We start from the raw sequence: 61,162 nt of genomic DNA, 5'->3' as shown, positions 1-61,162 counted from the left end.
AAAACCTGCTTGATCAGAATGACTTTTTACAATGAAAGGAAATCTGAAAAAATAACATGCACCAAAATAGAGAAAATTGTTTTCACAGTGGCAAGAGCAACGTTCGTTCTGGTCAGGACATTTCATGCTTCACAGGAAGCATGAAGGAAATGAAACAAAAGATGTTTCCTTGCAGAACTCTCAAGAAATCCTCGTAGGCTCTTCCATCTTCAGCAATTGTATGGCAATATGATAATAGTTCTGGAACACAAACAAAACATGTCTAAGTTAAGTGTTGTCATTTTGAACTTGCAGTCCCAAAAGTTACATTTCTCTGTCCTTGCAATGCATAATGGTCTTAAAACTTTCGAGCAAACTGTCTTGATTTTATGAAGCAGACAAGTATATTTTTACATATATAGTAGTACCCAAGATATTATCTCAAAATGTTATCTCATCATATTTGCAAGATCTCCCTCTAACACGTTTTGTGTCACATTTATTATTTTAAGTAAATATGTAAATAAATAAATAAATAAATAAATAAATAAATAAATAAATAAATAAAAAAGCAGCTCAGACTACATCTTCCCAGTGTTGTAATGGCTCTTCTTCAGGCGGCCTCAAGATGGCGGCGTTGCTGGTGACAGCGCGTCCCCAAGATGAGGAGGAGGAGGGATTTCCTCTCTTCCTCTTCAACATCAGTCCCCTCTTCGCTCCTTCCCGAGGATGTATCGGCGTGCCGTGCACCTGCTACCAGCCTCGCTTCAGTACAATAACCCATTTTAACTTACTCGTTTAATGAGACCAAAACGAAGCATCCTCTGGTACCAGAGAGGCCTTGATACAAAGAGACTGGAAGCCACCTAACAAGAGGATGTGTTGATTTTTTTTTTTTTTAAATCGAGATTCAGCAGTGAGACAGCATCTTTGCCGGTGACACATCATCAGCCCTACAAGTGGATAAGGTATGACAGCATAATACGGCCGTATATGCGACATATTGAAGCTTTTTGTTTATCATTTTTTGCTTATCATCGGAAGTTGTTGTTGTTTTTGTCGACCTCACTATAAATGCTCTCATATTTGCAGGTTTGTGCGAATGTGCACTAATTTCTAGCTAACAGCGTTCAGTGACAAAGCCCACAAATGGTTTCATATTCTTTCATATTGTCTCAGTGTATAGTGTAATTCTTAGTACTGCGGTGTAACAAATATAGTTACATTTATGCCAACATTCTTTGATACATTTCTACTTATTTATATTACTGACGTTTTGACTTTTTTGCATTGAGCTCCCAATTGTCAGTTTTTGACATTAGGATAAGGTAATGGTTTCACTTGATGCATCCTCAGGGTCTAAGTTCTGTTTAAATATTTGGCTTGATGTTTTTTTTGTAATTGTTTTGATACATTTTAATCCATCCTCTCAGTTTTCTGGGGGGGTTGGAGGGGTTGTAAGGACATGTGTCTGACACACCCAGCTGTGAACAGTTAGACTTGCTTTCTGAAGAGAAGCTCTTCTTCTGTGGTGTGTCATTTATTAGGGCGCGACATATAAAGCAACTGCATACTGTTTCAGTGTCATTTGTGGTTCATTGATCCTCAAAGCCCTCCAGGACACCATGTCGGACAAGAGTGACCTGAAGGCAGAGCTGGAGCGCAAAAAGCAGCGCCTCGCCCAGATCAGGGAGGAGAAGAAAAGGAAGGAGGAGGAGAGGAAGAAGAAAGAGGTAAAGAAAAATAGTACATGGATTTATGTTATGCTTTTTGTCAGGCTGGAGCAACATGAAAAACGGCAGGAGCCGGTGAAGTTGTGAAAAATGTATCCCATAAATCTTTGAAAAAAAAAAGAAAAATAAAACACCCTTGAGTTCTCCCTCTATGTGTTTCCCTGGGTGGAGAAGTCGGACAGCCAGCAGAAAACAGAGGTGACGCCAGAAGATTCAGACTTGGACCGCAAGCGCAGGGAGACCGAGGCCCTGCTACAGAGTATCGGCATCTCCCCCGAACCTCCCTTAGGTACATCGTATTCTGTTTTACAAACAAAACATTTATAAACAATCCTTCATTTTTAATTAAGTTCTAATGAAAAATTAAATGTGCAGGTCCGTGCTTATATTGTTTTGTTCATCCAGATCTCATTCCCACTGCTAAAAAAACGAGGCTTTGAATCCTCCTAGAAGTGTCCATCAACTCCTTAAAGAGTGCTGTTCTCTAGTGGTCCAGGATTGTAACAACACCTTAAACTCCTCTAAAGTGGGTCGCTATTTAAAAAAACAACATTTTTTCAGCTCTAGTTATTTATAAGTCGTGTGAAACAACAGATTGATGAGAAGCAAAGCAGAAATCCTGCACTGCACCTGGGTCTCTGTTCGCTTTATTTGCTATATGTTTTTGCTCTGACAAAATCCTGTGCTGTGTCTTAATACAAGCTTTAAAAATAAGGTGGCTTTTGTTACGTTTTCCTCCAGTTCCTACACCCGTGTCCCCCTCTAAATCGGTGAGCACTCCCAGTGAGACGGGAAGTCAAGATTCAGCTGAGGGAGGGGGAGCAGGCAGGTAGGCAAACGTTTCTCACCCAGAGTTCAAAGCCAGATGTTCTTCTTTTTAAAAATGAATACAGTGAATGGCATTTGTAGGAACAATGTTTTTGATGCTTTTGTAAGAGATAGGAGACTTAAGGACTGCTGTTTGAAGTGTAAAGGCTTCATAAAAGACATTTGATCTAAAAATGGCAATCACTTCAATGAGGTTTTGACGGTTCACAGAAATATTTCTGTTTTTTTTTTCTTGATATTTGCACAACAGATTTAGGTAAGGATGGTTCCACCAACGGTGAGGTTTCTTCATTGTGTATAAATGTGATATTGGTGTCTTTTTTTTTATCACAGTACTTTGTGTTTTGATGACCACTGTCTAGTCTTTTGTACATCTGAGACGTTTGCTTTTGTGGAAAGTCTCAAAAGAGAAGTCACAGAGACAGACTAGCAGACACAGTTCCCCCGCAAAACTGTTCATTACCAAGACTTTTGGTAAGACACTGTAAATCTTTGAGAAAGCAACATTTCAGCCAATTTTTAAAAAGACATTTTTTGCTTTTATTGTGCCTCACTGGGCCCGAGTGTTTTTTTTTTTTTTTCATATAAAGGCAACACAAAAATTCAGTGAGATGTGATTTAACGTTATGTGTCATGTATGCTCTAGCCACTGCAGCATGTTATGTATGTTAATTGCAGAGAAGTGGTGCGGTCGGTAGTCCTGACGTCAGAGTGTTCTGGTGGAAAAAAAAAAAGGAAAAAAGTGTGGTCATCAAGTGCTTTCCATTTGCTTACTGTGAGGTCGATGTGTGAGTGACGCCTTCGGGATCATTAGTGATTCATCGTTCGGTATGGCCAGCGGTGGCGTTGGGGGTTGAAGACGTTGAGAAAATTAAGCTTTAAGTTTCCAGGAGATTCAAAATGCTCTTTTTGCTAAGTCATTCATTCGTGTCAGTTTCTATCAATTTGGTGAATTGAAGACGACTTTCCCCCTCCAATTCCACCTTGGATGACGACATGCCAATTTGAGCTTCTCCATTTGTGGTTGTGTATGTGTGTGTGTGTGTGTGTGTGTGTGTCCTTCGTAGGTCAGGTTTCTCTAAAAACAAGCCCCAAGCACAGAGCTCAAGGTAAGCATTTTCATGTCAAACCCAGGAAACCCCTTCCTTAACTTTCTGTGGTTGAGGTCCGACTCACAACAGAAAGGCTTCCACCACAGTATTGTCTTTCGACTTGATTTAAAAGACCAACAGAGTGCTGTGTCCCGCCCTTCTCCTCCCCGCTCCTCTCTTGTCTTGTCTTAAGCCCTGAAACGTCTCCTTTCTCACACGAGCCGAGCCGCAGAGGTCATTTCAGTTTCAGCAAAGGTGACAGTGTTGCTTAAAGTTGTCACCTGTGCCACAGCTAAAACAGCCAGCCTGTCAAGCCGAAGGAATCCCATTGATTGGCACTCTTTGTTTCAGAGCTGTGTTGACACATGCTGAATGTGTGACGGGTCTGTTTTCCGTTCAGAAATGTATCATCAGGAGGTCTGGTGTGTTATCCTTTTACAGCTGGTGGGTTTCAGTTGAGAAACGCTTTGACTTTCCCCATAACTGATTGGTTGTGTTGCCAAAGCAGCAGAGGAATGCAGCCAGTGAGCTCAGCACTTTTCACTCACTGTTTGTCCGATTCGCTGATTGTGCAAGGCATTTTCAATGCCTTATTTAGCTTTTAATTATTTGTTCTTGCTGGTCCCATTTACTCTATTACATCCAGTGCCTTGCAAAATCCTTCATAGCCCTTTAACTTTTTTTACATTTTCAAGTTGCTGCTGCAAAACTCAATACATTTTTTGGGGAGGGATTTTATTTGCCAGACCAGGGGTCTGCAACCTGTAGCTCCGGAGCTACAAGCAGCTCTTTGGACTTTCGACTTTAAAATCTTAGCTAAATATTATAATGAACTAAGTAATGTTTTTAAATGTTTATATATTAACAAATGCATGTTTTAGTAGGTTTTCCTTTTTTTTTGTCATAAAGAAATTGCATTAAACAACACTAAAATTAACATTTATAGTAATTACGTCTATTTTTCCTGTCATTCGATTGGAAACTATGTTTTCTTTTTACATGGTACAATCAATATCCTATCGAAGAAAATATATTCGTCCTATTTTTGTAAAGTTTTAATTTGTTTTAAAATATAAAAATATAAATAAAATTGGGGTTCTTTAAAAAATAACAACACACTTCCTACAGTAAGTGTTTCTTCATTTTTTTCAAAAACTTTATTTAACATTTGGGACTCTGTAGGAGTTTTACTTAGCCAGACTGCGGGCAAAAAAATGGCTCTTTGGGTTTTAAGGTCACAGACTCCACTGCATTCCTCTGGACTCTCAACCCTTCCGGTAAACATGTTGGTGATGACAGCATGTTTTTCTGTCAAAGAGGATGGGAAGACAGATGAATCCAAATGAATCCAAATGCATGCCATGCTTTATAGGTTAGACCAGTAAAAAAAAAAAAATGGGGAAAAACGTGTTTTTCGTGTTTTTCATTCACACTTATACACTGTTTTTTGCGTTGGTCTATCAATATGATCCTAACAAAAATATTTCTTGGTTGTAACATGAAAAAAGTTAAAACGTTTATGGGTGGACATGCTACTGCAAGGTGCTGGTCATTTTTTTTTTTGCTTTTGCAGACTTTGCTGTTATATATTTAAAAAGAAAAAAAGAAAAAAAATAAGAAAATGCAGGAGAGAAAAGTGCAAGCTCTTAATAAGTGTGCGTGCTCTCATTTATGTGGGAATTAGAGAAAAAAGGTGGACTTAAATATCTCCAAAAGTAAAAGTTATTTTTTTTTGTCCATTTAAATGAAAATAACTTAGATTAAATAAAGGAATATCCAGATTTTATGGATTTTCCAAATTTTAATTTGTTCTTCCTTTTAAATCAAAGAAAAACCTCACAGCATAAAAGCAGAGATCTTCAATGATGCATAATGAAAGACAGTGCAATGTCTCATTACAGGAGACATTTTACTCCAACATGCAGTGTATGTGAGTGTACATGTGGTGTGTGTGTAGGTAAATCTGCCCTGGTGACTGCAAGATGTTTGTAACCATTCGTGTTCTCTCTTGCTCCCTCTGTTGGTGACATTAGGACACTGCAATGGGACACAGACCCCTCTGTGCTGCAGCTGCAGGCTGATTCTGAGCTTGGGTACATCTTTCTCATCTCACGCTTTAAAAAAAAACAAATAGATTAGAAATTGACACAAGACAGTTTGGGATTTATTTACAATATAATTACAGTCATTAAAATGATTTTGCTCTCATGCAGGCGCAAGATGCAGAGGCTCGGGGCCTCTAAGATCATACAGGTTGACTTCCTTCCCAAAGAGGTGGTCTCTTACAGCAAGGAGACACAAACACCTGTCAACACCCACCTGTCTGAAGGTATTTATTTATATATGTTCTGAAATATCAATTCCATATTCAGTAAGACGTCTTCACTAAGAAACTAAGCTACTGCTTAGGCTTAGGTTTATGCTCTTGACTTTGCTGCTAAGTAGAATAAGGCTGGTTTTTAAATAATGTCTACATGTCATACATACGTAAATATATACACTTGTACATGTACCTTAGTATATGTCAGATGAAGTCTCTTGATATACTAATAGCACGTCTTAAACAGAAATTTGCTGTTAAGTGTAAACGCCGCTGCGATTTTATTTGGAGTTGATGCCAGTAAAAAAAATAACAGTTTTCCTGTTTTGAGTGCATGGTCTGAGTCTGTAGAGAGCACGAGACCACATGTGCATCCATGCGAAAATGTGCATATTTGGGTCCCTGCGAGTGGGCGTTTGCATGTGTGCAGAGCTGTGGCTACTAAACACATCCATATGGCCAAAATCTGAGCGTTACTCCCGTGTCGGAACAGGAAGAACATCCGTGATTTTAGGCGTAAAGGTTTGAAGCTTTTTCTGTTTTTTTTTCTGGACCTAAACTGGTATTTTGGATCAAGGACGGTTGGAGTCACTCCATGCAATTAGGCATTTTGTTTTCTCTGCCAGTGGTTAATGCTGATATTTTGCGTGGAAATGTTCTCTTGACATGCTGGAAGGCCAATAGAAAGAATTCTTCTCAAATCTGCTCACACACACATATCCACACACACACACACACACGCACACACACACACACACACACACTCTCCCTATCGTTTTCTCTATCTCCCCTTCTCTCGCTGCCAAGACAGCTGGCAGCCATGTGACTGTAAAGGGTTGTACTTCCTGCTTCCTGTCATTATAATAGATGGTCTGCTGTTGATTCCTCTGCCCCCCCCACCCCCTCACTCCCACCTCCACCCCTTTAACCGGCAACCACCGAGCACATACACACGTCTGTCCTGATCTGCATCCTAATGGCCTGCTGCAGCTCCCCTCATTTCCTCGGCAGCCCCAGGAATAGATCACATATTCAACAAGTGCACGTGCGCCGACTCATGCTTACACACGTGCTAACGTATGTTGCGCAGCGGAATCACAATCCGTCGCTCTCGGTCACATTTGCTTACACATACGAGGGCTTGACAAACAAATAATACCTGACGCTTTGATGCAGTCTAACAAGCGGGTTTATCTGAGTCAGGTAGTCGGCGCTGGCGTAAAAACAAACCCGCTCTGTGACCGGTAAACGCCTGCAGCGATGCTTTGTGTCTTTTTTTATTTAGATGCATTTGTTCTCGGTCACCGTGAGGTTTCAGGAGGTCTGAGTGTGTCTGTGTGCATGTAAGCCTGCATGGATGAGAACATCTGGGAACCAGAGCAGAATTATGGTGGTCTTCTGGGAGGTGACCCTGGTCTCAGCAGCCCCTTTCTTTTGCAGACTACCACAAAGCTTGTGTGTCTAGAGGAAAAGGAAAAAAGAAAAAGAAAAGAGAGACGGTAGCACCTGCCTGCCTGCTTCTCTGGCTGTTTGTTTGTTCAGGTCTGTTCCCTTTTTTTGGAGGGATCATGAACCCAGCTTACGAAACGTCTTGGCTTATGGTTACAGATGGATTTTTTTTTGTGCTTGAGCTACAAATTTTAGCTTGACCCTCAGGTGGGCTACATTTGAGATTGCGATATTGTGCGGATATAAGATCTTTAATGAAATGGTTAAGTTTTTATGCTTGACCGATCCTGATCGGTGACGTTAGCGCTTTCTGATCACACACGTCGTGCTTTACAACAATACTCCGGAGTGTTGACGGTGTTAAGTCCATTTTCAGCATTTCTGAGGTGTTTAAAGCAGCTATGTGAAGCTTCTGGATCAGTGGTGTCCAAACTTTTAACCTAAGAAAACCAAAATCATCAAATCAAAAGTATTTTCTTATCTTCTTGAAAAGCTAAACGTATTTAATTAACTGTGATTATGTTTGACTTGGTCAACAATGACGCACTATTTAAATGACATGGACAAGCTAGTCTGATTCTTTGTTAGAAAAGAAAATGGATCTGCAAATCTTTGTAAATCAGAAAACGTAATAGGAAGTTACATGTTTGTCGTAATAAAATAAAGGAATATAGTCTTCAACTTTTTTTGGGGGGTTGCCCCAAGAAGCTGAACATGTTGGAGGAAAGTTGATGGACTAGAAAATGTCTAGAGTTTTCTCAGTGTTTGGGTATTACCCTGACTAACCCTGATAAAGTATGGGGCTACTAAATTTACTGGAAATTCACACAGACTGCTGTTAGTAACGGCAACCACACTAATTACACTAATCACTAGTAAAAGGCGCTAAGACAGTTTAAAAATGTCAAGTCTGTAACCTGCTGTCTTTGTTTTGTGATAATTGTTACATCTTGTTTAACTGCAGCGTTATTTAACACTGACTGCTCTCTGCCACACACAGGGTTTGGCCTCACCGATAAAGATATTTGGTCATAGAAATCTGCTTTAAGCCTCCTTACAGTCACACTAAATGAATGAAGTATTTTAAAATCTTACCCATAATAGTAAATCTGAGCTTTTTTCTCACAAAAGACCCAGTAGTGATGTATTTAAAAACAAGTGTATTGAGCAAAATTTCATAGTTTGAGATGTTACGTTTAGTATATTTTTAGGTGTGCGAAAAAGTACCTATAATCCTGTATAAATTCCTTTAACATCAGAAATGTTACTTTATTTCTACATTTCCATGGATCTAGATAGCTCTGTAAGTTTGGGTTATTCTGCGGTCCAGTTTTCCATTTACTACCTTTCTGCCATCTTTCTGCTTTTTGTTATTGTCGTGCGGTCTTTCAACAAATACATTTTGGACCTTTTGAACTCTCACCTTACTCAATCCTCAAAAGATTTATAATCCTATACTCTAAGATTTCACTACAGTTTAAACTAATCCACAAAATAAATGACAGGTTTCTCCCTCTTGAACTTCTCACCTGTTGTGTTCTCATATTTGCCCTCATGTTGTGGTGGCTGTTTTGTGTTTGTGTGTTTTATTCACTGTGCAGCTGGAACCCTGGAGGCAGTGGCATTAAACTAGATTTGATCTGCGTTTTGTTTTTTTAAAGCTCCTATAAAGTTTGTTAGATAGACTAAAAGCTTAACAAGCTGATGATGAAGATTTTTATGGCTGCTACCAGTTTGCTGTCTTGATATTGTGATGGGTTGCAGTATTTCCCGGTTTCCTTTTGAAAGTCCTCTGATTAGTCTATAACCAGTTTATATTGTGCGACGCAATCAGATTAAGTCCAGTCACGGTTGGCTCCGACTATTAACTTCTGTTTTCAGCCGTATGAATGGACACAATTGTTGTCGGACATGGATGAGTATGACTGGATGGTGGAGAAATTAATAAAAGACTAGCATTGTGTGTTACGGTAACTGGAATCAGTAGGGTCAAGCTAAGGTTACTGCACTGTGGACATTGTTGTTTAAGGATTTTATTGGCTGACCCAATCAAACCAAATCTTGAGTTACTTTTGTCCTGGCCACTTCTTGAAATGCTAAACCACATTGATAAAGTAAGATTAATGTCAGAAAATGTAAACCATTGATTCTTCACTTAATTGTAAAATTTGAAAAATGTGTATTATTTTTTTTCTCTTGGTCGAAATGCACCAAAAATGTACCAAACATTGATATATGCCGAACCGTGATTTTTGTACTGTTACATATGCATGTAATACACAAACTTGTAAGATTAGTTTACAAATAGATAAATATCACTTTTGACAGTTTGGCCAGGACTGGAAACCACACACCATCATCACATTTGTAAGTCAAACCTGAGTCTACATCCTTGGTCCTCAAATGACGGCCCGAGGTCCACATCCGGGACGCGAGCCGTCTATTTTTGGACTCCCACGCTGCCTGTTTGCTGTCTGCAGTTTGCGATCAGACCAGATCCTGAACCGGAAAACACGATGGATAATGACCCGATCCGGATTTTCCAGGTCTAAAAATCAACCGCTGCGTAACTTTTGATGCAACAAGTTAGTTGTGAATTATTTTCACTGGGTGGAGCGCTTAACAGATGCTCAATAGCTCTTGTGAAAGAAGTCAGTGAAAGTGGAGGAAATGACAAAAACGAACAAAATACTGAAAGGTGGTAAAAGGTGAAGATAAATGTTGTCAGAGTTTAAGTAGAGAACTGGCAGAGAGAAACTAATACGGGAGGTGTGGTAAAAGATTACATTGAAAAAAGTGGCTCTGATACTGTAGCAGTAATTGCTAGCAGTGAACCAGAAAGGGGGCCATTACAGATGAAACTCTTTTTGTATATGTGTATAATTAGATAACGCGATGTTGGAAAACCCCCTTCTCGGGGTTAAAAGGTTAACGGTTCAAGAGTTTACATATTGTTTGTGCGTCTGTATCTAAAAATGTGTGCCTGTGACTTTTTCCTTCGCTTCAGTTTGCAATATTTTCTGGCCCATTGGCTTTTCGGTCTCTGTACAGCTCAAGTGTGACGTTGGTCAGAACTTCACCCTATAAATATGTTTCTTGCAAAAGGAGGCTTTCTAACTAAATTTAGTGGGGCGTGAATAAAGAAAACCCCAAAACAAGCAAACACCATGGCCTGGCATCGGTCTGAAAAGAAACAGTTACATTCATCAAGATAGCCGAGTACTCATACGTGAGCATTCAGACAGATGTTAACACTTAAGTCTTGCTAAAGGACACTGGAATAAATATTCACTGACGAAACAACAAAAACGTTCTTATATAAAAACCGACATATGGCTGTTCATATGTTTTAGAATGATTAAAGTGCAGCAGCTTATTCATTTATGCTCTGATTTTGAAACTTAAAATTAAGTTCTTTATCTGTTTATGCACTTTTCAAATCATTTAAATGTTTGCTACATTAGGTTTATGTTGTTTGTGAGTGACAAACATTCAGAAATCCATAGAATAAAAAATGTTAAAAGGGAATATTTGTACAAGAAAAAGTTCTGAGAGCAGCCATTGTCCTCATCATCAACCAGTTCAGCTCGAGCTTCGCTGTAGCGTCCATCATGGACTGTGGATCATCCGAGTCAATTTGAATATGCCTTTTATGTGATCCTTGTTGTAATAATCTCTTCCCTATTTTGTACTTCTCGTCACAAGCCAGTTCAGACTGGATGAAATCAGAATCCAAATTCTGGAGTTTCAGGCTCAAAATCAAGATCGGTGCAAAAATCACTTATTTAACTAGCTTCAAATCCCCGTAAAACTAATGTTTTTTGTGTGCTGGTGTTGGCCGTTTGGTGCTATTCTCTACATCTTATCAGCTGAGTGCAACGTTCATCACGTATAAATATATTTTAATTGTTTATACATCGCTTTTTATTTTAGGAAACTTGTGAAATCCTGAAATGGAAATTCATATTTTTCACTTTCTCCATTCTTATTCTACAGCAGATAAAAAGGAAACGCACGTCTGGGGGGAGCATATGTTGTTATACATAAATGGGATTAATCTTGTAAGGACAATGTTTACAATCAGTGTTTACACAAATAAGACTGAATGTACAGAAGTACATGGAAAGATGATCATAATAGACGACCAAATCTAAAAATCAACACTTTAGACTCGAGAGAGAAAAAATAAAGGCCTGATCAGTGCAAGTGCCATACTTTCGCAAAACATACTATTTATACATATTTTAAAAGAATGCAAATAAACTAAGACATTCTTTGCATTATTTCAGCTGCATAATTTCCTATCTGAACTGTTATGCATTCAAATAGCAGAGAACACTGCATGTAACTTACTAACTTTATCTGAAACTCAAATTACCCACTGGTTATTGGGCCGTCCCCTACAGCCGTTGACAGAAGAATACAGTTTATAGGAGTGTATTCTGCCTCGTCAACCACATACATGTCCGTGTGCGTGCGTGCGTGTGTGTGTAGGGGTGTGTATTTTGTTCTGTGCGCATGTGTGCCCGGCCGCATATGGAAGTACTTGTCTCATACCTCTTGTTGTTGTCCCAGTCAGACAACAGACTGAACTGACCAGAAGGGGTGTGAGCGTGTCGAAAGTCTAGAGAAAATCACCAATGAGGAAAAAAAAAAAAAAACCCCGTAGTGGAAGAATTTGTCTTTTCATGTTTGCTGATGTGTCTTTTTATAGAGCTATCGCCTCGGGGTAACTTTTTCTTGTAATTCTGCTGGAGCGGGTGTGTGTACACGTTCGTGCTCTCGCAGTCCTACTTCTCAGATTCAGAGCCAGCTTTTCGCATTACAGTGGATGTGACGTTTTCCCTCGCAGAAGACTCGTAATTGTCTCTTTTGGGGTTTGGTTTCATCTCCACCGCTCTCCACAGGGCTCAGGCTTCACTCCTGTTTCACTTACAAAAATTGATCTGGGGTCCAAAGCGGTTTGAGTCGGAATGATCAAGGCTGTTAAAACACACAAGAATCCGGCACGATGGGGAGAAAAGAAGCCTTTCACAGCGCCTGAGGTATTGCAAGCAAGTCACAGATGATTGCAATTTTCCACTATGACCACTGTATAATGAGGTACATGAACCCTGTCTATACCCCCTACCTTATGCCTTCTCTCTCTCCAGTAACATGACTATCACCCGAAATAGTATTTGTCATCTGATGAGTACCTGAGATGAGTTGAAATGCAGTTTCAGGTTTCTATTTTTCTGTCTTTCAGTCCTCTCATGTTCTTGGTTTTGCAGTGCTCTGGTCTTGACTTTTTGACTTTGGGGCCCCACCCTGTCCCCCTCGTACTGTCTTTTTCCACCCATATAAAACAACTGTGGGTTTCTAACGTTTGCCTGGGTGGTCTCTCTTCTTACACCAGAGAAAAGAAAAAAAATCTGTGGATCCCGGGGGTGGGGGGGTTTCATTTGATATGGTTCAGGACTGCAGCTAGCCTTCAGCTTATAGCTTAACTTTAATCGGTTGTTTTGTTTGAGAACTTTATGGACAGTTTCACCCCTTGTATTGTATACATTCTACATTTTGTATTTTAACCAAAAAATAAAAAATAAAAAAATCGAAATAAATAACAATAATCTGTTTGTATTTGATCTTTAGTCAAAAGTTATTTGCTTTCTTAAAAATAAACTTGCCACTTATCGCTATTAAACACATGGTATCGTTATAGTGAGTTTACAGCCTCATTAGGCTCAGTAGTCTTGATGTTCCTCAACTCGCCAGCAGGGAGCACTCTTGGCACATGTTGCTTTTCTTTTCTCAGCTCTCACCAACCTGAAATTACAGCGTCTTAACCAGATTTTTTTTTCTTTCTTGAAATTGAATGAAATAATCCCACTCCAAACTCTTACAGTAATAAACTCCTAATCTCTTTTAGGATATATATTATTTCTCTAACGTAGCTGCTTTATGAATCATAAACTCTATTGAAGCATCTGTAAATAGTTTTGTCTATTTTAGCACAACCTGGAAAATCTTGACCAGCTTCTATGAGATACTTTTGTCCCGTAACCATAAAACTAAATGAAACACCAATGGGGAAGCGTGGACCACCGGTCGACGTCTTAGCCACACAGATAGAGACGCAAATAATAAGTTAGTAGGTGCCACATAATTTCATTGTTTGTTTGTTTGTTTTCATAGGACATTCTCTGTCTTTTGATTCATCCCCTTGGCTCTCTCGCTCTGACTGGGTTTTTGACAGTTTGGAAAGTTTGAAGTCATGGGTTTTAATCAGGGCCCTGCGGTGGGACTCGGAGCATGGCACGGCACGGCCATGATGGCTCATTTTAAAGATGTGGGTCTGGGTCGGGGCCAAGCCTGGGTGGCACTGCTGGAAAGAGTGTGGCGTCCTGAACAGACAGAAAGAAAGGAGAGGGAATCAGCAGCCCGCAGTACTCAGCAAAAGTTAGCCACAGACCCCTTAAAGGGCTGTAAGGGCTGCATTAATGAAAGTGGGTTATGTGTGGAATGGCGTGTGTGTTTACGGTGGATGCAAACTCGAACACACACATATACAAAGTCTGATCAGTGTGGGGAAGTGTGGTGAAGAGATGCATTAATCTAAATCCTGCTGTGGGTTTCAGCTTTGCCAGTTTTGCATTAGGTCCTGCTGCTAATGTGTCGGGTGGAATACTTTTACCCCTACTGTGGCAATCATTCCTCGATGAACCATGATGAATTTTCAACAGCGTTTCTATTAGAATAAATAATAAGGGAAAAATTGAGGAAAATTAGCAAAAATGGCTGTAAAAGATTATGAGCGCCTGGCTCTTTGTGCATCTTGGCTTTCTCTTGAAAATGAATAAAATTGCTCTTCGTGGCCCAAAACGCTTTTCTTTTTCCAACCAGTTACTCAACAAATGTCCCCACTTTGCAGGCCATTTTAGCGCTGTGCCCTCACAGTGTGATGTCTTTTCAAGAAGTTGCGACTGCGATGTCTGTCGGTGCGACGATCAGCAAGATTCCTGAGCAGGTTGGACCGGCCTTTCACCTCTCAGAAAAAGATCTGCTCGGCTTTACGAATGGATAGCTCCAAACCAGCAATTTTCCATCCTAGCGAGCTAACTGGGGTCCCTAAAATGGTTGCAGTTTTTCCTCTGTGCTCAGATGGAGAATATAGCTGGTTTTAACTGTCAGAGCCTACAGCAAGTAATACGGAGTACTTGTTCTAAATCTCAAGAATACGTAAGACAATAAAAAGAGCTTAAAAGCAGTTTTTTCATACCTATGAAATTGTTTTAAAAATGCATCTTGCATTTGTGTTCCAAGGTCAAACAGACAGTTACGTTCCAACTTTGTTCAGCTGTAAATATTATTTGAATGTAGCAGTCAGATTAAGTAGAGGCTGAATAGAAATGCAGGTGACAATTTTAAGGCTTTTAAGAAACCCCACATATTTCTGTGTTCTTCCACTTATGCAAAACATAAAATCTCAGGAAAATACAAATTGTGTGAAACATGTAAAGTTGTGAATACTTAAAAAAAAAACAACAACCTCTAAATAGGGTTTCTTAATACTTTTTCTGAAGTTGGGTGAATAATTTTGGAGTTTCATTCAAATTCATTTGTTCCATTTAAACCTCTCATTTCTTAAAATAACCGAGTTAGGATTAGAGTTGCTCTTTTTTTAGGGTTAGCGTATGTTGTGTCAGGGCCACATAAGAGGAGGTTTCAAATGGGGTTGGCCTCTGCAAAGCTCCCATGTTGTGGTTCTTTTAGGTCCTTTTAGGACCACAACATGGGAGCAGCAGTTCAGCAAGCCCAGAAGTTAAAGTTCTGATACGAATCCATACTGATTTATGTGCAGTTCTAAAACTCCTGCTAGTTTTTTTTTGTTTTGTTTTTTCTTTTGCATTTCTCCCTGTGTGTCCTCAGTCTCCTCTTTGTTGCTGAACACAAACTGGGACGAGATCTGTCGACTCAAAACGTGCCTGACTCAGTTCAGTTCAGTGGTCACCTACATGCTGCCGTGATAAGTCAGCAGCTCTGCCCCCCTCGCTGTATTTGATGACAAGCGGCGCTCGTTCTCATCCTCCCTTTTACACAAACACCCGCAGCTCTTTGATAACCGCTCCAGGCATGCGCTAACGCATTTCAACACCAACACCCGACTGTGGATTGGGTTCAGAATCAAGGTTTAGCTGACGCTTTGATCCCTAACCAAACAGGACACATGCCAGCACTTTATTGCTCTGACTCATCACGCCATTGTGCTTCATGTACCAGAAGAGAAGAGGAGCGATAGACGGTCCGCGTCTTTTATATGCAGCCAATATCTTTCCCCTCACACGCGCTGAGGTAACCTCCAACTGAGAAATGGTACAACATGTTTAAGCTAATGAAACTCCCAGCAGTTGATCAGTCTTCATTAAGACTGTTTTTGCTTTAATCCATAAACAGATCAGCCCATCGCTCTCACCTGCATTATTTCAATCATCTACTTAGAAGAATTCACTATATGTAGAGGTAATCACTCTCAGCAGTGTAGCTGAATGCATCATATCGCTATACCGGTTTTAGTTTTGATTATGGTGAGCATTCGCCCTGGTTGGGTTTCCATAAGCCTTTGTAGTTCCACAAGATTTGTTTCTGTCCAGAAAAAGGAGAGAGTCAGATTACAGATGAAAGAGTTTTTCACTGGTTTTGGAGTCTGAACTTCTCTCTTTGAGGCTGATAAATTTTGGCATTGTTCTGTCTATTAGGGAAAAAAATAACTCGATGAATATATATGTATTTAAGTTGTCTTCTGATCTAAATGTGGACATAAACTCTAAGTAAACGTACACACTAAATTAAAATAAAGTTTCTTTACATCTTACTCCCAATGACCTGGATGTTCCTGCAATATTTTGAAATGGTTTTGAGTAATTGGTCTTACATCTTTCTTTTGACATTGGATGCTTTTGTATACCTCCACCTGACCATTTTGAGAAGACTTGGTCTTTAAAATGCTAGATATAATAAATAACTATTTACTCAAACCTCTTAATCAGATTTAAGTCACTCCAGAATTCAAAATATGCGCTTGATAGAAAATAAATCAGTTTGGTTGAAAATCCAGCAAAAGTGATCTAATCCTTGTGCCACAGAAATATTTTTTACTTTTGATGTTTACTTTACATTTCTAATTTTCAAATACTGAACTGATCACATTTAAAATCATTTCACATTTTGTATCCCAGACCACGTTCTGCTTCGAGCATAATGGTTTATCATTGTTCTTTAACAACTTTCCTTGATATCCTGAATTGGTCTGTTCAATTAGTGTCTGACAAAAACTGCACATGTCAGAAACTTTAGGTTTACCAGAGAAACCAGATCTGTTTCTTACACCCTTGGTTAAAAACACATTAGAGTTTAATAACTAGTTTCCAGAGAAAATTCATTATTCACAGCTGAATGTTTATAATGGTAAGATTTTTACCTTTTTCTTTGCATCTAGTTGGTAACTTTCTTTTGGTCAGGTGACACATTGTTTAATTGTATTTTTTTGAAGAACTCTGTAAGGGGCCAGAAAACTATTAGGGAATAAAAACAATAGTGTTGTGTATTTGGTCAGTTAATACCTTACATTAAGAAGGTCCCAGGTTTAAATCCTGGGCTGGGATTTTCTGCATGAAGTTTGCATGTTCTCCTCATGCATGTGTCGTCCTTTCCAGGTATTTTTAATGGCTGCATTGGGCACCTATGTTTTTGTTAATTACTCACGGCAGATTACAATCGTGCCGGAAACTTTGAACACAATCGCTATGAGTGAACAAACGCAACACGATATGCTACACTTTAGTTAGATGCTGCAACTGGAACTGCAAAACTTCCCAGATTTTTACGTGTCCACAGATTAGACTACTTTTCGTAACAGCAATCATTAGAAATGCATTTGCATTACCTCATTATGGCAGTAAAGATTCATATCGATGAGCCATTCATTTTCAGGCTCCGCTGTTTTGGTTTTGTTGACAGGGATATCAATAACATGGACAAGCTGGATTCAAAGTGATATTTAACTTCCAGGATGAGGATTGTTGGATTTTATAATTATACAATTTCTGTTGAAACTTCTGCCAGTGCTTAAATCTCCTTATAATGTTGGAGCCCTAATATCAAACATTTCAAAGATCCTTCTTGTTTTCTGAAAATGCAAGCTGGCTATTTTGGATTCATGTTTGATTACATATTAGTTGAAACAGACCTAATATATAAGAATCCACAATAGCTGATTCTAGGAAAGTTTTTGTACCTACATCCTCACATCATGCAAAAGTGAACAAAGAAATACTGTGTTGTGCCATGCTAGACATAACATTTCATCTTGTATCCTAAAATTGTCATAGCAAAAAGATGTCGTTACCCTACTACACTGAAACTTAAGCTATAGCAGGTATGCAGATGAGAAACAAAAATGTACTCTTTTGTATTTTTAGTAATTGCTAACGGCAACCAGTTCAGCAAAACAAATCCAGAACTCAATGGGGAGAGCGGCCCAAATTCAAATCAAACCAAACCAAACTGCTGGTAGTAAAACAGGAAGTGATACGGGATTAAGGAATCAGAGAGCTGCTTATGCTTGGAAGGTTATTACTGGAACAAGACAGGTGAGTGATTGCATGCAGGGAACAGCTGCAAGAGGTGCACAGCACAAAGGTACTGAAGAGAAGAACAGAGCAAAATGGACACAGGGTAATCGAGGGATAAATAAGGAAGAACTAAAGAATCAGAGAGCTGAGTAAAAATCAGTAATAACGCAGAAGAACGAGAACGCAAATGTTATTTTAAAATCCTTAGCTTGTTTTGAAATTAGTGCATCTTTTGTAGCGGTAGCAATTTGGGTATGTTTTCAACAATATCTGTACATTACATTTAATAAATTTTTACATTTCCGTTTTGCTTTTGTAAGTTGGTGAGAGTGTGCTGGAACTTTTAATTCACTGGATTATGAATATGACTTGACACGAAGGCCCATTTCTCTTAGCAACTGCGCAAAATGGGAAAGACATTCAAATAAGGCAGTGGCATGTTGATCTTCATAAATTAAGAAACAGGACTTAATATGAATCCAAAATAGCCGTTAACGAATAGGACAACAACTATTCGTTAACGTTCTGTCTCTTTTAGGCTTTTTGTACATTTTAACGAGAGATGTCCCTTATTTCACACAAACAGCTTTACCAACAGAATAACTTTATTCTGTTAAAGTTTCTAGAACTCATAAACGGGTCCTTATTTTATCAGTAGTAGATGTCATGCTAGTTGAATGTTTAGCCGTCACACATTAACATTCACCCCGCAACAATATGTGTGTGACCTCACACATTCCCAAAACACCTCAAAATGTGGTGCAATCAGATCTCAGTGTGTCTTAGAGGTTTTCAATCCCTTACTTAAGACCATTCATTCGTGGTGAGGTTACGTGAGGTCTTAAACAGCATGTGAGATATTTTTGTGTTAGGCAACAATAGGTGCATATTTATTTTTTTCTTTTCAGATTGGTCTGACAAAACATTTGTTGCTGCACCGAAGTGAGTTGTTTGAAGCGATCCTAGGTGTGTGGATGGTGTGTGTATTCTCTCTTTTATCCCTCGATATATATCTCCTTCATGCCTGCTGGGCTGCTCTGAATTGACTGGACCCGGTCAGCATGAGTAAGCAGCTGGGAGAAGATTGAAGCAGCCAGATGCAGACGCTTGGGCCGCCGAGGATATCATTACCCCGGGCGTGTAGCCGGCCAAAACGGGAGCCCCCAAGTGGCGTTTCATCAAGGTGGACCCCCCGTCTGCGTTGAGCGGGAAGGATACCAGTTAAACGGTCGTCCCGCCGCGAGGAGAGGTATTAAGCGGCAGGTGGAGAAAGGAAAGCGTCTCGTGACCAGAATAAGGTGGAAACAGGAAGGTGTGCCGATACTTAGGGATGGCAGGCAGACACATTCACACTGTGAGATTGTCTCTTATAATTTCCCGTCGCTGCTTCTTTTTTACAATGCAATAAGAAACCATGTGGATCCTCTCTGCATGTTTTGCTCCGACACTTTACATAAAGTTTTGTGTTCGTTATTTATTTCATCTCCTCTCATTTGCCCGTTTTTGCTCGACTTTCTGAACGCACGTAAGGGAGGGGAAAAAAAACAACAACAAAAAAAACACATTTCTGAAAGGATCCCACTGAAGGGAAATAGTGGAGATATTTTTGGTGCAGGACTGTGACAGAACTGCTTGATGCATGGCCATTGGCAGAGACATCAGCAGTATCTTCGTACGGGAATTGGACCGTCTCCCCTCCGTGAGGTAACCCATAGGCCATGAATCAAGCTCCTTTGCTCCAGACTCCTGTGGTCCCACGGACTGACAGTTTGACCGCTCCTCAATGTGGTCTCCCTCCTCTCCTCACACTCCTCCCATCCCCATCACCACACATTCCAACCACCGGACCAGTCACATAAGGTCAAGAAAATAGAGAAGAATAGTAGCTGTGTGTGTAATGTATCTTCCTGCTTTCCTTTTTTTTTTTTCACATCCTGAACCTTTTCAGATTAATAACCGCAGTTTGTTGAGGGGGAAAATGATTGACAGATGCACAAAAAAACTCCACACCAGAGAGAAATAACACTTTTTAAAAGGAAGCACAGGAGAGAGAAAAAACGGCTGAAAATAGTGCTACTGCTGTGTGCTCTGTTAAAATCTGTTTTAGCTGCTCAGACATGAAGTTAGTCTGGCAGTCTGCCTGTCTGTGTTTCTCTGGCCTCTCCTCCTCACTGGTGGGTCACTGGTGTTTGGATCAGGACTACTGGCTGTTAACCACCAACTTGGATCCAGGCTGAACACCATGTATTTGATTTAGCTTAGTCATTTATTATGTATACAGAATGAAAATTAAAGTCATATATCAAGCCTGTTTTAGTGGAAGAAGTAAAGGCAAAAAAAACAGACATAGACAGAGTTAAGGAAGGATGTGCTGTGGAAGCTAATATTATAATTAAATCAAGGATTTATCACAATGATAACCGAGTTTCTGGATCGGTCACCTGATGCAGGAACAATTTTTAGTAGAGTTTCTGGAAAAAGTTTGTTTAATTTCAGTGCTTTTACAGAGATGTGAATCCCTGGGCTGGAGATAGTTTTGGTGCCCAGTCCAATAAAAATATATTCTAAGGCAAATTATAGGTAACACTATATGAACTGATGTATGGTACAAGTAATTCGTCCATGTTGTTCCTAAAAGAATATTCTAACTTCATAATTTTCAAACAACTGATTACTGTTTAGTCATAAAAATCTCCAAAATATTTTTACAATGCACCTGACATGGGCCTATGACTCTTAGATAAAGTACAATGTCTGAAAAACATGCATTTATTTAAAAAAAGAAGAAAAAAAAGATTAACTATATGCCTCCCGCCCCTTAAAAAACGTGGGACCCTTGGCTACTACCTCTGTAAGGCCCTTCTGAAGTCTGGCTCAGTGCACATGGGATGAGTAAACAATTAGAAAATTGTTTGTATTTCCAGATCATCCATCCCTCCATGTTTTCATGTGAATTTCCCACTGGAATTAATAAGGTAAATTCATTCGTTCATTCATTCATTATCCCATGGTCCAAAAAAGGCCATCAAAGGGTTAAAATTGTAGTTTTTATACATTCAAATTCGCATAGAGACCGAGAATTGAATCGAAGCAGGAAGCTTATGAAAAGCTTAGCTCAGTGCAAGCGATAAAGAGACAGTTGAGTAAAAGTAGCCCTTGAGCGAGTGGTTTTATCGGTGCCCTAGGCCGCGCTCCAGCTGAGTTAAACACACTCTGACATGTCTGCGTGTGCATGTGTCTGCGTGCAGCATTTCTGAGGGTGTGATGTAGTCACTTCCTCCCACTGGACTGAGCAACTGTTGTCAGCTCGACCCTGCCAGTTAACCCCTCGCCGCCCCTGGCACCGCGGGCGAGGGCCCCCGCTTGCGTGTGTGTGAGAGGGAGAGAAAGTCAGATTGTGTGTGTGCGTGTGTGCGCGCGTGTGAGTGTGTGTGTGTGCGTGTGTGTGTGTGTCTGGCATGCGCGCCGGCGGACCACAGGTGTCTGGTCGCGGTGTCAGGGTGTTAAGAGGTCTTCGGAGAGGGCCCCCCGACTATCGGCATCTGTTTCAGAGGGAGGGCGCTGCCGAAACGAGGAGAGGTTGGCGAAGGTTACCTATACAGACCCCGAGGGGAGGCGGGGGCAGTAGCTGACAAGCAGGTGCCTGTGTTGACAGTAACCCTTCAGAGTTGAACCCGAGACACACACACACACACCCCTACACACGCGCACACACACACACACACCGCACTGACTTCAGTATAAATCCTGGAGAGTCAAACATAATTGCGGAGCCTGATTAGAGTAAACGCAGAGGGAATCCCCTCTTACACACACACATACACATCACAGGGTCTCTATTCCAGCGGGTCGAAGGTCAAGAGTGGAAGAGGAAAGCGCTCAGGACTTACATTTCCTGTGGACTGTGTGTGCTTGTGATTTGGGTTCGCGTTGACCAGTGCGCTCAGTCATGTAGGCCGTTTATGACCAATCGAAGCATTCAAAAGCAGGTTCCCTTTTGAAATATCTGTTCCCACTGCAAAGTACCTTAACTTACACATGTAACCGACTGAAATTGAGCTGCATTCATGCTTCAACTACAAGCACCTCTCTGTTTGCAAATGCAACCCATTTGGGGTGAATGTTAGTCAGGTGTACCGACGCATGTCTGGGAATGATTATTTTGTTAAGAAGCAGGGGGAGGAGGCACGCAGAGGGAGGTCGGGGAAAATTGGAACAGCTGTTGATTAACATGAGTGCTCTCTCGCTTGTTTTTCTTTTTTTCTTCTTCTTCTTCTTCCTTTACTCTCTTTCAGTTGAGGAGGAAGAGGAAGATGAAGAGATGCTGGAACCAAAGCCGGGCCCGGAGGCCGAGCTGCGGGATGAAGATGACAACAAGGAGAGCAAAGATGGTATGGAGGATATCTGAATGTGTTGCGCAAAAGTTTGAATTGTGGTTACTACTGACTTCTTTACTTACTCCAATAGTAGTGGGGAAAATGCAGACGGTTTGTGTTCACTGCTGCAAAACGCTATCCCACATTCACAAACAAATAAGTTGATGATAATAAATATGATAAAAAAGTAAGAATAAGGTAAGGTTCTCTGTTAAATTTGAACATAAAGGTAAAAGAAAAGAAGACACACTGGGTAGCAGAATATCAAACATAATAATAACATCTCTACTTCTAAAGTTATTTGAAACTAATAGTGTACCAGAGTATACACCTCCTACTCCAGTGTTGTTTAAGCAAAGAGGGAGATCAAATTGTTTTGGAAAAACGTCTAGCTATACGTAAAAACACCTCAAATGCAACATTGACTAAGTTTCTTTTTATCACCATCGTTTATATCTTCGTTTGCCACAGCAGTGAATATACTTCTTTCATAACTTTTAGCAGAGGCAGTAAATTGTTGTAGCTTATGTTTGGAAGCAGCACAATATCTTCTCACTCCCCACTTCTTCTATTACAACATTTTTCCATCATATTTATTGCTAAGCTTAAAATAAATGTTATACTTATCAATTTTTAATGAATAAAATATACCGTATTTTCGGACTATAAGCTGCTACTTTTTTTCCTACGGTGTGATCCATGCGGCGGCTTATAGCCTGGTGTGGCTTTTCTGTGGATTTTTCTTCAACCACCAGGGGGCTCTTTAGCAGGAAGTGAATCATTGGAAGTCAAAATTGGAAATCAAAGAAGAAAGTGYTAATTTTCATTTAGAACAAGCACATGCTAGCAGCAGGCACGACAGAGAAATTTCTTCAAACTCATATGATGCACCTTTTAAGTTGAAGGCTATGGATCTGGCAGTACAGGAGGGAAATAAAGCCACTGGCCGTAAACTCGGCGTGAACGAAACCATGGTTCGGCGTTGGAGACGGAGGGCTGCGTGCGTCCTTAGTAAATCCAGCAGATTTGGAAAACCGAAAGTGGCGGAGATATCAGCGACTTATACTCCGGTCCGGTTTATGTATGTACGTTTCCAGTTTTTTATTTTTTTTTATTTTATATTTTTTTATGTATGGTATAGTATGGTGCGCTCTGTAGTCCGGAAAATATGCTAAACAATAAAGTTAAATTCAATTAGCTTCAAATTGATTCAAATTAATTAAGTTTAAACACAAAGTTAAGTTGAATATGACATTGTATACTTGAGATAATTTATGTTTGTGTAATGTCATGTGGAAGTGTTGTCACTTAAGGGGTAGAGAAGAACTCCCTCCTCCAACAGCTCAATAAGTTGTTTAAATGAAGGGGATTTCCCACTGAATTTTCAGTTTTTGAACAAAGACGAAGTAGACTGTCTGGATTTTTTTCTAATCTTCTAGCTTGGTGCCAGAAGTTCTCATTTAAAAGAACTGCTGTTTTCAAACAGTCTGCTAATATTGTGTGCAATACAGTTGAAAATATAATGTTTTTGCATATTTTAAAAAAAACTTTTTTTTTTTTCTTTTTTTTTTATAATATTGCTAATATTAACCTGAGTTCTCTTGGTTCCAAGTAGTACAACATTAAAAACTGACAAAAAAAATATGATAATGCTTGTAATGGAAATATCTTGTATCAAAATGAGCTTTCTGACGACACTTGCAGTGGTGGAAGCTATTTCCCCTCTGATCTGAACATTTAGATACTGAGTTTTCAGCTAAAGCAGACAGTGAACGCCTCATTAGCTGTTGGCTCGCACTGCTCTCTGCAGCAACCTCAGGATGATATGACATCTTTCTACTACAGGTCGGGGAACTATTACTGATAATCACAGAACATCAGCTCAAAAATGAAAAACTAACCGTTGATGATGAGATCAGTACGATTGCTATTGTATTTACAAACCCTCCCATTTTAAACTTTTCTAAAAAAAAAAAAAAAAGCTTAAATAATCAACTGACATAAATTCTGGTGTTTTTCAGATTGTCCTATCTGTAAATATTGTTATAACTAATTTCATAAGTTTTATGGTTTATAGGTTAGTCTAAATCATTAGATTATTTAAATAACATTGTGTGATAATACCTGTAATCAATGACATCCCCTCTTATCTTTCTAGACTCGATGTGTAATAAATGACTCAACAAAAATAATGCTATACAAATACAAATAAGTAGACAACAAATTTTAATTTTCTAGTTTTTTTTATGTTCCTTCCACATTCTTTCTTCGTCGACATTTTTGACAACGCTACATATTTTTTGGGGGGGAGGGGGGATAATTTTAAAATATATATCACATTGTTATTACAGATTACAGCAAAGACAAAAGCTCTCATTCTTTCCCCTGCAGTCTTCCTCCCTCTCAGCTTCTTGCATGTTGCTGGTGAGTCTGTGATGAAACGTGGCCGCTCATGTGTGACACTTTCTTTTTTTTTTTTTTGCCCAGTCAGTGACTGTATCTGATTGGAGGGAGGGGGTAGGTTACAGTTGAGGTTGAGGTTAAGGAGGGTCTGCGATATCAGCTCCATGGCATGTGGGGGTCAGCGCTGATTAAAAACCTGTCACTTGACCCTCTGGCCACATTTCAAAGGAAAGACAAGTGTGTTTGTGTGCAAGACCATGTGAAAGGTTTGTGTCGTTTATAATAGAAAAAAAAAGACACAAGGCCTTTGGGGTGTATTAATATAAAGCTTTAGATGTATGTTCAGTTGAATAAAGTGAATATATACATATTTATATTTTTTTGGCTGCAGCAAATAGGAGACAAACACATACACGCACGCGTTCGTAAACACACAATCACCCGTCTCATCCTGGCCTATTAGAAGGCCCGGCCTTTGATCTGTGCCACTCGATTCACTGGGTCTTTTCTGACAACTCATAAGAACATACAAAGGGATGAGGGGATCAAAGTCAAGAGGCAGGGGGAAAGGTCGATACATGTGTGCCTGCATGCATGCGTGTCTGTGCGTAAAAGGCCGTGTGCGCTTAGGGGACAGTGACTTCAAAAACCGGACGCCTTGCTGTGCAGCCATTACGTTCAAAGGGAGGCGGGCCGCTCACAGGGCTTTGTTTTTCTCTTGTTTATGAAGTTCTCGCTGAAGGATTTTACTTGGAAACATCCATTAAAACTGTCTGTAGTTTATGATGTTCTGGTTTTCATTGAGATAAAGAGAATGTTAATCTGTTGGAAGAAGCAAAGAGGACAGTGCCTTTGTTTTTTTGTTTTTCTAAAAAAAAAAATGCTAGCAATGGCATTTTTAATTAAAACTGTAAATCAGTCAAGGTTTTTTTTTCCAGGCTTTACTTTATTTGTTTTTGCTTTCTCAAATTAATATGTTTTCAGTTGTCACTTATCTGTCTCCTAGAAGTGGGAGTGTGGCAAAAATAACGCAGCTGCCATGGTGTGTCAATATAGAAATAGGAATCCTCGTTTTCCACAATTACAGTAAAAGTTTCAAATAAAAAAACAATTTAAAAGCTTCCATGATTACCGTTCAGTCCAGGTTTAAAAGTGGCCTGAATCCCAAACTGTGTAATAACAAATTTGTGTAGCGTTTAACAAACTAATATGTTTAACAAGTTGTTTTTTTTTAAAAAGCTAACTGCATTGCCCAGCATCATTTTCTTCCACTAACTTAGAAATTGATCCTACTGTATGTTTTTTTCACTCTTGTTATTTTCTTTCACACTGTTGCTACAAAAAAAATGTTTCCATGGTTACGTGGGCTTCTTCTGCATTTAACTAACCAGCCTGGTGAGCCGTGTTTCTCACTAAACTCTGTGAATAAAACAGAACAACTCAGTAACTACTTTCTCAAAATAAGAATGTCAGGCATATATTAATAGGATATAAGTCTTAAAGTGCTAATCCTTTTTACAGGGCCTAATATACTAGCTTACAATTACTTTACCAGACCAAGCTGTAGCGCAGCAACAACAGGACCAAGTGAGACAGACTTCACTCTAATGAAAATATGGTATTTTGATTAAGAGCAGCCTTTCAGTATTATTAGATTGGTGTGAAAGTGTCACGTCTGGTTGCTTAGAGATTCTTAACACATAACTAGAGATGAGTTTTAATATGGTCAACATGTCTCTCCAGTCAGGGTGACAACATGTTTTTGGATGGTGGGAAGAAGGAGAAGATTGAATAGTGGGTAGAAGAAAAAGTTATATCTCTGTTACACCCAGAACAAGTGTTTCTTTTACTTATGTCCTAAAATATAAGTTGTTTTATTAATTTTTTTTCCCACAATGCTGTAATGGGTCTTTATTTAATTATATCACTTTCAAGCAAGCACATAGTAAACTCTTTTTGAAATATTTGTTCTATTTACAAAAACACTAAAAGTAACATTTTAATTTCTTTTGTGGCTTCGAGTTAGTGTCTGTTTCAAACAAAAAAACAAAAACATTAAACAAATCAAAACCTTGGGGTCATTTATCATGTCTGTGCTTTTGTATTTATCATTTTTCATGATTTTCATATGTTCAAAGTATTTTATTGTTTCAAGAGGGAATAACTCGACGCTTTGCTGCAGTTTTTTTTCTTTTTTTTTAAGAACAGTAAAAATTTTAATTTTAAAATTTTGATGATTTGTCATGAGCCTGATTATGTGGTGCTTCACCAGCCACTTGGTGCGCTACGCGTAGCGATGCGCGTGGGCGAAGCGGCAGCACTGGTTGTGTGGATTCTGGGTGAAATACGAACAAGACATTGTACGAGTTTTCAGTTTTATTTCCTGTTATGATGTCTTTTTTTTTTTTTTTTTTACTACAGGTTCTTTTCCTGTTCTGCGGGAACTGACGGAAGAGGAAAGGCAACAGATCCTGCACTCGTCAGAGTTTCAAAGTTTTTTCGACTGTAGCATCCGGGTGATGGAAAGAGCGCTCGCAGAGGACAGTGACATCTTATTCGACTACAGCGGCCGTGACCTGGCGGACAAAGAGGGGTGAGAATTTTTTATGCATCCTGCCAGAAATTCAAATAAAGTTTGAATTCCATCATGGAAAAAAAACAAAAACAATTATTTGTTCATATTTTAAAAAAGAATGGGGTTGTAAAGGGAATTTGGTCCGCACACCAAGCACCTATTGACACTTTTCCAAATTGCAAATGTGCTAAAAGTGACTCAAACCCACCGTGTGCCACTTGGGGCCTGGGAGATGCTTTGCTCTTTGAAAAGCATGTTTTCATAGTGAGGTCACACTCTCAGATGGTTAAAGATTCCTGTGAAGTGACATCCGTCGCTTCTTGCAAGAGCATTGTCTTGCCATCTGAGCGACTGCTTCCAAAATAGAGGTTATCAAGCCGTCGGCTGGAGTTGTTCTAGCCAGAAGTGCAAAGCTGTTTTAGGTTACTGCGCTGCTATTATGGAACAACTGCTTTTACTGATTTACTTCAACTTTGACCGCTGCAGCCACAGCGAAGTATGAAGCCTGTGGTCAAATAAAGATTATGTCTAAAAGAGGCCGTAGCCCATTGCTCAAGATCGGACCTGTTTTTTTTTTTTCTTCTCCCCAGCAATGTGCTTTTAAGAGCATAAGTACATAACCCACATTCCACTGCCTTGTTTTATTATATACAGTCTCACCCAACACTGTAAGAATGGCGCATATATATTTTGTTAATTGGTACTCAAAAAAAAAAAAAATCCTGCTCGTAGTCCAGTTGCTTTGTCCTCTCCGTTTTGTCATGGATGGTTTAGACCAAGAAATAACTTCTTGTTGTACAGATTGCTGCTGTGGTCAGTGACATAACAGAGCAACATGTAGTTTGACCCAAAGGAATATGCTCATCGCTGGATGAAATTACAGACTCTAAGATGAAAAGCGCAGTTTTCTTCCTGCCCCTTAGGAGACGTAAAACTGTTAAACCTTGTTTGGAGCCTGTGAATGGATATTGACGACACCAATGAGGCCACACATTCTGTCTCAGTAGATGCGTGTGGATGTGGATGCTTTTCTTTTGCTGTGACGGGTAGCCTGGTCAGAATTGATGAGAAGATGGGTAGAACTACAGAACAAGCAAACATGGAAGAAAACGTTAGGGGCTTAAAAAACTTGAAACAGGACCAGAGGTTTATCTTCCAGTAGAACACCAACAAACAGGCAATGCTACACTGGAATGCAATGATTTAAAACAAAGCGTGTTTAAGATATTTAGTTTGAAAAGGTCTTAGTTTTATGATCTAATGATATTATTTGGGTTGTTTGGATCTCGTCATGTACCAGCAGGTGGATGCTTTCAACCTGATGCGATTTTACCTGTGTGTGTTTGGAAGAGGTCACAGATCTGGATTTGGTTTTGATTCACCTCAAATTTCATCATCTTTTCTGCTTGCAGAGACTTGGGAAGCGGCTCTAGTCTGTCCTTCTGCAGACTATTCTACGATGAGCACTGGTCCAAACATCGTGTTATTACCTGTCTTGACTGGTCCCCTCAGGTGAGGCCTGATATTTTTTGTGTTTCAGTTTATTTAAATTAAATCTCACCCAATAATGTCATATAACACTTTTACTATTTGATTAATTTCCTCTTGTTCTGTGTTTAAGATGCCCTTCACAATATCGAGCGTCTGCCTTTAGTTTCAGTGGCATAGGAAGACAAAATGACATGTTGAAAAACAACATCGCAATGCACACTGCAGCTCTAACATGCCATGTATGCTCCACATACGCACAACTTATTGACAAATGTATTTATTTCCGTGATTTGGATCACGAAGTTAAGCACACTATATAAATTAAAAGCACAGACGGATGTTTTCAAGCCTTTATTCTAGTTCATTTTAATGACTTTCTGCTTACAACTAGTGAAAACATTACATAACGATTAGAATATTAATCATTAATCATCATCAAATAAAAGACGTCTTAAGAAAAAAATGTTTGTTTAATATCTGCTTAATGATTGTTATTTTCTGAAGGTACTTTTAATCTCACAAACAAGCCTTATTTGAACACATTTAACCTTGATCTATGTAATCTCTCTGCAAATGCTTCACTCAGCTCTGACCACTGGGGAGCACTCATACAGCACTGTAATTTGAATTATTGGTCAGCTGGTCATTTAGTTTCATAAAAGAAAAAGAAAAAACTTGAGATGGAATGTCATGAAAACGTTACATACCTAACCGTGACATATTCCACATCATTGATCCCAGTATGCGTGCACTATTCGGAACTGGAGAAAATCAAGAGTGAAATTCGTAGCTAACAACGTGACAGGACTTGATATTTCTCCAAATCTGCTTCATTATCTCAAGCTTAGACCCACCTAACACCTGTCTTTCTAAACACCTTCATGGGAAGGCAGGAACAACTTGACGGCAGTTTAAAGAATTAAATGGATCGAGATGATCTTTCTATTGATTCTTTTTATTTAAACGCGCGTCTCTCTGTCATCCTTTCTCTAACCCTTGTGGTTTCTTCCATTTTCTCTTGCAGTATCCTGAATTACTGGTTGCGTCCTACAATAACAATGAAGATGCTCCCCACGAACCGGATGGCGTCGCCCTGGTGTGGAACATCAAGTTTAAGAAGGCTACACCAGAGTACATCTTCCACTGTCAGGTACTTTAAACCTTTAAACTTACACTTACATTTTTACACAGGACCATAGCTATTTGAGGTGTGCACAACATCTTTTTACTCTGTTCGTTAGAGTGAATTAAATGGAAGTTCTACATACATTCATCTGACATTTTAGATAGGAAAAGGCCAGTTTTAAAAAGAAACTGAGGTTTAGGGAGGAAGAAGACTCGTGGATGGTTGTGACGTTAATCGCAAATGACACAAAGAAACTTGATGGAACGAGCAAAGAGGGAGCAAGATGATTGAGGGGGAGGACCGTCAAAGGTCCCATCAAACAGGCAGGGCCGTGTAGAGATGTCTCGGTCATAAAAAGATGTGGTGTACCACTTTCTAATCCAACACTGCATGTGTGCCTGTTAGCCCACCCATGCTGATCCTCCCACAGGGACACTGCAATAAGTCTTCCTCATACAAAACTGTGAAAATCACTTGCATTAATGATCTACTTTGCTGTTTAAGTGATGTTAGAAATAAGCGTACACTCTCTGTTTCAAGCTTTATCCACTCAGTACATGTGTACTGCATTTACATAGACATTTCCTCCACACTTCTGGAGAGTCTAATTATTTTCCTGCACCATCATTTATGCTGCTGCTGAACTTCAAGTGGTTGCACAGATAGATTATAGCCATGCATTATGTCGCTGTAGCATTGTGTAGAGTTTCCATGTGGTTCTTAGATGAAATATGTTCAGTGCATGTACTTTTGAGTTTATCAACAGTGTGGTTTCAGCTCATGCCGATGCGTGAATTGTCAGTGTTCAGCTGTAGACAAATAAAAGGCTCAGTATATCATCTATATGTTTATTTTTGGAGTTGGAGTTGATGGAGTTGAATACAGGGCAATCCTGTAAAAAAAAAAAAAAAAAACTGTTACAAGCCGCAAAAGATTGAGGACAAAGTTCCTGATTTTTTTCATAAGAAGTTTAAAAAACTGAGTCTAAAAAAACCAGCAAAAAAACCCCAAAACAAAACAACAAAAGCAAGGGAGGAAGAAACAAGTAATAAAGCATAGATCATTAATTCTTCTGCCATGGCATGGGGAGAACTATGGAAAGTGAAATATTTTTTTTTCCTCCTTTTCTCTTTGGTACCTTGTCCAAACAGAACTGTGGCTCTAGTTAGCTGTGGATCAGATGGCTCTTAAAGTGCAACCATATTCTGCTGTTTAACCCGCCAAACCACAGGGTCTGGTACCTCTTCCGAACTTGTTTTTTTTTTTTTGTCTTTTGACTTCCACCTCTTGTCTGTAGCAAGAATAACAGAGTCTAGCCATATGCCCCTTCTCCCCTGCATCTGTAATTATACAAGCTGTTGGCTACACCCTTACTACACACGCACACATGCTGCCATTGGCAAATACTACCAAATCCTGTTTTGTTTTCAGATTTTCCTTCACCTGATAGATGGGTAGGTAATATCTGAACTCTGCATAACTCTCGATTTCTATGTAAGCATAAAGTGGGTCTGTGGTTGAGGTTGGATTTAGCTTTGGTGTTTATTGTTTAAGACTATAATTGATTGAAGATTAAACTTTTGGGGCCCGAGGTCAGGCTTCTTTCTTTCCTTTTTTTCTTATCAATGTGTGTTCATAGAACAGCCATAGTGTTGCAAAGCCTGAGCTTTTCAGGCGAGAAATAAGCTTTAAAAAGTTTAAGATAGGATTAATTGGCTCTTAGGTGAGGAGAGCTTCGTTGAGGGAAGCATACAGAGAAATTGACTAGAACAAGATTTTCTGTGCCTTGTAAAAGTTTTACAGAGCTCCAGTGTATACAGAGCTGTTCCAATCAGGTACTGCAGGAATTATGTCTCTAAAATCTCAATGTGATTGACTGTAATGAGGAGGTTTATGTTTTGGCAAAGCGTCAGCATTGTTTTGGCTGTGCGCTGTGGGAATCTAGCATAAATATCGTAGCCGTATTAAACGGTGCTTTGGTGTTGCACTGTGTTAGACTACTTACTAAAAACAGATTGTGGTTTACTAAAACATGTCAAATAAAAAAAAAAGCGACTAAAATTACACTTAAAGTTTTAATTCCTTTTGTTATGTATTTGTGTTACTGCAGCTGCTTTGTCTGCTTTTGTTTACACTTTTTATTTTTAAAAAAACTATTTGTAAATCTATGTAAAATCATTAGCCTATTTATAGACATATTGGTACTGTAATTTCAGATTTGTATATAACATTCCAGCTTTTTTTAAAAATAAATCATGGTACAATGCACCTTCTTAAGATTTTCTGGAGCTTTAAAAAAGGAAACCGGCCCACAGCCTCACAGATCCTTCACCGTTCTTCATAGTAGTCTGAAATTTTATCTTTTATATTCATCCTTTGTTTTATAAATCAGCAATAGTCTCTTTATTTACTTATGTTCAGGATGTGAATGTTTCCTGGGTGTATTATTCTTTCATAACAATTCAAAAGTATATCATTTGAGCAGCAACATTATGTTCATTGAAATGTAACTGTTCAACCTAATAATTCATTTCAACATGATTCGTAATCAGCCATTTTTTTTTCTAGATTTTATTTGACATGAACTGAATGAGTATTGTGACCCCACTTCTGGAGCCATTAACCTGCAATGTTGAGAGTGTGTGTGTGGGGAGGGGTTTGTACTGCAGAAAAGGTTTTGCATCTGCTGCGGATTCTGCTACCAGCGTGGCTCCGCTCGTCACGGCCATCTTGACAGTGGGACCCATCATCGCCTCGTCCCAGTTGGGTCCAATCTTGTAACTTCACACCAGCCTCTCAAGTGGGCAGAGTTGCACCACATGAAAGGGGCCCGTTTGGCTCGAAACCTCTGCCTCAACTCCCCCGACCGCACGCCTCCCTTTGAGAACCCCCGCCGCTACTGTCACATCTCATTGCTCTCAGTCATATTTTTATCAATATCCTCTGCGTTGCTATCGGAAACACTGGCACTTCCAGGATGTCTGATTCCCACAAATGGAGCTTGTATGGAGCGGAGCGGAAAGAAGTGTTGGAAGAGAGAGATGCAGAAACTGTGTCATAATTCAAATGAAATTATTGTCATCTTTTCGTACGATGAATTAAGCAGAGCAAAGGAAGACAGTGATTCTCTGTGATCTTCAACATTAGGCAGAAACATCCTTAAACAGATAATAGAGAACATAAAAAAGATTAAACAATGAGCTAATGTTAAAGCAGTTTCACATTTTAACAGCTTTCAATGCCAGGGCGTCATTTACCAGTAAGACTAGTGGCGGCACTTCAAAAACGTCACAAGAAGGCTGTGTGTTCAGAGCTCTGTTCAATGTCTTCAGCAGAGATTGCACACATTGAGTTCACTTTCAGTTCCCCTCACTGTCTTATGCACGGCGTTGAAGATGAAATGTGGATGGATGTGCAGAATTGATCTAAAATTACTCAGGAATTGGGTCCGTTAAAGGAGCCACACAAAAGAAATAAGTCTTGATCTTTAATATTTATATCCTTGTTGTTTCCCTGAAAAAACAGCACTTAGAGCAAAACTGATAACAGTGCTACATCAGATTTAGGATAAACAACCAAATGTGCTCTATGTGGAAGACGCTGGAAAAAGAAGGAAATATCCACACTCATCTATTTTCATTGCTGTTATACATCTGTACAAATCATTAAGACTAGAAATGGGAGCCTACATGTGATCCATCCAGAGCCGTTTCTTCCAATTGTCTGCCTTTGCCGCTGCGGCAACCTTGCCAAGTAATCAGTGATGTCTGTAAGAAAGCCATCCGTGTATATACCAAAATGTCATTTATTTTAATTCTCAGTTAAAGAAGACATCAGCAGTATCAACAAAAGCATTGTTTTGTAATGAATACACCAATTCCAAGTCCTGGAACCGAGCTGCAGCACATATTTCTGAGAAAGTGACTTTTTTTTATGTTGTTAGTTTTCTCAAAAACAGCCAAAACTGAAGCAAATTGACACAGTCTTGCATGTGATTTGCTGCGAAACAGAAACCATACTTTAAAATTAGTGTGCATGTCCATATAATTAAAATATTGTAAAAGGAAAAAAAAAAAAAAACATTTCAGCGTGTTTTTCTTTAATTTTAGGTGGGGGGGAAAATCCAAGCAAACATGCCGGAAAATACTGGAAAAGCAGATCCAAGAGACAGAGGAAAAAGGGCCCGGTATGTGCTCCCAGAGCCTCTTCCTCGTTCTTATGCTCCATTGTTTGCTCGGTGAAATGGAGACTCTGGCTCGGTAATTCTCGGTCCGTGCCAGAAGCCGCAGAGTGACAAAATCTGTGGGGTGTCATAAACGAGCGAAGCCAGGGGGAGAAAGGTGGTCGGGAGAGAGGCGAGGTTGCGTAGCCTTGATGCAGGGAGAGACAGTGGGATCCATCTGGTCCTGATAAGGCAGAGTTGAAAACAGATGAGTGCGGTAAGAGAGATAGAGGGGCGGAGGCCAGAGGGAGACGAGGGATACAGTACGGAGATTGGGAAGACATCTCTGGCATTCTCTACTAGGACTTTTCTTTCATTTCAATAGCACTTTCACTTGATTTCCGTGTAACTGAACTGACTTTCAGCACTTTAGTGCTATAGTAAACAACAAATGACCAATCTCCAGCTTTGTTTCTCCTTTAAACATCTACAATCCCTTGTCGGGTGCCGTCTTTCATCGTGGTGCACTGTTTGTGTTTTACCCTTTACAGAACAATTCTCCATAAGATAATACAGGCTGTCAGAACTGCCAGATCCCAGTTGTTGGTATAGAAGGAGCATAGTATGACACTTGAGTGACTTTCTTCGTCAGACACTCACAATCACAGCAGACTTTGCCCAAGGATAGAAATAAAATCCAACTGACAGCAGGAGTGTCGCCCAGTGTGTCACGGGATTCCTGTTGCTCCTTCGTTTTCTTCCGGGTGTGTTTTTTTTCTTTTTCTTTTTAGTCCTTACATCCTCTTCTTTTGGTCTAACAGGAGCCGACTTAGCAGGTGTCTAGCCTACTCTGCATGTGAGATAAAAAAGAAACCATCCGCAGAGCCACTTTGAGTTTGGAAATGAAATGTCAGGCCTGGCATCGAGTTAGTGCTGTTATCACGATGCAATCACACTGTTTAGACAGATGTGCTCGTGTGACTAACACATCTAGGAAATGAAATAAAGAAAAGCTCTCTTTTGGTTTGTGAAATTTAAGAACCATTGCTGTATCTGATTCAGTAAAAAAAAAAGACATTTATAAAAATTGGTTTAGCTAATTGCCATCTTACTGTGAGCTGAATTACAAGATTGACGGTGTCTTTTATCCTTGAAAGTCGTACCAGCGAGCTGTTTTTGCTAGTGCTGCTTACCAGACTGTACTGCTGAGTAAACTGTATGAGATTCTCACGGTACACTAACCGTAAGTAAGAATATCGCACTTTCAAAGTATCACTCTATAGTCACAAAGATTTAAAAAAAATGTGAAACTGAATCTAAATGCATCTATTTAAAACTAAAACTCCAGCAATTATCCCTACTCCATATTGGATGCTTACTCTTAAAGTTAGAATAGTTATTTTAATAATGCCATTTGGATTTTGACACAAAGCTTAAGCAATAACAGAATAATTCAGTAGTAGTTTTCAAGTAAACTTGCTTGTTTTGGAAAATGGAGTGAGCAGAATTGTTGTCTTGCTCATTACAGTATAATATTGGAAGTATATTAGAGGCTGCTTTAGTTTCCATGACTGCCCATGTTTTTTGCAACTGAAAATTTCCAAACAACCAAACTAGCCTTTCTTGTAAGTGAAGGAAAACTGTAGTTGCTTTCTGTCATGAAGCTGACCTCAAGGTTCACAGTAACAAGTGTGGGAGGGGCTCTCCTGCACCCTTATGCTCCATGAAGCTTGAGAAATCTCTGTCGCTTTCTTTAGTACCAATATTATTACTCTATAATAGCATTATTGTATTACTCCATGCTACTATGGAATAATATTTTGCAGCTAAAAATGTAGCTATTGAAAAAGTGAAGTAGTAAATGAGTTACATTTATTCAACTGGAATTGTTTGACTTGTTAGAAATGGGAATAAGTGTTTCTTAATGTTGAACGTTTTTTTGTTTTTTTTCTCACTGATTGAACGTACACCAATAAAAGATTACATTTTTGTAAATTATTCAGTATGAGATTATGCTGCTGGAATATAACAGTGAATTTATTACCAGGCTTTTGTATGAATGTTACTGTTAAATATGGAGGGTACCTGCCCCAAAATATGTTTTGCATTGAGTACTTTACACAGCACATAATTTCCCTCCAACTCGTGCAGTGATGACATTTAACTAACCGATGGCAGAGGCTTACAATTTAAGGACAATTAGATAAAAGCCATGTATGTGTTCAGCTAAATTATAAAATAATTTTACTGAAAAACTTCCAGTCAGTAACTAGTTGACCATATAATTCACTCTATTTGTGGGCATAACTGCATAAGATGAATTTAGGAAAATCCAAATAATGTAGCCAGAATGACATTTGTGTAAACGCCCAAGTTTCTGTCGTACATCTTGCCGTCTTTGGGACAGACCCGGTCTTAATTTTCAGTAGCACCTCCACTAAGCCCGACTGTACATGAGGGGAATGGTGGCATGACCTGCGGTTTCTCAAAAAGGGGACTCAGAGTTTATTTGGGAATTTTCCTCTTAAGATGGCGACACTGATAGGGCTTTTGAGTTAAACTAACATATGGAGCAAATTGAGGGGTCTCTTGATTTGATTTAGCTTCTCTCTGTCATTACTCATGTGGGGTAGAGATGTTTATGTAGGGTGGTGACTTGTAGAGGAAAATAGAGCGAGTGGAGGATATGGATGTTCTGTGTTTGTTTATTCAAGCGAATTTGCGTGTTTATTTTCAAGTTTTGACGTGCTAATAGCAAAATTTAAATCATATTTTTTAATTTTTAAAAATGGAAACAATATATGTGTTGGAAAAATACATCACAAATATGTATGCAGTAAATATTTAAACACCCACATATTAGAATAAAAGCACCGGCTGAGCAATGTAGTGCTAGTTTTTGCTTATGAGAGGAATTTTGTACTTTATGTGGCAGAGGTCAGGTTATCAGTTCCTTCACTTTTCTTGTGGCCAATGGTGTACACTAGGTTTTTTAAAAATATTATTTAAAACACTTGTGTTGCTTCTCACACAAAAGAAAAGAAAATCAGAAACGGGACAGAATTAGATTTTTTCTGACACTCTTCTGTCGTTGGAAGACTCAGGACAGCCATGGCTCTTTGCTTATGTCCCAACTGGAAGATTGGGCTGAATCCTCATGTCAGTCACATGTTCATAAATCCAAAAGTAACAAAGTACCTATTAAATTAGATGAAAATGAGATCTATATATATATCTCACATATACATGAAATATCAAATTGCTAATATCTCTTCAATCTCTTCACATTGCTTGCCTGCTAATATAGATCTGAACTTGAGCAGCATCTTTCCATGAGTCACTGGCTTTCTGAAAGAAAGAGCTCTGCTTCTGCTCATTTTTTCATGGTGTGACTGTTCCACCAACCACATCTCCACTGCACCCAAATGTCATTGTTAGAAACCGACTAAAGCTGACTTTATTATAGGGTTTACTTTATAGGCTTAACTTTTGAATAACAGGGAAAATGTGTGTTATTCTAAAGTTGTCAAAGGAAACTTTTTTTAAGTGTAGTTATTAGGCAATAGATGATACCATCCATCCATCCATCCATCCATCCATCCATCCATCCATCCATCCATCCATCCATCCATCCATCCATCCATCCATCCATCCATCCATCCATCCAAATAATAAAAATACATTAAAACAGAATACTAAACAGACCAAAACAGTAGAAGCTAATTTATTGCTTATTTATGGAAGTGAGAAATATTTTTTTTTTTCATCTGAAGACATAGACATAATGCTGGTGCATAATAAATGAATTCACACCCCCGTGCACAGATTGACTGGCATTTAGTGCTAAATGCCTTGCCCAGAGGAAAAGTTAAGGATAAAGCTTAAATCAACTCAGCACCTTTAGGATTGAACTACAGGTACCCCCTTAAAAAATAAAAAACAAACAACAAAAATAAACTATTCGATGTAACTTCTTAAAAACCTTATCGGAGCCTGTCTACAATTTCTGATTGAGACATTTTGGTCTAAATTAATGAGCGTTATGTGTAAATATGAAAAAGATACACATTGTAAGCATTACACAGTGCATTGCACAGCCATGTGCTTTCGACAGTGCATGGCTGTCGGCCATACACTGTTTGCTTTGTGCTGCAAGCCATATGATTTCATATGGTTTCTTTCCCCATCACACCTTCGCACACATACACACGCACGCACACACTCACCCCTTCTGAGATACACACAAACAAGATAGTATGCATAGACTCATAAACAATCCCACCGACTGTCATTTCTAGATTGCTCTGGCACAAGCTGCACTTTATGTAAATAGTGCTTTAAAAATCCCATACCATGGTTCCCATGGAACCAGACATATAGGCATTTTGGAGGTGACACTAAAGGTCTGTTGTCTAAGTTTTGCTTCCAATTTTTATATAAGGGTGTTTTATATTTTGAAGGATTTTTATTCTTTTCCTTAAGCGTTCAAAATTTTTGTTTGCGTTCCACGTGTTCATTCTGAGCCAAGTGTCGCAACAAAAATCTTATTATGTCTTCAAAATGATTGTGAAGATTCTCGATTCTAGTTTGAATGCAATTGAAAAATCCCTGTAGTAAAGCATGGCAGGGGAAGTATCATGCTGTGGAAGTTCTGTTTTCTTAACAAGGACAGGGAGGAGTGTCAGCGTGGATGGGATGATGAATGCAGCTGTATGCAGGAAGAAACCCTGCATGAGTTTGCAAAAGGTTCGGGAATTGAATACAAATTGCTCTTTTGAAATTTTTATTTGCAAAAACAATTGAAAGTGCATCCTCTATTTTCCTCCTACTTCACATTTGTGTTGCACTTTGTATTGATCTAGCGTAAAATGTCCAAAATGTAAAACATGTCCAAAAAATATTAATACCTTTGCAATCCACTGTAGATGTTTAATGTGATTCAAACCTTTTAATATAGACGTTTTGTAGTTTAGGTGATTATTGCACTCTCAGCTTCTTGTTAACAAGCCCAACAGCATGTTGGCCATGCAAGCCTGGCTCGTAATACACGCTGATAAAGCCGAAAACCGCAATCCCCTTTTGTCACACTGTGTCAATAAAGAAAGAGCCCTCATGGCAGCCAATGAGCGGCTTTATTTTTATCGCCAAAAGCTCTGTTTATTTTGAGTCTCGACATCTGAGGCGACTACAGAGCCTTTCCTCTGGATTCGGTGATGCCTCTGGAGGAACAAAAACGCAAAATAAGGACTGCGCAGGGTTTTCTTTCCTTCTGGTTTGTTTTCCAATCGCCCTTCAAACTGAAGTGGGGTTTTGGCTGCTTCGCACATGGTGTGCTGGAAGGGATGGACGGAGAAGAAAATAAAGGAATACTACGACTGCAGTGTGCATTTGGTCTTCTTGGTCATAGTTGCGCCTATTGCTGCTGTGCTCAATGTTAGTGGCAACACAGTGGTTAGTGGAGGTTTTCCTGGCAAGTGGTCATTGTGGCTGGATCTTTATTTTTGTTTTGGGCTAGCATCACAAAACAAATTTTAACAACATCTATTCCACTAATGCATTATTATTTTTAAATTGGAGCTGTTAGAATACCAAATTTCAATTAGTCATGAAACCATTAGTACATCAATGACTTCCTTGTTAGTGCTGTGATTAGGAGTAGGATTCTGATCATTAATGACAATTTTAGTCTCCATGCTCACGCTAAGCTGCTTTTTTTAAGAGCCAGATATCTGGCATCCAGTCTTCAAGACCAATAAACGTGTCAGCTGAGCTCCGTCTAAAAAATTTACGGCCGTGTTAGGCAACGACGCTGCTCCAGAATGCACCCTGCATCTTGTAGTTGCTCTGTTTTTAATTGTGATTTGTGTCTGAGAGCTTCACTTGGCGCTGTTGTGCTTGTAAATTATTTCTCCTCTCAATTTGTTAAAGCGTTACACCACTTACCCTCCTGTTGCGCTAAGCAACGGGATGAAACATTTTCTCATAATCGAGTCGAGGAGATCCTCCGGTGACCCCGGGGTCAGGGGCGGTTGGCTGCGCCGAGCAGAAGCCAATACGGAACGAGCACCGAAGAGGAACCAAAACTCAATAAGCGCGGCAATGAGGGGCGGGAGAGAGTTCAAGGCTGCGCCTCGTTGTGATGGAGGCCACGGTGAGCGCTCCAGTGGCTGCTGGAGTTTTGATGCTGTAACGTGAAACGGCTGGGGTGGACGGGGTCCACAATTCCCCTCTTTGTCTGGTCTCCACCGCAGCGTCACCCCTCTCTCCTCTCCTCAGCAGACCCTCTCAGTGGTCAAGCTCATCATCTCCGTCTCTGTCTGTTTCCCCACGACTGCCACCCATTTCGTTGTCTCAGTGACTGGTTTCAACTCCCACCCAGTCGAGCGTAACCACTTTAAATTTGTGTCGTTCTCTTTTCTCACCACCTGATGTCTCGTCTCATAATTTCACCAGTCCGACGCATTTTAGCACTCATGTCTTTTCTGTGTTGTTTAACTAATATTTTGTGAAACCCGCCTCATGTTAATGAAACACCCAGGTATCCCTATCCCAAAACCTCTTTCTTATCCTCTTTTCAGTCTCCGGTCGTATCCGTTGGTTTTGCTAAGTTTCATCCGAACTTGGTGGTAGGAGGAACTTACTCGGGACAGATTGTTCTGTGGGACAACCGGAGTCACCGCCGGACCCCGGTGCAGAGGACTCCCCTCTCTGCTGCAGCACACACTGTAAGGCCCCTTTTTACATAACACACTGTTAAAAACAAGAAAATACAAGTGTTAGATCACGCCATGTCTCTAAGCTGCGTTTCTATCAATCAGTGGATCGAACAATTGTGCAAACTGGAATTATGAAAATAAATTTAATAAAGTTAATACACTAATTTAAAGTTTTTAGATAAAAAGTCAACAGTTTTTTTTTTTTTTTGACTGCAGCAAAGATGACAAGTAGAGGTTGTTGGCGCTGCGTATTTTTGTACTGACTGAACAAAGTCATTCATGTTTGATTCTAATTGTGTTTCAATTGTAAAATTGTTTTCTTTCTTTTTTTTACATTAGTGGAATATTAAAGTTTTGCGGACATTTCTAATGGAAACGCAGCTACCGATCAGTTCAGCCTCCGATCTCTGCAAAAAAAAATACTGCTCAGGATCAGACTTATCAGTTTCTGTCAGACAAGAAAACATTGGTATTAACTAAACATTTGCCTGGAAATATTAAGATGTTGATATGAATGTGCTCCCGTACAATGCTGGTTGATGCGAAATAGACGGTTCAACCTTCAGGTGCAAAACTCATTTAGGAAATCATATAAGCAAACAACAATAAATGGCAACAAAAAAAGTCAGTAGTTTAGAAAAAAGTAAGAAAAAAAAGCAGAACATACAGCAAATTTATTGCAAAACAATATTTTGTGAACTTTACATAATTACTGTAGACCCAACAAAACCAGATTTATGCAAACACTACATTTTTCCTGAAATGTTGTCTTCTACTAAATGTTTTCTGACTTTTTTTTGTATTACAAAATGTTCAGTTTTGTAAATGTCATATTTTGCATTTCAGGGTGAGTGTACAACTTGTTGTGAGAGGAAACAAAAAAAACAAAAACACATCGAACAGATTGCTCAGTTTAACTCCAGTGAACTTGCTCACTCTCAACAAATTACCAATGCATGGACACAAGCACCAAGCCCTTTTATAGTCTTAAAGTCATGTAGCCCCTTGCATTGCCACATGCCTTCTGTACGGTAGTCTTTAAGAGGTTGCCGCTCTAGTCCCCTCCAGTTAGTGAAGTCTAGCTTACTAGCATGGTGCTGATTGCTGAATGGGCCCTTTGTGCAGCCCAGCAGACAAATCAATTACTGGCCAGTAATGATATAATGGCTTCACACACTCATGGATTTGAACAGCAGCACATGTCCCAAGCGTAAAGGGATTGAAAAGGACCACTGCACTCTGGCATGCAAGTTGCCTGTCAACCCTCTATGCTTTTGGTCCTTAAAGTATCTCATTATGTCATGTGTTTCACTGTTTAACTGTATAATAGGAATAAGGGTGTTTTAACTAATTTCATATTATTATCAGCACATTTTAAAGGTTCAGAAAACGATTGTGGTTTTGACAGCCTTTTGCAATTAGGAATCGTCTGAATATTTAACACACAGGATGCCGGATTGAAGAACACTTAAATGCTTCCAGGCAAAATGATTTTCCGGAATTTTGTTTTATTTGCCTGGTGGATGTGTCAGAGATGTTACTTTAATGAGAACTGTCGTAACTGCAGCACGTTGTTTCGCCCCGCGCCCGCGTTCCTGTATGTTACCTCAACAGCACCCAGTGTACTGTGTGAACGTGGTCGGCACCCAGAATGCCAACAACCTGATCACCGTGTCTACGGACGGGAGGATGTGTTCGTGGAGCCTCGACATGCTCTCTCAGCCTCAGGTAGTGAAAAATGTCACTCGTCAGACACGCGGTTCCCACAACCTGCCGGAAGGAGTTGATGTTAAGATTTTTACATTGAAAAGCTGTTGTAGCTCAGTAGTTCTTGGATGTTAAAATGGAGCAAACATGTTTTTTTTATTTTTTTATTTTCCCCTAAAATATTTTTTTAAAACTGTCAGTTATAGATATACATCATGACTTTGTGTGTATTTGAAGGCTTTAAAGTGCACAGTTTACCAAATCCATGACATTCCTGCTTGTAGGAGACCATGGAACTCGTGTACAACAAATCCAAACCCGTGGCGGTGACGGGTATGGCTTTCCCCACGGGGGATGTCAACAACTATGTGGTGGGGAGCGAGGAAGGCACCGTGTATACTGCATCCAGACATGGCAGGTGGGTGAAATGTTTTGAGTCTTCGTGCAAAGCTTTGGTCTGTTTACCAGCGAACTAAATATAGATAAAATATTTAGAGATAAACTCATAACTTTGACCATTTTTAACAGCCGTTCAAATACCCCAACTTTTTTTTTTAGCAATAAACACATGCCTAAGCCCTAAGACGTCATGACAATCACAACACTCTTCAGTGTGGAAGAAAAGGGAAGAGGACTCAGTGTTAGCTATGAGATGTATGAAGTTATTTAAAATGAATATTTTCTCTACAGTACACATGTCAGCTGTTTATTCTGGCTCCTACAAGGTAAAAGTTTACATTCTCTAGGAAACAAAGTCTGCTGTTTATCATTAGCAATGCTAATGAGCTGGTTTTTATCTATGATGCTAAAAACAGCTAACAATCTACATGCTGTTGTCAGTTTGTCTAAGAAATAAAACTGTTTTACAGCAAATCTGACCTCCTAGGAATAAATTATGTCCATGAAAAGCAAGAAAATATATATTTTTATGTTAAATATAATTATTATAGAAATCGGTATCCACTGGTCAGAACGACAAAAAAGTCCAGATTGAGGTGAAACATAGGAGTGTAGTACAAGGAAAGAACCTAAATAAAAAAAAGAAAGAAAATGATTTGAAATGTAATTATTTTCTCAAATTAGACACATTTAGGCCTGTTTTTCCTCTTTTTGTCACTTTTTAAATACATAAGTGTAAGGAGAAATCATCAGCGGCCGGCATGTTTACACTTATTTCTTTATTTATTTTATTTTTATTCCTACTGGTTGTGGTTTTGACAAGATCACATTCACAAGAGCAAAAATGATGAACATAGCAATAGTGCAAGTAATTAAGAAATTTGACATAATTAAATAAGCTAATGAAATATGAATTAGAAACTGAGTTAATAAGAAGATTTAAATTTTTCTTTCAAGAGGAATTTGAATTGTCCCAAAGGAATCAAAATGTTCTTAAGGCTTCATAAGTTGGCTGATACATTAGTAAGTTGATCCCAAACTCTCTTAGTGTTAAAAAAAAAAAAAATGCTGTTCAATTTTTAAAACTAATCATCAACGTTCGTTGTCGTCTTCTCCAGTAAAGCGGGCATCTGTGAAATGTTCGAGGGCCACCAGGGGCCGGTTACGGGGATCAGCTGTCACAGTGCAGTGGGCACTGTAGACTTCTCCCACCTCTTTATTACATCTTCCTTCGACTGGACCGTCAAACTCTGGAGCACCAAGGTACGCCGTGTGTGAGTCGATGTGTGTGTGAGTGTGTGTGTGAGAGAGGGAGAAAATGGCAGAGGGAACAGATGTGTGGGGGGTTGATTGTGGCCTCTGAAAGGTTACTTAGAGGGACTCCTGAGAGAATGAGGGGAGGGAGTTGAGTACATTGGATGAACAACTATTTGAAAATCAGTCTTTCTCTTGCTATTTGTGTGTTTGCGTGTGTGTTGTGGAGTAAGCTCTTTGCGATGTGTTGTTGCATATATTTACTGTGTGAGTGTACTGTGAATTTAATCAGCAGAAGTCAGGAACTCTGATGACGGTGACCTGAATTCCTCCTCTCAGACGTTGTTATGCTCCAAGGCTCAGAACTGTCCGGAGAAACACCGATACCGCAGTTTCTCTTAGTAATAGTAAAGAAGGGATGCTACGTTTTGTGCTTTATAGATTTTAAACAGATAAGAATCCTAAATGCATTACAAAAGCACCTCTTGTAATTTTTCCTCCAAAGTTACGTCTGTGATCATTCTGACAAATCAGCTATCACAAACCAAACATTTTTGTTCTTTGTTTAACATGCTAAAATGAAATTCAACAAGGTAGGCAAATGTAAAAAATATGTATTGCAAAAAAAAAAACAAAAAAGAAAAACAAGAAATTTTATTCTCAAATTTATGAATTTAAAGTCCCACAAAATCAAGTTTCCTAAAAGATTTAAAGATTGAAATGAGGGTCATTTAAGTGGTAAGCATTATATTTTCTATATGAAATTGTCAATAAATAACTTTGCCATAGTGTTCAGTCCTCCTGAGTCTTATTACATGTTTGCCACATTACAACCACATGTATGTGGTTGTAAGCTTATGATAGTTTATGATAGACTGACATGAAGTCAGACACAAAATTATTCATGGCTTTCAAAACTTAAAAAAAAAAAATAGAAGTAGAAAAAGTGTGGTCTATATTTTATATTCAACCTTCCTGAGTTAGTAATGTTCTGCAATTGCATCTGCAAATCTTTTTTTGGTATGTCTCTACCAGCTAGGGATTGAATCCAAATGTACACCGCACTTTTCAGATTAAAAAAAAAAAAAAAGTGAAAACCACCTTCTGACTTTTTGTTGTTGCATAAATTTAAATCTAAATAGAATATGCAACATGTGTGCATGTGAACAAAAAAATTCAAAGTCTGTGAATACTTTTGAATAGGGCTTCAAGTCGGGTAGAGTCTACACATGCTTTAGAGATGTATACATCACATGCGTCTTGGTCTTCATCGCTTGTTACGTTTTGAGCACTTAACCTGACAAACGCGCAGAAGAAATGCTTTGCTTCTGTGTTCACCAATGTGTTTGTCAAAGTCCCTCGCATAGCCCCCCGAAAGCTCTGACAGGACGGCGCTGGCGCATTCAGAGAATCAGGAGGTGGGCGCTCCTCCTCTCGGCGCGTTTGAGTGACCTCGTCCACTCAGGGCATTTGCTTTCCCTTCAAACGAACGTGGCGAGGTCCATTTGGCGGCAGTGAAATCCAAACAGTCACCGCTGTTGTCGGAGAGAGGCTGGATAAGAGAAAAGCTGGTTAAAACACTGACAGGACATTTTTGTGCTACTGAGACTGGAGTTTTTTTGTTCTGGGTGATTTTACGTGTCGCACAGAATTACTTAGAGAAATAAGAGGAACAAAAGATACTGATTACAGAAGTTAGTGGGAGGAAGCAGACTAGGGATTCTAAGTTCAAATTATTGGTTTAGAAAAAGCTGATGTAGACTTTAAAAAGAAACCGTTAAGAAAATCATCTTTATAAAGACTTGCTGAATATGATAAAACACATGATGAATTTCCCATTATACCTACAGCCCAATTCTGGATCATGTTTTACTTTTCATACTTGGCTGCGACAGGCCCATAAAGCATTCTGATGAATTCTGGCACAGGTTTGCAAGCAGCCAGTCCATAAAGCTTGAGCAAAGAGCCCTGTGACACATATTAAAACATTTCTGCGGATTTTCATCAGGAGAGCGTGTTATTTTTTTCAGGATTTGGGAATTCCCTCTCCTTTGAGGGCCACCGCAGGAATGCATGTCTGTCTCTCTTCCAGCATAACCTGTGTTTGTGTGTGGGCAGGCACTTACCTGGAGGTGTGAAGGTGTGTGACTACAGACACACCGCATATGTCTCTCATATATCTTAAAAAGGCAGTTTTTTGCCGGGGCTGAAATCCCCTGGAGGTCGGCCTTCAATCCTCCAGTCGCTCACGCACGCACACACGTGCACTCGCAGATCGACCGAGAATTGTTTTCGTATTCACTCGCACGTTTGCCCTCACGGTTCAAAAAGGCCGTCGTACAGAAGCCTGCTTATGTTTTTACTCTCAGCGGTGCAAATATTGTGGTTAGCGAGACCGTTCTGCGCCGGGCCAGAGTTTGAAGATGTCGCGACAGCTGGGAGTGGGTTTATGATTGTGCATAACTTGAACCGCCTTGCTCTCTTGACCCCAAACCCGGCGTCTACTAAGTGATTGGATGAAGTATAATAATTCCACTTCTGCTCTCTGAAGAAGTTAATTAAAGGCCTGCGTCACTGTCAGTTCAGGTGATTGTTGAAGAGTGTGGATCAAGTCTGGAGCTGAGCGTCGGTAGGTGTCTTTGGAAATAAGGTTATAGCAGGGGTCTGTCCCGGTGTGCTCTCACACAGCACAGAACACGAAAGGATTCTAATTAGATGAAAGTGTGTCAGCGCGGCCGCAAAACCTGGAATTAGCGTAAACCTTAATAGACACGGTGAACCTGGGTAACAATAAGGAAAAGCAAATATGTCTCCATTACGCTGTACAACAGATGTAATCTTTCACTCTTGTTAAGATTAATTAATATTTATATCCAACAAGACGCGCTGCTCCACACCGTTTCAGTTTTTAGCCAGTGGGAGAAAATTTAGTAAAGAAAAACAAAAATCGGACACTATTTGGGAGTGCTTTTGCAAACGTAATTGATCCGTTTTCAATCTGACTGTAAAAACAGCATTTTAGTGAAGCCGAAGGCCTTTTAGATGAGGATCGTTCTTCTGGGAAGCGCAATAGAAACACAGGGGGCCTAACAGCGGTCCGAGAAAACTCTCCAGATTCCTGGAAAAGGTTGCTGTAATAAAAACGTGCGTTAAGTTGCTTCTGTAAATAGTTGACACTGAAATTTCCTCTCAGTACCGCCAGAGGCAGTCCACACTTGTACCACATTTTGTGAGCCGTGACTCGAAGGAGCTAATAGGATAGAAGTAATTTTGGGTGAGCCGCTGCTCACTTTTTTGGACTGAAGTCCAAGTCTCAGTTGTATTTTTTTTTTATGCTAGCATGTTTTGATCAGTGTTTCTTTTGTTAATGTTGTTTTCTTTAGTACTGCAACTTGCCACCTTCCTAAAATTATGAGCTGTATAATTTTTTTTTGCCTAAAGTGATTTTGACAAAAAAAAACAAAAAAAAAACACTTTTGGCAGAAAATCACTTCGGTCGTTATTTTAGGAAGGTGACGAAATACTTAATGTCTTGCCCAGTCTAAAATTAATGTTTTGCAGCTCGGTCTTGCAGAGTTCTGATAACAGAGCTCAGGTCCTCCAGTATTACTTTATTGCACTCTATTAAGGTATGGCTCTTTTGCTCAGACGTGCAAGAAGCTTCATAGCCTGCTATCACTGGAAAGATAATGACAAGCAGGTACTTTCTGTATGGCGCCACTCGGATTAAACTGTTTTGAGATGAGTTTTGAAACTTTTCACAATCTCAGGAGACAGTGGAAATGGCCAAAACAGAAGCTTAAGCCTGAATCAGTTCTGTTGATTTTATGTAAGTCGTGTATAATTTTGAGTTTATATCCAAAGTGACAGATTTTGAAGCCAATTAAAAAGAAAAGGGTTACTGCAGGAAGATGAGTTGTGATAAAAGATGACGAGTGAAGGGGGAGGACAATGAGCGAACGACACGTTGAGAACTTTAAACGTCGGCCCAGCAACGTATTGAATGTAAAAAACCACGAGGCAAAGAACAAGAAAAGAGTTCTCCTGTCATCTGACTGGGAAACTGTTTCAGTCGAAGCTCGAAATGTACTCAGACGTTTGTTTGCGCCGCGTTTCTAAGTGCGCACGTGTCGTCTCCTAGAAACTTTGTAGCAAGACAATCAATGGGTAAAAGGGGTTAAGAATGAGACGGAATACTGTACATTCTTTTATTTCGCTCCTGCAGCCAACCTGTCTCCTCTCCACCACCCCTCCCTCTCTTCTTGTCAGGAACGCAGTTTTGTTTCTTAAGCCCTTGGAATTTGAGTTGTCAATCTGAAAAAAAGGGGATTACACACCGTCACACACGCCGAAGCGGAATCTCTGATTTTAACACTGATAAGTGTGCTTCGTAGCAGATGGGAGCCGTTAGGAGGAGCTCGGCGTTCGTTTGGTCCAACAGGTTGATTATCTGGGGCGCAGCGTTTTGTAGTGTTTTAAATATCACCCTGTGCAGAGAACATATTAAAGATGTTTTTCCTTAAATAGAAGCTCAAAATCAACTGATAAGACATAAGTAAAAGTCTTAGCTACAGAAAAAAAGTGACACTTTGGCAAAAGTGTAATAAAAACAAACAGTACAAAACAAAATAGAAAGGTGTTTCTGTAAAAGTGTTTGATTTATAATGTAATGTCAAAAGTTTATCTGTGCTTGTCTTTTGTTCCCAGTGCAACTGGGGAACACAATAAACAAACGCCAGCTGATCCTTCATTCCTGACTGTGTTCCAAAATGTTATTCTCCAAACATTGTTGCCAGGCCAAATGAATAATTATGAGGAATAACATTGTCTCCTTTTTTTTTTTGTTTGTTTGCTTCCAAGCACTTAAATATCTCTACAAATTGTGTTGCACTCTGATGTAAATTCAAAACTGGACCTGTGTGTGTGTGTGTGTTTTTTTGTGAGTGTTCTGTGTGTTGGAGATCTCCTTTCCAACAAAGCGTACTGTAAATAATAGCAAGTTATGGTAATTTAGTGTTTGTCCACTAGGGAGCACTGACAAGTTTTCCATGCAAAGGTAAATCTCCCACATCTCCCACGGCACCAGATATAAATCTTTATTAATATCAGTTTATGTTAACAGCGATCGTCAGCTGATGTGACTGCCGAGATTACAATCGCTCTTTACCGCCGAACACAACCAATAAACTCGTCGTTAATTAACCCTTTCGCGCCCGGAACGAACGCGTCCTCCTCAGAGCGCCCCTCGTTGCCGTCCGCCGTCTGCCCCCCCCCCCYCTCGTTGCGTTCTCTATCTCTTCCCATCTCTCTGACAGCTGTTGTGTTAAGGTTACAGTATACCTTGTGGAAGGCCTTCTCTTTCATCTCTCCCAGCGGTTTTATGGCGCTGTGTGAATGTGCAAGGCTTTTTAATTAGGCTCTGCACCCAGACAGGCCCCAAGGCTGAGGCAGCGCCGCTCTGTCTGAAGCTCACACACTCCCTCTCTCCATTCCTTTTTCACTCTGTGTCTCTCGCTCTGTTTTTTTCCCGTCCATCTCCAATGTGTCATCTCCTGTAATCTCTCCGTTTTTTCTCTTTTTCTGTACAGTGCTATTTCGCACCGTGCCACTCAAACACTTGTCCACAGATATCTTCTTATTTTCTCTCCCCCCTCCCTCTCTTTCAGCACAACAAACCGCTGTACTCTTTTGAGGACAATGCCGACTATGTGTATGACGTCATGTGGTCGCCCGTGCATCCTGCCATGTTCGCCGCCGTGGACGGCATGGGCCGCCTGGACCTGTGGAACCTCAACAACGACACCGAGGTGTGTGGATTTGGGTCACGGTGGGCGTGTTTTCTGGGTCGTCTTGTTCTCTGTCAATATGCGTGCCTGTTTTGGTGTCCTCCGGGTCTATTGCTGGGGCTCAGCCTGAACCGCACAACCCAACACCCAAAGCGCTCTTCTTCTCACACACACACACACACATACACACACACGAGATTCAAGACTCCCCTGTAGGCGTTTCCCACAGCTCTCGCTTTAAATCTGACTGGGTGACATCTTCTCGCTCTGGCTCCCACCCAGCCACCCCGCTAACATTTCTACAACCTCTGCCTAACGTTCAGACAACCTCAGAGACCGTCTTCCTCCCAAACTGCGTCCCGTCAGAGGAGTGCACAGATGTGTCGGCGACCGCAAGCAGAGAGCCCCAGCCCTCAGTCCACAGTCCCATGAAAAATAATGATAAAAAAAAAAAGAAGAAGAAAGTTCAGGCCAGCAAAGGTTGAGTTTTGAAATGCTGTGGTGTGACAGTTATTTTTGAGATGAGTGCATTTAAGGCCATCTGTGTGCTGGAATTCGACATAATCATATGTAGTATTAAGCAAAAACAATAAAAAATAAAATAAAAGGAGTGAATAATGTCTACTATTGTGAGCAGATAGTTCTCAACCCTATAATTGGGTGCCTTCATTTCATTTGTCATTAAACATGTATTTCTGCTAGGAATTTTGTTTAAATTATTTTTGCTTAATCCAGACCTTTTCACACAAACACTCAACATTTTAAGAATTTCAGCCTTTGACTTAATTATATCGATTCATTAAGGAAAACATGTAATATCTCTTAAGACAAAATTGTATTTTTTTTTTACAGAATCATTACATTTACTGGGACAGTTGTCTTTATTTTGAAATAAAGACAAAAACATGTATCTCTTTATTGTATTTTACATACATCTCTTTATTAAGGGATGTTCTTTAATTTTAAAATAAGACAACTGAAATATTTCATTCTGAATTATACTGCTTTAAGTTGCGATGTTGGTCTGTGTATTCATATATCCAATTATTAACCCATAACTTTTCAAACAGAAAACAAATATAAAATATGTGGATAGGCACCTCCTACCTGCTGATATGTACTGTTGTTATGATCCCATTGACCTGGCTTTGTTAGAGTGCAGTCTGTTGTGATATGTTTGAAATACTAGGAAATCCTAAATTAAAGAAATCTGAGGGGCGCAGTTGATGTAATTAGTTATTTGTAGCTGGATATTGGCCCAAAGCATACACAAAAATGCTTCATCAAACACAAAATTGACCTTGTCGTTTAAGTCTTTTGATTTAAATCTGCAAAACGTAGCCTTGATGATCTGGACAGCTTAAGCAAGGAGGAATAATCAATGATTAGTCTGGTTAAAACTTCGGGAAAAGTTACAGAGAAAGTCTATTTCCAACTGGAGGTTGTGCAAAATATTTTTCATTTTACTTTACGTTTAGATTTTGCTCTTCTGAAAAAAATATACAGAAAAAGTGTTTGGTTCTTTCTGACATGTTATGTTCCAAAACATAATATTTATTTACTTTAAGGTTTTGTATCACAAGTGGCAGTAAATGTGGTCAACACTGTCTGTACTTGCATACATATACTTTATCTTTTACAGACTAGTGAACCTCTAGGGTACAACTTCTTCTTCACACAATTCAAACTGGGTAGGGAGTGAACTTGAACAGACCATTGTCTATTTCAGAAAAAAAAAAACCAAGCAACTACTTTGTCTTCTGCTTTGTCTCCTTGCTGGAGCTTTATGTTCTGTGGACTATACTACAAGTTATTTTCATCACACTTATTATAAATCAAAAAATGTAACCTCAACCACGATTCTGTAAAAAACCTTTCTGTCTCTCAACCCTGTCAGCAGACAACCTTTGATCATTCAGGTAAAAGTCCAGATAAAAGGATCCTCCATTCTCCTTCCTCCTTGGTTTCCATGGACACACCAGTGACTTCAACCTTAATGCAAGTCTGCGTCAAGACAGATGCTCTCACTCCTCTCAAATAATAAGCTCTCCCTCTTTTCCCATTTTCTCTACTGTACAAGACTCTCGTGTCGTCTCACTTCAGCTCCCATCTCTGCGTAGTTTCTTGCTTTCACGCGCGCCGCTGTGGTTAGCAGCGGCTCCTCTATCTGCGGTGCATATTCCCATGGTTCCCTCAACAGCAGCCTTTTCACAGACAGAGGAAGAGTTCATTATCGGGGGCTTAACTCGCCTAACAATGTGCTTTATGAGAAACATTTGCACAGACGAGCGCTCACGCAAACGGATGCGTCGAACGCACGCACGCTGGCTCTCTCGCTCACACACTAGCCAGTCTGATAGCAACAGGCTTTCATTGTTGCCATCATATTAAAAACACAGAGTCATAACAACATTAACAGAGCAGCGTAGCGCGCCTGGTTCTCATTTCCACCACACACACACACACACACACAAGCAGACACACACACACACACACACACGCAGTTTTAAAGCTCTCCGTTCAGATCCCCTCTTGCGGAGGAAGGGAAGCTAGTGGGCTAATGGCAGTCAGTCTGTGGTTAGCTCTGCTTTAAATGCGCAGGAGCTCGGTGTGCGAGGAGACGCGATGCCAAGGCCTCTGTCTCCACTGGTGACATGTGTCAGACTCGCCTGCCACATGTCAGGAACAGTTTATGGAAACGCTGCAGATGGTTTTGGGTTTTCAAAGGTGCAACATGAGCACTAAAAGACAGAAATCAAGATTCGGCTCAGCCCCTGCCAGCAAACGCGTACGGGTTGTTTCCAGAGTAAGTCGGCTCGCATGTGTCCGGTCGAATAAAAAAAAGCTGTAAATGTGACAGCTTTGTATTCGTAACCTCCAGCACGTCCAGATGAAGCCACCCTGTTCTTGTGGTAAATTTGCTCTGTAATCACATAATGTAATGTTGCAATTTTTCAATAAACATTAGGACACGTTACAATTAGGGTCACTAAATAAAATGTGGTAAGGTTTCGGGAGGCCTGTCATGGTGCGTGGCTGTTTATTACTCTATTTTGTCTTCAGAAGAAAAGACAATCCTCTCTTTAATGGCGAATAATCTCGCCATTAAAGAGGGGATCCTTTGCAGCGGCGCTGATTATGAAGTAATAAACAACAACAACAAAATAAGCCAATGTTAGTAAACTTTTAGTGTTAGCAAATGTTTAATTGTGGAAGGTAGTATCTAATTAGTAGTTTTACTTTTCTTGTTTGAACTATTATTTTGCTGATGGTTCCGTGAGACCGCCAATAAGTGCTGAGTTTAAAATTTAAATTAAAACTGAATGATGAAAACTGTTGTAGAGACATATTGTGACTTGGTGGAAAACAGATGGATATTTAGATACTTATTATCATTCCTCCTGCCCTTCCCTGTGTCCTTCCTTCCTTTTCTCCTTCCTCCCATCTTTTCTTTATTGTGTTCTTCCTTCCTCCCTCCTTTCATCTCCGCCCTTCTTCCCTTCCTTTCTTTATTTCCCGTATTGTTATAAATCTTTTTGTTTGTTTCCCTCCTTGTGTCCTTCCTTTCTTCCTAATATCAGTCTGTATGTCTCTCTGTCCTCTCTGGCTTCCCTCCTTCCTGCCTGTGGGTTTTCCAGGCTCCACATTTGAGCCACACCTACTCCAGAAATATTTGTCATCATATTAGTTAAATTAGCAAAAAGAACTCACGACTCAATAAAGTTGAGCCTGGAAAGTGTGAACTTGCAGACGGAAACATGCAAGAACCTTTACTCTGATCCCTATCACAGCATAACTTTTCCATCTTTGTCTTTGTACAAAGTGGCTAACACTAAAATTTTAGCACTTTCGGTTTGATCCTCAGCTAAACCAGGCGGCCATTCATGTCGTTGCCGCGTTGAGGAAACATCTGGCGTGAATTGTGATGCAGAAACCTGCTCTACAACATATTTTGTAGTGCTGTGTAAATGATGTAGTCTTGACACATTATCATCTAATTTCGTGCTACAACATGCAGACACTTTGTCAGCACTGATGAAGATTTCTTCACCTCAACATGTTTAATGCTTGAATTAGTTCGAACATACAGAAGTCTGGCCCGTTTTCTGATTAATTCATTTTTTGATCATTTATTGACAAACTCAGTAAGGTGCAATGACGCTTTAGCCTCAGAAGTAAGTAATAAGAGTAAGAAGGAAGTAATTGACAACTAAGTCTGAAAAAAAAAGGAAAAGTGATTTCTTGCACCAGCAGCACCCGGTACTTTTTACAGTAATCATCCCGATATACTCGCACTATACAAAATGGAGGCACATCTCAAAAAAGTATTTTCTGTAAAGAAAATACTTTCTTTACAGTTAGATATTTGTGTAGAAGTCATATCTGGTTACTGTCTTGTGTTGGGATGAACATTTTTTGGTTGTGAAGATCTTTCACCTGCACAAAACTCGCATAGCTTCTTCTGACGGGAGAATATCGCTTAACTGGAAAATGAAACACCAGGTAAATATAATGCATTTTCATCATGAATTTATTGTATTCATTTTTTTCCCTCCTAGGTGCCAACTGCCAGTGTGACCATTGAGGGAGCTTCGGCTCTGAACAGGGTTCGCTGGTCATCAGGAGGAAAGGAGGTGGCCGTGGGCGACTCAGAGGGCAGAGTTTGGATCTACGATACAGGAGAGGTACATAGAACAACCATGGAGAGGTTCTGCTGCTGGGGCACAAAATAGTCCTGCTGAGGTTTTAACCTTTGCTGTTGTGAACAAAAGGTACATCCTGAAAATGTTGCACTTTTGGTTAAATACGTTAATATTTACTGTTTTTTTTTTTTTTGTTTTTTTTTTTTTTTGCTGAGGGTTCACGTTAGATTCACATTGACTCATATGATGCATAGCTGAGAGGCTCTTACGAGTTTCATTTTCAATCAGGTCCTAATTACAACATAGGTGCAAAAAGCATGAGGAAACTGGAATAAAAACAACAAAAATTGCAGTACTGTATTAATACAGCTGGACAGGAGCAGATAGAGAGATTTTTGCTACCAGTAATTTGACCAAATAGTGTTTGTAAAAGGAATATCGGGTCTTGGTTCATCATGGATGTCTATGTTTGTGTCATTGTTTTTAAAATAGTACAAAGCACGTGGAACTGAATCTTAATCTCTGAATTTTTGGCAACATTTTACGTACTTATCAGGTACAAGTCCAAGTTTTTACAAAAACATTTTCAGCTTCGCACTGCTGTATGTAACATTTTACTTGATGCTTCTTGAAAGCGCTCCCATCACAAAGCAGCCAGCTAGCGATTCAGCTCCAGCCGACGTGCTTTAATGCTTGAATATGTTTTTAGCTTAGCTGCTCGGCTAAGTTTAGCATCTTTTTTGTGTGGTAAGTTAGAGGGGAGTCGAGCAGAGCTGGTGGCCTCAGTGCTGGGTTGATGGTAATGAAGAGGCCTCAATAAAACTGAGTGAAGCTGAAAGGTTTTATGGGTCCTTTAGGCAGGGTTTTTTGTGTGTGTGTGTGTGTGTGTGTGTGTGTGTGTGTGTGTGTGTGTGTGTGTGTGTGTGTGTGTGTGTGCGGGTGTGTGTGTGTGTGTGTGGTAATGGGGTATTTACTTTACTGTAAACTTGCCCATGTAGCTAAAACTGGAAAGAGAGTTTTTTTTTTTAAGAAAAGAAAAAAGAAGTATCTCTGGGAATAACAGCAAATCTGGAGACTTTTCCAGGAAGGACAAAATACCAACAATTTCCATTTCAGTTTCGTTTTACTCTAAGCATTTTATTTTAAGCATATTTACCATCAGGGTTATCTATTAAAACTTTACAAGTGTTGCCCTGTGTGGAAAATCCGAATCACAGAATAAAACTCAGTCCCTGTTGTCTTGTACATTTCAGAGTAATGAAACTCCTGATTTTCAAACCTAGGCATCATTAGGAGCAAGCTTCTCGTAGTCGTGCTGCTACTGCTTACGCCACTCATCAGTGCTACGTTTGCCCCCCTCTGCCCTCCCACTCCTCCGTGACTGTGGCCAGGTTTCTGATTAATTACAGCCTAGCCATGCGAATGGCTTGCAGACATCTTGGGTGGTGGCTGCGGCTTTTGTCCCACTCCCTCTCGAGTCCCGACTCTGCTCAGCTAAAGAGAGGAACGACGTTCGGTTTGACCCTGACGGTCTGTGCAGCTCGTGTGATGGATTTTCCACACTGACAACGCGGCTCCTTGGACTCCAACACTCGACAGATCGTTGGATGTGTTCTCGCTGGCAAACCGGTGGTCTGTCATAAAATATACACCAATCAAATTAGCATGATTATGTTTACTTTTTCTTTGGTAGTAATTGAATGTTTTCACTGCTAGGAATTGGAAGAATTGCTGTTAAACCCCAAATAATAATCATTATAATTTAAACCGAACTGTTAATTTGAATGCTTTTAACAAAACAAACCTTTTATTTTTTTCATAACGTCCCCTCTAATTGGTGAATTAGGCATTTCTGGTAATTTAGTTCAGTTCAATTAAAAAAATATTCCCAAAGGGAAGTGAAATGTAACTCGCATTATTCATATCTCTTCTAAGAGTTGTTTTAGATGTTTATCGCTGTGAGCAGAAAGGATCTCCTGGTTCTGAAGAAGCCCCTGTCTGAGGAGAATTTTTTTGTTGCGTAAAAGTATGAGGAAGAGGAAGCTGTGTGTAATGTTGTTTTATTTGATTTACACAGTCATTTTCAGAGGAACAAAACCAGCCCTCTTTATGAGCTCGTTTAGTCTTTAGTTTTAAGTCTTTCGTTTTGATGCTGCTTCTGTTGGGACAGCAAAAGAGATTCATAGATTTATACTGATGCACCTATATCACTTTTAAAACTTGTTTTACACAAAAACATTTCAAAGCATTTTGCATTTTCACTGTGCATTTCACACACAATCAACATGTGACACATTACTGCTTTGCTAGTGCTTGTATTTCTTACTGTGTCCTTAAACAATAATGCAATTTTCACTTAAATTAAGAGTTCTTATGAAACTGAAACCAGAAACGTACATACACTGCAAACAAATACAAACAAACAATATAAATGTTCTTTTTTCACTCACATTTAATCAGACTAAGCTTTTCCCTTTTTAGGTCGTTTACCAAAATTGTGTCTATTTGCTAAATGCTAGAATAACGACACGCATCACTCTTTTGTACTCTCTTCAAAGCCAGAAGTGTACATACACTGAGATTAGAGCGTCTTTAAACAGTCTAGACAAAACCAGATGATGACATCACCTGGTTGTCAGCACTCTGCTTCCTCGTGTGACATCATGGGAAATTTAGCTAAGATATCAAGGAAGTAATTGTTGGTCTAACTAACCTAGCAAAGAAAAGCCTTGGTCAGATTTAATATCAAATTGTGGGATCTAAAAGATTTCAAGCCATTGTGACAGTGTGAAAAACAATGTGCTACATTCAAATTGATAGATTCAATCCAAACGGAAACTTGTGCAGTTAAACACGTCAAGAAAAGCCAAAACTTTCCCTTAATTCGCCACAACTCTATAACAGATTTAAGCTTTTTGTGATTTATAGTGCTGCTTTTTCTCGTTTACTGCTAGTTGATTCTTTTCCGCATTTGTCATTTAATCGTCGCTAGGTCACCCCAATGTAGGAGTCATTCCCTTATGACTCCATTCCTCAGAACTACCAGTGTCATTCATTTCCACTGAACGCCATGTCACTTGAATTCAGTTCACTGGAAAACATCCACACAAGTCGTCATATTCAACTGACCTTTTTTCTGTGCCACTTTTTAAAAATAGGATAGACAAAAAAAAACACTCCGTTTGTGTGTTAATCTTAAGTCAGGAAATAGTAACTAGTAGGTTTAAAACAACTGGAACTGGAACAAACGGGGTTAAATAAAGACCCAAGACAGTTTTGCCCTCAAGCTCAGAGTAAATGAGGGCGAAGCAGGTAGATAAATCATATGTAAAGTTTATTGTTAGAGTACAGATTTTGCTGCTGCAATGAACGTAAATTTATTGTAAGACCTTTCACACATTTCCCAATCATTGTGAAGGGTGCTGTTTTTAAAATTAACTAATTATGCCCTCTCCTTTACAGCCTCCTGCAGTGGCAGTCGTGTAGCTTATGTGATACTAATATGCTTACAAAATGTTTTTATCTTCATTAAGCTGAGCGCAACTATGTAATATCACTTAAGACTCTCTCTCTCTTTCTGTGTGTTTACATGTTCGACTTTTGTTTACTTCTTAGGCTATTTGTGAGTTTTTTCGCCCCATGAGCTGGCTGAACTATATACAATCAGAACAGAGCTGACATTAAATTTGATTAGACTTTTTTAAAGGTGGTGTTTTCACAGTCAGATTATTCATTTTCTCTCTGCTGGAAACGCTCCGCAGCGACAGATAGACAGCGTGGGAGCGGCACAACGAACAAACACGAGAAGCCTCTGAGCTTTTCATTAATGATGTTTTTTTTGTTGTTGTTTTTTTTTAAAACGATATCAGTGCTGCTAGCACACGTCTGCAGGATCAGGGCGACGATTGGGAATGTATTGCGAGCGTGAGAGAAAAGCAGCACATGGCCGTCACTCTGAGCGCTCCAGACAGTTACCTGCTGTGTCCATGTGGACATTTTCCAGACTTTGTACCAGGTGGCTGGCTGGGTAAACTCTGCAGATATTAGCACTCTAACAGGCAGCTCAGCTGGACAGTGTCACTGTGAAAGCGGCTTCATAGGCAGTAGTTTTAATTATTTTCTTCTTTCTTTCTTTTTGCTGCTGTTGTACAGTAAGCAAGTACATATCAACATGGAAATGAAAGTCCTAATTGCATTTAAATGTGAAATTGAGAAGATTGTCAATCAAGATTGTTATGCTGAACAAAGGTAATGTGAGTAAACGTAAAATATTTGGTGTTTGAACGATTTAAAATAGGCAGTTCTAAGCATTTTTAGAAGGAGGAAGTGGCAAGTATTCATAAATTATATATTTTTTAGCTATCCACGGAGAGTTGTGGTCCCTAGCCCCCACAAATAATGCAGCGTATTAATGGAAAATTGAGTAGAAGGAAAAAGTTTCGTCCACATCCGCCCTCCCAGCATTAACAACTTCGCGCCTTTTGCGTCTGTGACCCCTGCAGCTTTCCGTGGTCCACCCTGAGGACTGGGCGCGTTTCGCTCGCACGCTCATGGAGATCCGCGCTAACCGGGCGGATGGCGAAGAGGAGGGCCCTATGGAGCTGGCTTCATAGGAAGAGGACTCTGAAACCAAAGTGACTGCAGAGCAGGGAGCTGGTGCGATTTGGTTGTGCCACTGTAGCATGTGATGCTCACTCAGTTGTTTTTTTTTTCTTCCTTTCTCCGCTTTCAAGCGCACCTTCACGTCTGCTCAGAACAAAGGCAGAGCTTTTCTTGTGATTTTCCTCTGTGTACGTGTCTTTTAATTGTTTCTCTGTCTTTATTCATTTGCGTATTGACTTCAGGTGGTATGTTGCTTGCATCTCGTGAGCCTACGGTATATATAGAGTGGCAGTATTATAGCCTTATGAAGATACGTGTACTGTAACGAAGCTTTGCACAGCGTTAACCATTAAGACAGGGTCATAGGAGTTTGTCATGTATTATTGTTTACATATATAACAACGACTTTATGTTCGGCTTTTTTTTTTTTTTGTTGTTTTAAATCTGCACGATACACAAACTTAAAATATTCCAGATGCAGGAACCTCATTGTAGCCGCTTTATTTCAGTCCGTGCGTCCGGATAAGGAACAGGTGTGTTTTTTCTCTGCTGAATGACAGCTTCTGTGATGAACTGTGACAAGAGGTATATTGTAACTCAGAGTGATTGCTGTCAAATGTGCTATGTTTGCTATTAAAGCATACATAATAAACTGCTTTCTTGCTTTTTTTTTTTTTGCAGTCTCCTGTCAGGTAATAATACAACCAGCATATAGTGCAGTGTTTTCTTATTTACCGTAGACATGTAGTTGTACAAGACAAAAAATATAGCCCTGCTTTAACCCTCACCATAAGTCTATCTCTACCTTGTCTGCCATGACGCTGTGAGGCCTTCCCAGAACGGCTGTATGTATTTTGAGAATAAACGACGGTCACGTCGGTTCACTGATTAAGTGAATTCAGAAGGCTTTTGGTGACACCGGAGATTTTCCAGAGGTGTCAGACTTAAAGGTGTGCAGTACAGAAATGTGAAAACTGAAAACCATTTATCACTTTCCTTCCATTTCATTATTTGCTGGTCTATCCCATAACATCAAGAATTGAAGGTTGTGTTTGTAATGCGACAACATATGAAAAAGATTTAATGGTGCGGATCATTTTCTAATCCTTTGCGTGAAAGTAAAGTTCTGAATTTTTCACATAAACTATGTTTTCATTTATTAGCCACAGGTTCTGTGTTGTGCAAAGCTGTTAGTCATTCTTTGTTTCTTTACTCTGTGTATCCAAAAAGCCTAATTTTATTGCAATGTTTCTAATAAATATTACAATAGTTTAGGATTTTTAATTCTAAAATACTGATCTGACCCAATGCATTATCATTACCAAAATGTATTTTAGTTTTTCTTTTTTTTTTTTTATTTGCTTTCAGTTCAATTTCAGCTGAAATGAATTAGCAGCCTTAACAGATCCCCACAGTACTGTGCTGATGGCGTTCCCGAGGCATTCAAAGCGTTCTGCACATTGTTCTGATTCATGTCTTGATGTTGAAAACAATCTTAAATCCAGGTGTTTTCCTAGCGGTTGCAGAAAACATCGCAACCTTTCCAAATAAATTTGTGTCAAAAGCTTCAAAAACGCTGATTAAGTCAGTAACCCTATCAGACTGATGTCTCGCAGCATTTGTCTGCATTCAGTTGTTTCAGTTCTCCCATCCCTAGAGGTCTGCGTACAGCTGCTAAAAGATTATAAATGCCGCTGTCCTCACAGTGCAGCGTGGGAGATGCAGTCCAAACATGCCAGCGAATGGGGCCGGGGCCAAACTGAAGCCTACAATGCGGTCGTGGTCGGGGAGCCTGTAGGCTGATCCCAGACTTGGGGGTAGGCTTGGAGCCAGCCGGCTCTCTGCAGCAAGAGGGAGATTAGGAGGAAGCTGGGAAGTACAGTCAGAAGGAGGGAGGGAAAGTGGAAAC

The 61,162-nt window shown here is 39.7% G+C and overlaps 1 protein-coding gene across 6 annotated transcripts; it reads left to right on the top strand.

The window, feature by feature from the left end:
- The first annotated feature begins 586 nt into the window (after positions 1-586).
- dync1i1a (dynein cytoplasmic 1 intermediate chain 1a) lies at positions 587-59,909 on the top strand. Of its 6 annotated transcripts, none has more exons than XM_017307559.1 (19): positions 587-947; positions 1,599-1,712; positions 1,884-2,001; positions 2,454-2,541; positions 2,791-2,796; positions 3,608-3,649; positions 5,665-5,724; positions 5,845-5,960; positions 22,309-22,404; positions 27,214-27,385; positions 28,780-28,879; positions 29,883-30,008; positions 40,725-40,871; positions 42,477-42,590; positions 42,854-42,987; positions 44,087-44,231; positions 49,889-50,029; positions 54,568-54,693; positions 59,154-59,909. In XM_017307559.1, exons 2-19 carry the CDS (start codon positions 1,605-1,607, stop codon positions 59,262-59,264), a joined length of 1,950 nt encoding a protein of 649 aa, XP_017163048.1. In that variant the 5' UTR covers positions 587-947; positions 1,599-1,604; the 3' UTR covers positions 59,265-59,909. The 6 variants fall into 6 exon arrangements, with proteins under 6 accessions (XP_017163048.1, XP_008419939.1, XP_017163047.1 ...); XM_008421717.2 differs by having other exon boundaries at positions 1,591-1,712; positions 1,887-2,001; XM_017307558.1 differs by having other exon boundaries at positions 1,591-1,712.
- The last annotated feature ends 1,253 nt before the right edge of the window (positions 59,910-61,162 follow it).

The sequence above is a fragment of the Poecilia reticulata genome, linkage group LG11 (assembly GCF_000633615.1).
Source record: "Poecilia reticulata strain Guanapo linkage group LG11, Guppy_female_1.0+MT, whole genome shotgun sequence".
In the NCBI taxonomy this organism is placed as follows: domain Eukaryota; kingdom Metazoa; phylum Chordata; class Actinopteri; order Cyprinodontiformes; family Poeciliidae; genus Poecilia; species Poecilia reticulata.
This window is presented reverse-complemented; position numbering and strand designations above follow the sequence as displayed.

Bases quoted from the DNA above. Each gene is read 5' to 3' on its own strand.
- dync1i1a (XM_017307559.1), top strand. From the start codon at position 1,605: ATGTCGGACAAGAGTGACCTGAAGGCAGAGCTGGAGCGCAAAAAGCAG. The intron at 3,650-5,664 runs GTAAGCATTTTC...TGGTGACATTAG, and splicing joins CCCCAAGCACAGAGCTCAAG to GACACTGCAATGGGACACAG. The intron at 42,988-44,086 runs GTGGGTGAAATG...CGTCTTCTCCAG, and splicing joins ACTGCATCCAGACATGGCAG to TAAAGCGGGCATCTGTGAAA.